The sequence below is a fragment of the Mirounga angustirostris genome, unplaced genomic scaffold (assembly GCF_029215605.1).
Source record: "Mirounga angustirostris isolate CCGP_5_RB_7025 unplaced genomic scaffold, mMirAng1.0.hap1 SCAF_8, whole genome shotgun sequence".
NCBI classification, from domain to species: Eukaryota; Metazoa; Chordata; class Mammalia; order Carnivora; family Phocidae; genus Mirounga; species Mirounga angustirostris.
Genome location: NW_026991716.1, coordinates 54,392,170 through 54,464,258, shown reverse-complemented (window position 1 = coordinate 54,464,258; position 72,089 = coordinate 54,392,170).

Genomic DNA, 72,089 nt, shown 5'->3' with positions numbered 1-72,089 from the left:
AATTGAAAGTCTCATAATTTTGAAATCTGAAATATCCTTGTTAAGAAAGCAGTACAATAATGGTGAATAACAATGGCGTATAAAACTGTAGCCTTACAAATGGATTTGCAACTAGGAGTAGAGAGCAAGATGTTTTTCTAACACTCCTAAATTAAACTTTTACAATAACTTAAAAAATGAGTCATGAAAATGGATGACCTTTATTAGTTAGAGTATGGGCTGAGCTGTGAGAACAAAGACGCCCTAGGTTGGAGGGACTCCAGACAGCCAGCACTATGGCCCTCTTTCAGTAAGCAGTCCAGGGTGGGTAGGTGGCCTCAGGCTGATGGGTCACTCTTCCATCCCCAAAAATGCTGGCCTCGAAACTACTGCAGCCCTTTCTAGCTGCCAGGAGAAGGAAAGAAAGGAAGGGGAGGGGAAGTAATCTCAAAAGGCAGGTGATGCAGGAATTGCACATTTCTCTTCCTTGCAGAGTCTGTTGGTAAGGACTTAGACACATGGCCACCCGTACCTCTGAGGAAGGCTGGGAAGTGTGGTTTCCATCTGGGTGGCTATGTGTCTCACTGAAATGTTAATATCACATGCACACAAAAGAGGAGAACAGATGGGGGCAGGGAGCAACAGTCAGTCTGTTACATGTACCTTTAATTATTTTATAACTTTAAAATTCATTTTACAATTGCATATAAATTCTAAAGAGGTGGAGATCAATAAAGCATAACTTAAAACTGCTACAATACAAATTAAGATGCATTTTAGCTCTAAGCATTTAGTTTAAATGTGCTTTTACTTAGGGTGTTGAGTAATTAAAGCTAAAATGTCAGGAGTCAATAGTTTAATCCAAGTCATTTGTAGAAGAGCCTATAAGACAAGCTACATTACCCCCTCTTCATTGTAAGAATTCTACAACTGAAAATTCATTCCATGTTCTTAAACTTTAAAAATTCCATTACCTCTGAGCAAGTTTCTTCATTTAGTCATTCAAGAATCTCTAAATAGGGACACCTGGGTGGCTCAGTTGGTTAAGCGTCTGCCTTCAGCTCAGGTCGTGATCCCAGCATCCTGGGATCGAGCCCCACATGGGGTTCCGTGCTTAGCAGGGAGCATGTTTCTCCCTCTCCCCCCTCTGCCCCTCCCCCTGCTTGTGCTCCCTTCCTCTCTCTCTCTGTCAGATAAATAAATAAAAAAACCTTAAAAAAAATCTCTAAATAGATTTAATTTTTCCAATACTTCCAGAAATGTTATTATTTCATTATTAACATTGTGTCTATATCCTTGGAGTTAGATCTGACATGGACTGTTGGGCGTGGAGAGGATGTGACTACCAGTTGATCCTCCCCCGGGCAGTGTGAGGTTCCTCCCTCTCTCAGGTCCTTATGATACCTGCTCTGCTTATTCTTCCTTGCATTGGAAGCTGCCCCAAGGATACAGCCTGCAGATAGTGAGGTGTTGTTCAGACTTTCTGGATGCTATATGTGGCTGAACCCAGGACAGGTCTCTACATAAACTTTTAAGATTCTGGTAAGCAGGTGCAGAGATTTACTGGTCTTGCGGCTGCCCAAGACAAGCCTCGTATGCAAGTATGCTTGCTTTATTCATCCTGCCACCTGCCAATCTGGAGCATTCTACCTCTTTCGTCGGTCTCTTCTTACCCTCCTTATGAGGGCCGGTTTGTGAAACAACACAGACCTCTAAAACTTTTGCTCAAATGAATTCGCTGTTGTGCATCTAAATAGGGTGCTGTAATTACTGTAACCACTATTGTCAAGTTACTGCCAGAAGTACTAGTAGAGATACACGAAGCTGGATATTTTAAAGAAAAATGGCAGGATAGATACATTTCAGAGTTGTTCAGTGTTTTGAATATGGACTCAGAGTTATATTATTTTTTCTATGTGTTTTGCCCCATATTGTGTTAACTTGAAAGACTAAAGGGTGCTTGGGATTTGGTTTATCAGAACAGATATAGACACAGTGGGCCAGACTGACAATTCACAGACCTTTTGGTGATAGAAAGCACTAGATTAATCAGGAATGTTTAAGAAGCTTGAGAACATTCTTGACAACATGTTTATTTAACTCTTTCTCTGCAGAAAGATATTATTTTTTCATTCTTTGTTGCTGTAGATGTTATGGCTATATACCTTTCATTTTTGTGATTTTTAAAAATAAGAGCAGAATTGTGAACTCATTAACTTGTCTTCAGGTTAAATACATTTCATGTAGCTTATGCTTGCCATTAGGGCTAAGAACCAACTACACTTGGAATAGAACCATATTTGACTTACATTGCAAAATTTTTCGATTAGAATTCTTCTGATAATACTTCACACATTCCATAGCTATCTATATGCTAATATTTCCAACAAATTATTAGATGCTATTTCTACGTAACCTTTTTCTCAACAAATGACCTGTTATGTTCATAATGGCCTCAATTTTTGATGGCAGTTTTAATTTTATCTAGCAAAAAATTGAAGGCCCATAAAGAAACTAATTACATAGTTTCACAGTTAATAATATGGTTTCTAGTTTTGAGACTTGTAATGTGCAAATTTATCTGGTTAAATTTTCTAAGATCCAAGGCCTTTTTTTTAAAAGCATGTGGAAACATTTTAGAAGCAACGTAGAAGTTTTTATACCATGGACTTAGAAACATTAAATGTTGATTTTCTATTACTGTTATTGATTTTTTTGTTGTTGTTAAGCCTAAACTTTATTTTTGTTATACACTCATGTCTTATTAAGTTTCTCTCTTTGAAGAATTAATCACTCTCCAGAAGAAAGGCATATCAGCTGAAAAGTTCGTGTGAGTTGTTTACTAATAACAAATAACATTACCTATCTGAAACCTTGGGATTTTAAACAATATGACTCTTAAGGCATACTGTTTTTCTGACTAGTGACCATTGATTGCCATGCCGGTGATGCAAAGGAAATCCATGATGTGGAGAGTTATTTCATCTGCATCTAGGTGATCTTAACAAAGACCCAATTAAAAATAAATAAATTGATACAAAACTTAATATCATTTGATATAATTTTAAGAAATAAATATTTAAAAACTGATATTAAAATGTAGAAGGACTTTTAGAAATTTTCAGTTGATCCTACCCTTGATAACTTGAAGAAAGGATTTAAAACAGGAAAAGCAAATTAACAGAGGAAAAGAGACAAAAGGAGAGGCTCTTAGAAAACAAGAGATTCACAATAGGGACACTGAGAGAAAAATCTATGAGGAAAAACTATTGAGAAAAGGGAAGAAAAATAAGGAGTTTGAAATAAAGTCGAGGTTTACTAAACTCTTAGGTTTAGATATTCTGGCAAATGTTTTCTTTAACGTACAGAGATGTGAGTTTCCTACATTTATCTTCTGATCATAGAAGAACTCTGTCATTCATATGTCCATCTGCAGATGCAGGATTTCCATACTGACACCAGGAAGGCTCTAAGCACATCTTGTCAACTTGTTATTTTGCTTTCCAAATCTAATCTGAAAATATGCTTTCCTCCATTCTGTTCCCTTAATTGCTTTCTCTCATAATTGGTTTGGTGAATGAACAACTTAAATGTATTCATTGCCTAATGGCATTGCACTGCTTTACATAATTTATATGATTATCCATTATATTATTTAATTATTTTTCTTATTTTATTTCATAAGGCTTTTGGGGCACAGCTTAGTTGAAAGACATTCAAAAAAGCTCACACATACTGTTCTTTAATGTCAAATTACTGTTTCCATTAAGTTTAATCATCCTTAAGAGAAATTGACTTTTGAATATACAAAACTATTTATCATTTTGATTGAAATAATTTTAATTTGAGCACTTTGTTGTCTGCAGTGCATTGAATGCTTGCATGATTGGGCTTTAGTGTACACACACACTCAGTGGATCTATCATAGAGCAAATTGTGTGTTTTATCATTCATTCTCATTACTACTGGTTGACTTGTGCATGTTGGACTCCAACAAGGGTAGTGTTGCTAAATCACTGTAGCATATTGATTCAGAAGCCAACTTTCTAGTCCTTGAGAATTTCAGAAACAAGCCCTATTCCTTTTCAACATAAGGAATTAAAGTAGAGATTGGAATCTCACATTACTTACACTGTCATAATACTGTAAATGTAGTATGTAACCACACATTTGATGCTACTAAATTAAACACTTGCAGCAGTGATGAAAGCAACTGAAATTTCAGCTCTGGATTATGTACAAGACTTGGAAGCTATTTCCTTCCCTGTCTCTGACTGACTAATTTGTTTAGAAGACAGAAAGATAGGAAGAAAGACAGTTTGTAAACTTGATTTTTGAAAGGCAGTTTCTTTGAGAATTTGTCTTTCTCTAGTAAAAAGCAAACTACCATGTAAAGGACCATCCCATGACTGGTTTAAAGTGTTTGGCTCAAGTGTCCATCTCTTCTCCTTCTCAAGAGCCCATGAAGATGGGAACAAAACAATAGAGAAAGGAAAACCTCTGTTCTTAGATTTGCTGTTACAAATTCAAAAGTCTCTCAGTGAACAAAATTCATTGATCTTAAAGAGTTTGTGTTCTGGTGGAGTGTGATAGACAATAAGCATAATGAATTAGTAAACTAAATCTTGGGTTAAATGGAGAACTTCTATGGGAAAATGGAGCAGGTAAGAGACATGGGGGTGGTGGAGTGATTACGTCTCAAGGAGAAGCTGACATTTGAGAAAAGACCTGAAGAAGGACAGAGAGTGAGCATGCAGTTATCTGAAGGAAGAGTATTCCAGGCAGAAGGAAAGTTAGTGACAAGGTCCTGAGGCAGAAATTTGTCCTGTGTATTTGAGGGACTAGAAGGAGGCCAGTGTGATATGAGCAAGCACCACAGGAGATAAGGTCAGAGAGATAACGGCTTTGGTTTTTGTTTTGAGTAAAGAATAACATGTGACTTACATTTTTAAAAGACCTCTTTGGGTGTTGTCTTAAGAATAAACTGAAGGGGGACAAGGCTGATGAAAAGCAGTTAGATGTTATGGCAATAATCCAGGTGCGAGATGGTGGTGGTATGGGCCAAGATCATTGGTTAGAGTTTGGACGAAGCAATTGAAGTATGGAATTTTGAAGGCAGAGCTAGAGGATTTCCTGATGGATCAGATGGAAGGAGTGAGAGAAGGGAGTGAAGGATGATTCTGAGAACGGAATCTGGTCTGAGAAACTGGTGAGATGGAATTGCCAATCCTGAGATGGGGGAAGGCTGTGGGAGGCACAGGTCTAGGAGAAGATCATGGGTTCAGCTTTGGATCCATTAAATTACAGGTTCTATTATTCATCTAATTGATGTTGAGGAGGAAGTTGAAAGAGGAGGAGCTTCAGAGGAGAGGTTAATTTTTGAGATCTAATTGGAAGTCATCTGCATGTAGATACTTAAAACAAAGTTAGTGAATAAGATTACCAAGGGGGTGAATATAAAGAGAGAAGATGCACTGTCCAAGCACTCCAATGCTAAGCTATGAGAGACTTTTGGCTGACTAACAACCCAGGGAGGAGTGTCAACCTCAACAATGAAATAAAGTTCAGGAAGATGCAGCCTGGACCATGAGTGAAGGGAGCTGTGGTTGACTTCACAGCAGAACCCTGGAAATCTTCCCAATTTAGATTTGCATGATGGGAAAAGGCAGGCATGAGAAGGCCTAGTTGCCTTTTAGGATTGCAGTTGAGAATTCTAAACCTATATTTTAAATGAATTAATGTTCTTCAAGCATTTAGAAACAGTGCCCATTATAGCATGTTATACTAGTATTTGTTGAATAGATACATTTATTAAATAGTCATCAGTCTCCCTGACCCTTCAATCCTCTTGTCAACATCTCCATAAAAAATGGCTTGGAGTCAGATTTTTATCCTCAAGTTAAAATATCCAAGAAATGTTCTTTAATTTAATATGGAGTAAATCTTAATTTATTAGTAATAGATTTTTGAAGTTAAGAGACCTTTTTTTTTTTAAAGTAATCTTTATGCCCAATGTAGCACTTGAACTCACTATACTGACTGAGCCAGCCAGATGTTTCTTCCAGTTAAGAAACTTTTTAAGCAGATGCTTCAAAAAGCCACTTGCAGAGGAAGTGAAAGCTTGAAGGGGCTTCCTTGAGAGAAAATATGGTCTCTGTCCATTGTCTTGGTAACTAGTAAACTATTATTTTGTAGAATGGGGCAAGCAAGCTGAGGGAAAAGCTGAAATGCTCCACACAAATTTGGGTGTTTCTTGGGAGCTGTACATAGGATGGAGGAAGAGAAGAGATTAAGTTGCTGAGTTGGGAGAGAATCAAAAATAGAAATATTTAATGGGGGAATTTTATTATGTTTTTGCTGTGCAGTATGTGACAAGAATGTTTTCCTCCCATCTCTCCACAAAATAGTAAATTTGCTATCTTTTGAAAGTGTTGTTGAATTGGATATTTCAATGAATATGATAAAATACCTCTTGTTCCACAGAGAATTTGAAGTGGTATCAGAGATACAACATGTTAGACCTTGAATATTTTTCCTACTTTCCAAGGCCACATAGATTTTTCCTGTTTCTAAGCCTTGGTATCTTTTGATAGCTACTTTAACATTCTCCTACATATTTTCTGCAGAAACCAGTATGAAAGTTTTAGTAAGTGTAACTTAAAAATATCTGGGTTCAACACAATTAAATAGCTCCTTTTTCTGTAAGAATTCTCCAGGTCTTTATTAAATTATTTGGCAACACGAATCTTCAAGCAAGGGAATATAACATGTACTCTTTAAAATTACAAAATGTGTTTATCTCATAGAATTCATGGCACACACTTGAAGAAGCCATTCAATTGTAACTTATTTTTAATCAATTCTTATGTATTGGCTTTATGGGTTTTTTTTTCCAGCTACAAAATCCCCACCAATCACAACAAACTGGGTCCAAAAGTAGATTTGTGAATTGAATGGCAAGATGCATAGCAGGGTGACCCTGAATTCTGGAAGACCTCAGTACTGAGTTGAATGTGAGACAAGTAGGTCCAACCTTTGCTGTATTTTGGCACCATCTGGTGGCAGTTATGTGACTCAGCTGAAGTATCTGTGGGAAAGCTTACGCCTGTTATTGATTGGGACTTCGAGTGTAGTGGTGGTGATTCCTGAAATCTTCCAGTTTCTTGGTGCAGGAAAAGATTGGGAAAGAGGAGCTCCCTTCTGCTTCTCTGCATCCTTCCTCATATCCTGAGATAGGTCCCCTGTCATTTTCCTGGGTTTACTCCCCTCTGCCCACAGAAGATTGGAACTTCTATCGGCTCCCTCTTGAGAATGGGGCTTAGGTGAAAGATGGGGTCCAATCACAACTGAGCCATTTCTCAGTTCAAGTTATCATAGGGTTTTGCTATATAAGTTTTTGGAACTTAGAAAATATGTGTTATACTCTGTTCACTCTTCAAGGAGGATTTGTTTTGTGATAGTATAAAATGAACAAAACGTACTTTCTTTTTTTTAAAAAAAAAAAGATTTTATTTGTTTGTCAGAGAGAGAGACAGAGAGAGAGCACAAGCAGGGGGAGAAGCAGGCTCCCCACTGAGCAAGGAGCCCGATGGGGGACTCCATCCCAGGACCCTGGGATCATGACCTGAGCAGAAGGCAGCCGCTTAACCGACTGAGCCACCCAGGCATCCCAAAAACTTATTTTCTATCTTCATGCATAGAAGTATAGTGGGGATGACTGTAAACAGATAATTTTAATAAAGTGGAAAAGATGTTATGTTATTATAGCTAAAACTCGGGATTGGCTACATCATTTGTGGGGCACAGGGTAAAATGACAATGCAAGACCCTTTGTTAAAACTTATTAAGAATTTAGGGGTGCCTGGGTGGCTCAGTCGGTTAAGCGGCTGCCTTCGGCTCGGGTCATGATCCTGGGGTCCTGGGATTGAGCCCACGTTGGGCTCCCTGCTCAATGGGGAGTCTGCTTCTCCCTCTCTCTCTGCCTGCTTCTCTCCCTACTTGTGCTCTCTATCTCTCTGTCAAATAAATAAATAAAATCTTAAAAAAAAACTTATTAAGAATTTGAAGACAAAAATAGTAGGGCATCAAGACAAGCACAAGACCCAGCTAAGTTGAAGGTCCTATTCGATGACACAGGTTGCATATCCTGGGGGCCGGGACTGCTAATTCTTATTGAATTCACAGGATATTAGGCATGCTTTACATATATTAATTTATTTGATACCCCTGATTTCCCAGTAACCTGAATCAATCTGGTGAGTACTTCCTAGGAACCTTTATATCGATCTCTCTCCCCAGAATTCCAAGTGGTTTCTATATTCTTATCTTCCAGAAATCTACATTTGGTGGGAGGAGAGAGAAAGCTGTGGACACACAGAGGTTGAGACTAGTTCAAGGAGAAAGAGGTATGTTAAATTGTTAAGATAGTACCTGCTAAAGGACCAGGGGAGTGATTACGATGCACCTACCAATCTGAAAGTTTCTACTGAGTGGCTTAGATGGCCTGTCATCAGTCTTCTTATTTGTTAGAGTCTTCTTTTGATGATGGAGGAGCAGAGACCTAGAGGGGTTAAGAGCTGACTTGGTGGCAGATCTGATGACACCCTCCATGTGTCATTGCCCACTTCTATGTTCTTTTCAGTACACCAAGAACTTTCTTTCTCCTCAAATTGATATTTTCATGAATGGATACCTTGATTAGTATCTGCCAAAGAGGACTCATTTTATTTGACAAGATTGACAGTATTTTCATAGTCTTTTCTTTTTTTTTTTTTTTAAGATTTTATTTATTTGACAGAAAGAGACACAGCGAGAGAGGGAACACAAGCAGGGGGAGTGGGAGAGGGAGAAGCAGGCTTCCCGCCGAGCAGGGAGCCCGATGCGGGGCTCGATCCCAGAACCCTGGGATCATGACCTGAGCCGAAGGCAGGCGCTTAACGACTGAGCCACCCAGGCGCCCCCATAGTCTTTTCTACTGGTTTAATTATTAATCCGTAGTGGAAAGTCTAGAAATTTGTAGGCTGAGTTGGTGCAAGTGGAGAAAATAGTTCTATGATGTCTTACTTAGAATGCCAGATGGGAAATATTAAAAGTTGATTCAGTTTTGTTCCTCTTCCAGGTAAATATGAACCTAGTATTTGGTTTTGGAGAGTACACATGACATCTACAGACTTACAACATATTTTTTTGAAATGGAGATTATACTAAAAAACAGTTGGGAATTTATTCACATTCTACTCCCAAGATAGTTTTGATTCATTTCACTTTTTGCTTTGATCAGAGAGTTTGGCCTAATCTAATTTTAAGTTGTGACTATAAAGTAGAAACTGCTTGCACAAGAAGAAAATTTGTCTTAAGACTTACAGTAAACCTTTCTGCTACACAGGCAGAGCAGGGATCTACCATTGTAGATATACCATTCTTATATAATCCTGAACATAGGCTTTTCTTTAATTCCTTTTACTGCTGTCGATGAAAGAAAATCTGAATTACCACCCAAATATTGCTCATATATTTTGTGTTTATTTTAATTTTTTTAGAGAGAAGGGGGACAGCGGGGGAGGGAGAAAGAGAAGGAGACAATCTCAAGCACACTCCGCACTGAGCGTGGAGCCTGATGTGCAGCTTGATCCCAGGACCCTGAGATCATGAACTGAACCAAAACCAAGAGTTAGATACTTAAACAACTGAGCCACCCGGGCATCCCATGTGTTTATGTTAATTTTGGAAATACAGGAAAGAAAAACATAACATCATTTTGATGTTTTTTAATGCATTATTTGCTTTTAATGATTTGTGGGAGGGACTATAAGTAGTTTGTTTTTGAAAGAACATTCTCCTTTATTCTCCATGATGATCGGAATTAATGAATACTTTCATTAATTGTATTTACAAGCCAGAGGGTGCATAATGAAGTTAAAAGTATATATCATCAAAACACTCTAATTTCCTTGGGGAAGGGTATATTTATCAGATTAGAGTTTTCTTATTAGGCATTCAGTTCTTCATTCCATGAAGCTGTTTCCTCCAGAGAAAAATTGAAAAACACGAATTTAAAACTCATATGATTATTTTTCTAAAAAAAAAATCCCTATAAACACTAGAAATAAAAGTCAACGTTTCTCAGGTTTCAGTTCTTTCCTTCTCAGCATTTTATACAAAAGCCAGTGAGCACCATAGTTACACCTTTGATGAAAAAACAAAAACGAATAAAAATCTTTGAAATTCTGCCATCAGTCTTGAGTAGCCTTTGAAGGGGTAGTTCATATTTATTATGTGATAAGGAAATAAAAAAGGAGAGACATTTTGCTAAGGTGATTGGTTTTTGAAAACATTGGCTGAAACACCAGATAAATTTAGAGCACGATGTTGCTGTAGAGAGCCAGTAAGAAGATAGGTTATAAAAAAAGTCTGAAACTAAATATCACACCTGTAACATTTAAAGTAGACACAAGCTGTCTCCTGGAGACCTTAATGATTATATTTCTTTTATATGCTGAAAGAAACACTGTCACCTTTCTATAATGAACTCAATAGTTCAAAAAACCTGGAGGCTTTTTAATCTTAGAAGTTTATAGTCATGCATCGGTGCTAAAATTGTGGATCTCACATGTTTTATGATTGAAGAGAACTCTGGACACATAAGATTGGATGTTACTAACGTTCCATTGAATTCCCTTGCTAGTGAGTTTTCATTGTAATTTAAACTCCTTTATTAACAGAAGATGATAGACTAACAACCAAATTCTAAATGACAAATAAACAATAAAAATTTGAGGAAAAATACAACAAACATAATTAAACCATTTAAATTATTGGCTCCATATTAACCACTTAAGAGCCCAAAGAAAGTAAATTATAATTTAGGTTAAACTCATAGGTGTTCATTGCTTCTATTATTTGTGAAACTTTGCTTTTCACAAATTTGCTGTTCATGGATGCTTTGTTTTTGTAAACAAAAATTTTAATATTATATTGCAATATAGTTCATAAAGCAGTATAATGAAAATGACATTTACTTAGGAAGGGGGAAGATTTTTCTTTTCAACTAGAGTGTTCAGTTCCAAATTATACAAGAGTTTGGAGTAGAAAAATGTGCACTTGTTATATACAGCCAAACATTAAATAAAAGAAACAGCTCTGGCATTTAAAAAAACTGATAGAATTTACTGATATAACTGGAGTGACAATTGTTTAGAATGCTTATTTCCAGATTTTTCTGGCAGTTGAGTTAGGAAAGAGAGAAGAGGAAGTATAAAATTATTTAGCATGATTTCAGACAACTAAATGCCAGAAAGTCACTTACATTTTTTCTAATTTCTGAAGGCTACTCAGGACAGCTCTAATTAGGCCTTTTCTTTTTTCTTTTTTCTCTTAATTCTTAACATTAGGGGTCTTCCAGCTCCATACTGTGGAAATGTGTTGAATGTGGTATATTACCTTCTGAAAACATGTATCTTTATGGTAGTTTGTTTTGTGTGAATAGCTTATCATTAAAGCACAATATTTCTTTAAATAAAAACATAGGTGAATAGTAGCAAATATTAAGGACAAGTCCATATTTTATGGAGTCTAAGAAACAATCACAGGCAACATTTAGTTTAATGATTTTTCAAATTTTTGCTTATTTGCACCTTAAAATTGTTTTTTTTTTTTAAGATTTTATTTATTTATTTGAGAGAGAGAGAATGAGAGACAGAGAGCACGAGAGGGAAGAGGGTCAGAGGGAGAAGCAGACCCCCCGGCGAGCAGGGAGCCCGATGTGGGACTCGATCCCGGGACTCCAGGATCATGACCTGAGCCGAAGGCAGTCGCTTAACCAACTGGGCCACCCAGGCGCCCTGCACCTTAAAATTGTTGAAAAACAATGTCCCTTCTCACACATTTTCAAGTTGACATTTTTTATTATAATTTAAAATGGATGTGAGGGTGTAATTTATGGTATCTTGTGAACATTGACTTTTTAAAAATAAAACTGTTGCATAAATAGAGTATAAAATCCATAGAAACTTTCTAGTTACCATTATTAATTTGAAAATACATGAACAAGCTCTTATTTAACAGCCATAAATTTTCTAATTTTTTTTTTGTACTTGTGTGTCCAATACACTTTCCCCATAAAATTTTAGATGAATATATCTTTAATGAATAATATTCCTTTTTAGATCATCATATCAACTTTTGCAACAAAAATATGTAAGTAAATTAAAATTTAAAACTAAATTTTCCATGGTCAGTGATTCTAGATGTTAAAAATTTTCTTCTGAATCATCTTACATTCATTAAGATACAGTTGATAAAACTAACATAAACAAATTCAAAATTCGTTAAGTAAATGTTATCTCATAATAATATGGTTGCAATTAAAAAAATAATTCCCGTATCTGTGGATAATAAATATTACTTTTTGTTAGAACAATGTTCAGCTTCAATTCTACTCCTGTTTTTTATTATTATAGATAAGTACCCAGCAAATTTGTTTATATAAAAAATGGATATGAATGAGAAATGCCACTCAATCTTTTGTGCCCTTCCGGTATGCATCCAAAATACTATATTATGATGTATTATTGGAAATCATGTTTAAAGTTCAATCAGCAGATAATTCCATCAGATTCTTCAATTTTGTTGATCACCAAGGATTGGATATCGTTTGACTAGCACAGAGATTTGTTACACAGTTATTAGAGTTTAGTTACACAATGATATTTTAATTTTTTCTTTTTTTTCATTGTTCTGGAAGTTTTAAAATCTTTCGTTTCAGTCCATGAAATATTCCATAATAAGCTAGAGGGTGGGTAAGATACATAACCTTTCTTTTGTAAAGCGAGGGAACAGCTATTAGAAACAGAGCAGCAACCTATGTGAATCCTATTAGAATGTTGCAGATGGGATAGAAAAAGAATTTGTAATAAAAACCCTTGACTAAAAAAAATAAAAGAAAGCAAACAAAAAACTAACCCCTTAAGTAGGGTCTTATATAAAGAACCCTTATGGAACTATCTTTGAACATGTAACCTTTTCAAAATCTTTGTGAACCACACAAACTGCATGTTTTATAGGCTTAGAAACAGAGGCCCTGAAGTAAAAGGGTAGTGGCAGAGTTGGTATCAGAAATATTATGTCTATATGTGAGTTGGTCTATACTAAAAGTTCTCAACTTTGTTGTGTGTGGTTGGACTTATGATAGATACAGTCACTACTTATATTGTGGTATAAATTAATTTGACTTGGGGGTGCCTGGGTGGCTGAGGTCATGATCCTGGGTCCTGGGATTGGCCCAGCATCCGTGTCCAACTGGCTCCCTGCTCAGCGGTGAGTCTGCTTCTCCCTCTCCCTCTGACCGTCCCCCACTCATGCTCTCACTCTCTCTCTCTTTCTCTCTCAAATGAATAAATTAAAAAAATTAATTTGACTTGGCTGGTAATGACTAATGCCAGGCAATTAAGTACAGCTCTGCTTCCTTTTTCCCTAGTCAATAAAGCATATTGAAACAGAAGTGAGTGAGATGCATGCTTAAAATGCTCTAAATGATTAATTAAATCTTGTTTTCTCTGTGTTTATGTGATCTGTCTTGGGGTTCACTGATTATTTCCTCTGTATCTTTCATTTCCTCTTCAATCCCAAGAATTCTTATTTCAGATTTTGCAATTTTCACCATTTGGTCCTTTTTAAAGATTCCATTTTCAGTTGAAATTCTCATTGTTTTCTCCATTTCATCCTTCACTTTCTCTGCTTTGAAAACATTCTTGCAATAGATATTTTTAAGTCATTTTCTGGAAATTCTAACATCTGGATCATACACTGATCTACTCCTATTGACTATCTTTTTTCTTAATTGTAGGACATATTACCTAATTTCTTATTATTTGCTGGACATTGTGTATGGAAGAACTATAGCGATTGAAATAGATGTTATTTTCTTCAAAGACAGCCCTTTCTTTCTTTTGTCAGGAAGCTAGGGGAATGGGCTTATCACTTGGATGTTGAGCTGGATTAGGACTGGGTAGCAGCTTTAGTTATAGTTACTCTGTGTTTTCAAATGCCTTGAGGGAAAATCTTTTCTTGGACTTTAATTACAGGTTTTTCTTTTTCATCAAGATTTTATCATCAAGGTGCTATGTTCTCTGTCTTCTCAGCCCAACTTCTAACCATGTAGCCATGAAATCAGCCACAGTCCCAAGGAGACTCTCAGAAGACGGAGAGAACTAACTACAATGTGGCTCTCTTCCACATCAAAATGCATTAGGCCAAACTATGTGGTCATTAAAAGCTATTCCAATTTTTCTTTACCCAAGTAGGGTCCCTCACATTGTGTAAGGCCTCTGTCAACCCATGCTCAGATTCAGCAAATACCCTGAAGTAGGAAAACCAGTCATTCTTATCTAAGAATGTCTTATTTATCACTGGAATTTATTTTCTTAAACTTCTTTGCAAGTCCTAAAGCAAATATAAAATATGATTTTATAGTTATCTATTTTTTTCCCCTGGTTTTACAATGGCAGCAAACTACACCCTATCCAGAAGTAGAGATCACTATTTTTAAAAAACAAAAATTTGTTCTTGACAAATTTGACAAATTTTGGTTTTCTGTTATTAAAAACAAATTATTTGTAACAGATGTCAGAATTAATTGTGACTTGATAAATTTGAAAATTTTTATGCAGTTTTTATTATTTGTTTTTATTTGTTTTATTATTTTTTTGAACTGTTCTTATTAAAATATACAGTGATTTAAAAAAATCAAGCTCCTTCAAGGCATTAGAAGCTCTGTTAGCCCTGGTTTGGCATTTCCAAGTGTCAGCTATCATTTAGAGCTGGGGAATCTCTTTCTTTTTTACAAGAATCATGTTCTCTCTACTTCCCTATTGTTCTCACTTTCTTCCAGCCTGGTCCCCATAAACAACTGCCCTAGGGACAAAGATGCAAATGCGATGGGTAGAGTAGGATGTTGTGGTGGATGTGGCATAGTTATGCTCACTTCATGATCTCCCTTTAAGAGAACCTGCTGCGGAGAAGAACCTGCTGCGGAGAACACAGTTGTCTGACGATCTCCAGCTGCTGTACCTTCAGATTCACTGTGGCACTCCTATGTAGACCATGTTTTTCCTGGGTTGCTCCCAGCCAATGACAGAGCACAGATCACAGAGATACCAGAGATCCACCATTTCTGCTCAGTGTGGGACTCCTCTAACTCCCAAATGCTGCAGATTTAACTGGTCGTGACCTGGGATGATATCCCAGTGGAAAGGAACATCTTGCTGCTATGATCATGTAAGCAACTGCAAGATAAAAGTTGAGGGTGGAGTTGGACAATGATTATAAAAGCAGTAGAATTGGCTGGTTTTTATCAGGCTGTACTGTAGGCCTGCAGAGGGATATTAAGAAACTGAGCGTGGTTAACACACTGTTAAAGGCTAAGTGTGAGAGCCAGGGACATAACTGATGAATTATGAATAGGTCGTTATTCATTCAGAGGAAGAATGAACATAATGAGGAATAGATGGACTTGATGTTTAGCATCACAGAGCTCCAGAGACGTTTAAATGCTTAGCAAGGACAAAAAAAAAAAAAAATGCTTAGAGAGGACAGGTCTTCTATGCTAAAATAACGCTCTTGGTTGGGAAAACCTGGGGCCCTGGAATATAATCTAGGAAAATCTGGGTAGATGCCCCTGAGGAATTTGGCTTTGCAGACCTTTCCAAACGCTCAGAGTTTACAGAGGTGCTCCATGCCTCCCTAGTGAGAGTGAGCACTTCTCCTGTATGAAAAGACACTGCAGAGGCCTCTCCCCTACAAAGCAACAGGTGTTCCACTCTGCCAACCTCAACTCCTCTCTTGGCTGCCAAGCTGACAAGTAGTTTTAAATCACCGAGTAAACCTGTTGGATCATGTTGGGCCTCATAATGGAATAAAGAGATTTTACTCTGAGCAAGCTGCAAAAATTAGCTAGTATGTACGAGCCAGAGCTGGAGAATGGCAATGTTATTGGAATTTTATGGTGATCTAGGGAGCCAGAACATAGACGAGGTAAGGAAGAATTCATTAATTTGGGGACACTTTCTTAGGACACTGGGTTTAACACCCTGGCAAGAACTCTAGGGGATAAGGAAAACTCACTGAGATGAGAGCTAAGGGAGCTCTTAGAAACCTTGAGAAAAGGATTATGACCCATTCTGAGCAGAGTAGAAATGCCTTAGTTGCCCTTTAAGATGCTAAGGAAGGAATACATGAGCCAAGGGAAGTACATGTACAGGGGTGGATATATTACCTGAGGCCAGAAGACCCACTAGAAGGTTATATCTGCTGAGTTGTTAAGAATATCATATCTTAACCCAAGGGGTTAGAAACCCTAAGGAAAAACTTCAAGTATCCATTGCCATTTGCTGGCATAAATGACAATTAGACGCTTCTTGTTCCTTCACATTTAGGCAGGTCACACATAGCTTACCACCCAGAGCATAAGAAATGGAGAAGAATAAGAATTTTATGAATATGAATCATTTTCTTCTTCATAATACCCCTTTTTATTGATGTTTCTACTTCACCTTCTCTATGTAGACAGAGCTTAAAACAATTCTGAGATTTACTTAAAGGAATAAATGAGGGGTTGAATTTTGAATGAGTCATCACAAAGGCAAAACGGATAAGAGAATATACAATGCAATTGAGGGAAAGGAAATAATTCAGTTACCCAAAGAGGAGTGAGGAAGGATGATAGATTAGATTAAACAGGAAATGTTACCAGATGCCATATCCTGAAGATGGTAGGGGTCAGTTTATTTTAGGCATATATTTCTGGAAGCTAAGAGCTAGGTGGGATATTACATTTTCCCAGGCAATAAATGATGAAAATTTGAACTTGATTCTGCAAGTTTGGATGGATAATGTGATGGTTAATTTTATGTGTCCTCTTGACTGGGCCACGGGGTATTCAGATATTTGATTCAACATTATTTCTGGCTGTGTTTGTGAGGGTGTTTCTGGATGAGATCAACATTTGAATCAGACTGAGGAAAGATTGCCCTCCCCAATGAGGATGGGTCTTATCCAATCTCTTGAAGGCCTGAATAGAATAAAAAGCTTAGTAAGAAAGAATTCCCTCTCTCTGCCTGATTGTTTTCAAGCTGAGAAATTAGTGTTTTCCTGTCTTCGGACTCAGACTGGGACAGGAACTTATAGCTTGAGCTCTCCTGTTTCTCAGGCCTTTGGACTCTGACTGGAACTATACCACTGGCTCTCCTGGGTCTGGACTTTTCAGTCTCCATAATCACATGAGTCAAATCCTTATAATCTCTCTCTCTGTGTCTGTATATATATATACACCTTTGGTTCTGTTTCTCTAGAAAATCCTGATGAATACAGATTTTAGTACTGAGAAATGGGGTGCTGTGCAACAAGTATCTACAAATATGGAAGTGGCTTTGGAACTGGGTAATGGGTAGAGACTGAAAGAGTTTTGAGGTGCATGCTAGAAAAAGCCTAGATTGCCATAAAGGGACTTTTGAGGGTGATTCCGGTAAGGACTTAGAAAGAAGAGAAGGGGTAGAGAAAGCTTCCATTTTCTTGGAGAATACACAACTAAACATGAACAGAGTGTTGGTAGAAATATGTATAATAAAGGCCATTCTGGTGAGGTCTCAGATGGAAATGAGGACCATGTTATTAGACAACGGAGAAAAGGTGATTCTTGTTATAAAACATCAAAGAACCTGGCTGAACTGTGCTGTAGTGTTTTGTGAAGGTAGAATTTGCAAGCGATGAAATTGGATATTTAGCTCAGGAGATTTCTAATTCAAAAAGTGGCTTGGTTCCTTCTGACTTTATAGTAAAATGTGAGAAGAGAGAGGTGAATCGAAGAAAGAAATATTAAGCAAATAGGAGTCAGAATTTAAAGATTTGGAAAAATTTCAGCCTATCTATCTATATTGCCAAAATGAAAAGGCTTGTTCTGAAGAGAACCATAAGAATATGGGGGAACAATCATTTGCTAAGGAGTTTATCAGTGTGAATGAACTGCGACCTAATCAGCTACCTGAGCAGAAACACTGCCAGTTTGAACTGAAGGGACAGAGACAGGATGAAAGGAAAAAAGCTGTAAGACTTTTAAGGTCCTACCAGATTGGACCATAGAGTTATTTGGCAGCAAGCATGAGCTATTCTTCAAGACAAGGAAAGAATGACCCTGAGGTGATTCAAAGATCACCAGGGCTGCCTTCTCAGTTCCAAAGTGGGGTGGGGAGGGACATTACCTCCATTTCAACAGAATGGACAGCAGCAGCCTGGAGACCCATGCCCAGTAGAACTTTAGAGGCAAGACAACAGCCCCCCTGGGCCCCAAAGACAGAGTAGCAACCCAAAGAGAGTTATTCTTGAACCCTGAGACCTACTGGTGTTTACCTTACTAGTTTTGGACTCACCTGGGGCCCATCACCCCTTTTTCTCTTCTGATTTCTCCCTTTTGGAACAAGAATGTCTATCTGATGCCTAGTCCACTATTGTATTTTGGAAGCACATAACTTCCCTGGTTTTACAAGTTTACAACTGGAGAAAAATCTGCTTCAGGATAAATCGTACCTCAAGTCTCACCTATATCTCATTGAGATAATATTTAAATGCAAATATGCATTTTAGAATTGATGTTGGAGTGAGTTAAGACTTTTGGGATTGTTGGGATGGAATGAATGCCTTTTGCATCCAAGAAAGACATGAACTTTGGGGGGCCGTTTATAGCCTATTATAGGCTAAATATTTGTGTCCTCTCCAAATACATATGTTGAAGCCCTAACCCCCAATGTGATGGTATTTGGAGGTGGTGCCTTTGGGAAGTAATTTGGTTTAGAGAAGATCATAAGAGTCAGCCCCCATGGTGGATAAATGTCCTTATAAGAAGAGGAAGAGAGACCAGAATTCTCTCTCTGCCGTGTTAGGACATTAAAAGAAGGTAGCTAACTGCAAGTCAGGAAGAAAGCTTTCCCCCAGAGCCAACTGGCTGGCACCTTGATCTTGGAGTTTTCAGCTTCCAGAACTCTGAGAAATAAATGTCTATCGTTTAAGCCACCCAGCCTATGGTATTTTTTTTTTTATAGCAGCCTGAGAAGACTAAATCAGATAATGAGAGGGAAGATGCAATGATTACCTGGAGGTTTCTAAAAAAATTAAGGATGATGATGTCTTCTGCTAGGAAAGGGATTTTCAGAATAAAGAAGAATGTGAAAAGAAAAGGAAAAGAGAGGTTTTAAGAGCAATGATTATTACTCACTTGGAACATACTGGAGAGGAAGTGTCTGTGGAGTTGAAGTCTTCAAGTGGAGATGTTTGGCACATAGTTGGGTATATGGGTCTGGAACAGAGGAAAGCTATCTGGAATTGAGATATAAATTTAAGAAATTTAGTTCATAATGGGAACATCATAAATATGTACAAGAAAATAACTTTGTGAAAGGAGCAAATTTCAAAATGGAAAAGATATATATACAGTGTCCTAAAAGTAAAAAAGTATATATTATTTAGGTTTATCATTGAAATTGTGGGCTGAAAGAGACCATTACAGTTTGTCTAGTCCATCATCATCTTGCCTCCCGGGAGCAAGACTCATTCCAGTTAGACAGAACATCCCAGTCACTTACGACACACTGGAGAGAACCCAGGAAACAATGAGGTTAATGATTCCACCAGTTCCTCTTTATACCAAATTTGAACTGGTTTAGGACTCCCAAAGGTAAGAGTGCTTAGTATGCAAAAGTTACAGAAGGGATGTTTCCTTTTTTTTGTCATCTCAATAATCAGCAAAATTTTCCTATGTAGGCAAAATACATAATCTGCTAAATCCAGCTTTTTCTCATGCTTGACTTCTGTATATCATCTCATTGTGCAGTATTTCTCCTTCTTTATAGCTGTAGAGAGCAATTCTCTTAGGTAATGTCAGTAAGACTAGAGTCTACTAAATTCCACTGTGGCTGACAAAGAAAAGTGTAAATGCTTTCAGAGAAAGTGTCTAGTAATTATTAAAATGTTCTCATGTCATATCACTTGACCTGTGGGTCACTGACTAACCATAAAGAAGAGCTAACTTATCATTTCAGCATTCCAGCTTGGACTAATTTAGGTTATACCTATTGCTTAATCAAACATTATTTCTTACTTAGGACTTAGAAATATTGAATTTAGGTCCTGGGAAAGCAGTAATTTATAGACTATATAGTTCTATTCTTCTAGGTGAGGAAGCAGTCACTGAAAGGTATAAGTGACTGGTCCAAAGCTACTTAGGTTATTTATAAGCTGTGTTCACTCTGCCAACCCACCCTCTTTCCATTGCTTTCTACTTCCTTTATAGGATCTTGTGTTCTTTCAACATATAACTTCAGAAGTCTGCAAAATTAAATGAACAGAATCCTGTTGGGGTCAACCTCATAGGAAGCAGCAGGTTGTGGGGGTGCACACATGGCCATGCCAGGTTGTATTTCCTCAAAAGCAGAGTTGGAGACAAGGACACGGGTGCAGAGAGCTTATTGGAGGAGTTATCTAAAGAAGCAAGATCGAGTGTTGGGGAAAACTGAAGACAGAAGGAAAACCAATATGGTGGTGTATTTCCAAGGCTACTGCACTGAGAAATGAAGAACATATTCCAATGGATATCCTGAGAGACATACATACAGGAGGTTTCCAAGAATTAACCATACAGAAAAATGAGATCCAGCTCATATCTATTGTTTGACAGCCACCGCTACGGCATTAACTAACCCATATTTCTGCAATGAAATTTTGCAGAGCAATGAGATATCAAATAAAACAGACCTGAGTTCCAATCCTGACTTCTTCATTTTCAAAATGTGTTTGTTATTATTACTTAGCATTTTGGAGATGTATACTCAATTTCTCGCATCTATTATTTTAATGTTATCTCATTGGACTGTTGTGAAAAACATTTGTTGCAATGTTGTTCTATGTATTTTTTCTTTGCATAGTAGAATTTAGAAAATGACAAATTTATATTGGATATTTTCAAGCACTTAAAAATTCAATGGCAGAGACAGCATAACCTAATCATAACATTGTCATGTGGCTAGACTGCATGAAGCCAAGGGTATGTTGTAGTGCAATTCCTGAGTACATCATGGAAAAAAAAAAAGCATAAGTAGCACCAAAATTATTTGTCAGAATTTGGCATATGTATAACTGTGTTAAGAAAATGGGAAAGAAGCCAGTTTAATAGAAAGACAGTGGCTCATATTTCATGAATATTAAGAATTACAGGATGTAGATGATGGGAAATTGAGAAGACTGGCAATTACCATGAGACAGAAATGCTGCTTTTGAAATTTATTCTTATTATATGAGTGCCTGTGCCCTGAAAAAATTACATATATCTGTATAATCCCCAAGGATTCCTCATGATGTATTCTTAGCTCATATATGCATGAGGTCAGAGAACTCCAGTTGTTAGCAAGATAGGAAAGCCTTAAGTATAATGGATTAAATGATTAAAATAGCAATGGATTTGCACTTATGTCTGCATGGAAAAGTTGTTAAAGATTAGATACACCCTAGGTAGATGCCAGAGTTGTTGCTAAATTGTTCTAAATTTCTTGATGATATAATGATGACAATGTTCATTTCTTTAAATATATCCCTGAGTGTGCTATGTTATCTGGAAATATATTTTAAGTTGAAGATTTAATCTGGCTTTGAAAATTTAGAATTCTCATATTCTGCACTAGAATAAATGTTTGAAAAACTCCCTTTTCAGTTTTGAACACTTTGTGGGTAACAAAAATACATTGACATCTCCTCCATGAAAGATAATTACAAATTTCATAACTCATAGTAAGGAAGATGAACATTGTGAGACTTTTTCTCACCCAGTTACTATGGGACAGTACCATCTTAGCAATTTTATGTGCTAAACTCCTACTTTTTAGTTATGAGTGGTAAGACACACTTACCAGTTTTAAAATACAGCTCAGGCTGGAGGCAAAATACCAGTCCAGATAATTACTTAAAGCCTCAATTGCTTCTGTATTTCAGGATATTGAGTGGGAAAAGGGGGAGAAAGTATGATGATTATTTATAAGCTATTTATAGGATAAGGACAATAAAGGGCCAGTCACATGTAATATCCTTGGCTTAGGCTTCATCAGCCTGTGCCTGCAAAATACAATAACATTGTTTATATCCAAATTAGAACTCCATGAACCTTCATCTCTGGGTTGCTAAATGTAAATCGCTCTCAATATATTTCCCATTATTTTCAGAAGTAATAAAATGTAACTCCCAATATTCTCATAATCCAGCCAGTTAACTACAATTACTGAGGGGATTACTTTCTTCATCTTCTTCTGGTTCCCACCTGTTTACATCAACTGCCTGAGAAGTCACTTAGCCACTACCGGCATTGGGAGATCCAATCAATATTAAGCGACCTGACTCTGAGTGTTGTCTCCCAAGGCTTCCAGTCTCGGAGGTTCCAGATAATGGTTGGTTTCTATAAAGAATTAGGGTGAATAGGGAAAATAGATTTCTCTACAGTTATCTACCACACTTTGTTTCCTCATCTTTAAAACACTTAACGTCTGTTCCCACAATCTTACCAAATATACCAGATAGTCTGTCAGCTCCTGGTCCCGTGTCATCTAATCTCAAGAGTTTACCTGATCTGGGAAGCTGCTGGAGAATAGGCTCTGTTCCTCTGCTTCAAAGAGAAAGTACAGTCGAGGAAGATTGGTGAGGGATGAGGCATGTTCCTTCTAATGCCGTCTGTGCCTCAATTAAGCCAACAAAAGCTGCCTTAGTGCACACCCATTCTTATTTAACCATAAAAATAAGCAATGACACCCGTCATTTTATTGATAAGGAAACAAATTGAACAAAGATAACTAATGTGATTGAGGTTGTACAACTAAACGAGAACTGAAATCCGACTAAGTCTAAGACCATACAAACCACTGAAAATATTAGGTGACTGACTCATAAAAATGAGATATTAGTGTTTGCTGGTTTACTTTTTTTAGATTTTTAAAATTTTAATTCAGTTAATTAACATACAAAGTATTATTAGTTTCAGAGGTAGAGGTCAGTGATTCATCAGTCTTATATGATACCAGTGCTCATTACATCACATGCCTTTCTTAACGTCCATCACTCAGTTCCCCCATCCCCCCACCCACCTCCCCTCCAGCAACCCTAACTTTGTTTCCTATGATTAAGAGTTTCTTATGGTTTGTCTCCCTCCCTGATTTCATCTTCTTATATTTTTTCCTCTCTTCCCCTATGATCCTCTGTTTTGTTTCTTAAATTCCACATATGAGTGAGAGCGTATGATAATTGTCTTTCTCTGACTAACTTATTTTGCTTAGCATAATACCCTCAAGTTCCATCCATGTTGTTGCAAATGGCAAGATTTCATTTTTTTTTTTGATGGCTGAGTAGTATTCCATTGTATATACATACTACATGTTATTTATACATTCATCTGTCGAAGGACATCTGGGCTCTTTCTATAGTTTGGCTATTGTGGACATTACTGCTATAAACATTGGGGTGCAGGTGCCCCTTCAGATCACTACATTTGTATCTTTGGGGTAAATACCCAGTAGTGCAATTGCTGGGTCATAGGGTAGCTCTATTTTCAACTTTTTGAGGAACCTCCATACTGTTTTCCAGAGTGGCTGCACCAGCTTGCATTCCCACCAACCGTGTAAGAGGGTTCCCCTTTCTCTGCATCCTTGCCAACATCTGTCATTTCCTGACTTGTTAATTTTAGCCATTCTGACTGGTGTGAGGTGGTATCTCATGGTCACTTTGATTTGTATATCCCTGATACCCACTGATATGGAGCGTTTTTTCATGTGTCTGTTGGCCATTTGGATATCTTCTTTGCAGAAATGTCTGTTCATGTCTTCTTCCCGTTTCTTGACTGGTTTCTTCATTTTTTGGGTGTTGAGTTTGGTAAGTTCTTTATAGATTTTGGATACTAGCCCTTTATCTGATAAAACATTTACAGTTATCTTCTCCCATTCTGTCAGTTGTCTTTTGGTTTTGTTGACTGTTTCCTTTGCTGTGCAAAAGCTTTTTATCTTGATGAAGTCCCAATAGTTCATTTTTGCCCTTGCTTCCCTTACCTTTGGAGACGTGTCTAGCAAGAAGTTGCTGTGGCCGAGGTCAAAGAGGTTGCCGCCTATGTTTTCCTCTAGGATTTTGATGGATTCCTGTATTACATTTAGGTCTTTCATCCATTTTGAGTCTATTTTTGTGTATGGTGGAAGGAAATGGTCCAGTTTCATTCTTCTGCATGTGGCTGTCCAATTTTCCCAACACCATTTTTTGAAGAGACTGTCTTTTTTCCACTAGATATTTTTTTCCTTTTTGTCAAAGATTAGTTGACCATAGAGTTGAGGGTCCATTTCTGGGTTCTCTATTCTGTTCCATTGATCTATGTGTCTGTTTTTGTGCCAGTACCATACTGTCTTGATGATGACAGCTTTGTAATAGAGCTTGGAGTCTGGAATTGTGATGCCACCAGCTTTGGTTTTCTTCTTCAACATTCCTTTGGCTATTTGCGGTCTTTTCTGGTTCCATACAAATCTTAGGATTATTTGTTCCAGCTCTGTGGAAAAAGTTGATGGTATTTGGTGGGGATTACATTGAATGTATAGATTGCTCTAGGTTGCATAGACATTTTAACAATATTTGTTCTTCCAATCCATGGGCATGGAATATTTTTCTGTATATCTGCATCTTCCTCAATTTCTTTCATGAGTATTCTATAGTTTTCTGAGTACAGATCCTTTGCCTCTTTGGTTAGGTTTATTCCTAGGTATCTTTTGGTTTTGGGTGAAATTGTTAATGGGATCGACTCCTTAATTTTTCTTTCTTCTGTCTCATTGTTAAGTGTATAGAAATGCAGTTGATTTCTGTGCATTGATTTTATATCCTGTCACGTTGCTAAACTTCTGTATGAGTTCTGGCAATTATGGTGTGGAGTTTTTTGGGTTTTCCACATAGAGTATCATGTTATCTTCAAAGAGTGGAAGTTTGACTTCTTCTTTGCCTATTTGGATGCCTTTTACTTATTTTTGTTGTCTGATTGCTGTGGCTAGGAGTTCCAGTACTATGTTGAACAATAGTGGTAATAGTGTTCATCCCTGCCATGTTCCTGACCTAAGGGGAAAAGCACTCAGTTTTTCCTCATTGAGAATGATATTCGCTGTGGGTTTTTTGTAGATGGCTTTTATGATGTTGAGGTATGTTCCTTCCATCCCTACACTGTGAAGAGTTTTAATCAAGAAATGATGCGGTACTTTGTCAAATGCTTTTGCTGCATGTATTGAGAGGATCATATGGTTCTTGTCCCTTGTTTTATTAATGTATTGTATCACATTGATTGATTTGCAGATGTTGAACCAGACTTGAAGCCCAGGAATAAATCCCACTTGGTTGTGGTGAGTAATCCTTTTAATGTACTGTTGGATCTTTTTGGCTAGTATTTTGGTGAGAATTTTTGCATCCGTGTTCATCATGTATATTGGTCTGTAATTCTCCTTTTTGGTAGGGTCTTTGTCTGGTTTTGGGATCAAGGTAATGCTGGCCTCATAGAAAGAGTTTGGAAGTTTGCCTTCCATTTCTATTTTTTGAAACAGTTTCGGAAGAACATGTATTCATTCTTGAAATATTTGGTGGAATTCCACTGGGAAGCCATCCAGCCCTGAACTCTTGTTCATTGGGAGATTTTTGATTACTGCTTCAATTTCCTTGCAGGGTATGGGTTTTTTCAGGTTTTCTATTTCTTCCTGGTTCAGTTTTGGTAGTTTATATATCTCTAGGAATGCATCCATGTCTTCCAGATTGCCTGATTTGTTGGCATACAGTTGCTCATAATATGTTCTTAGAATTGTTTGTATTTCTGTGGTATTGGTTGAGATCTCTCCTCTTTCATTCATGATTTTATTTATTTGGGTCATTTCTCTTTTCCTTTTGATAAGTCTGGCCAGGGGTTTATCAATCTTGTTAATTCTTTTAAAGAATCAGCTCCTAGTTTCTTTGATCTGTTCTACTGTTCTTTTAGTTTCTATTTCATTGATTTCTTTTCTAATCTTTATTCATTCTCTTCTCCTGCTTGGTTTAGGCTTTATTTGCTGTCCTTTCTCTAGCTCCTTTAGGTGTAAGGTTAGGTTGTGTATTTGAAACCTTTCTTGTTTCTTGAGAAAGGCTTGTATTGCTATATATTTCCCTCTTTATTTCTCTATATTCAGTACCTTCTGCTGCATGCACTCTGCATCCCAAAGGTTTTGAACAATTGTGTTTTCATTTTTCATTTGTTTCCATGAATTTTTAAAATTCTTCTTTAATTTCCTGCTTGACCCATTCATTCTTTAGTAGGATGCTCTTTAGCCTCCATGTATTTGAGTTCTTTCCAAATTTCCCCTTATGATTGAGTTCCAGTTTCAAAGCATTGTGGTCTAAAAATATGCAGGAAATGATCCCAATCTTTTGGTACTGGTTGAGACCTGATTTGTGATCCAGTGTGTGATCTATTCTGGAGAATGTTCTGTGTGCACTGGAGAAGAATGTATATTCTGTTGTTTTAGGATGGAATATTCTGAATAACTCTGTGAAGTCCATCTGGTCCAGTGTGTCATTCAAAGCCCTTGTTTCCTCATTGATCTTCTGCTTAGATGATCCGTCGATTGCAGTGAGTGGGGTGTTGAAATCCCCCACTATTATTGTATTATTATCAATGTGTTTCTTTAATTTTATTATTAATTGGCTTATATAACTGGCTGCTCCCATGTTAGGGAAATAAATATTTACAATTTTTAGATCTTCTTGTTGGATAGACCCTTTAATTATGATATAGTGTCCTTCCTCATCTCTTATTACAGTCTTTGGTTTAAAACCTAATTTGTGTGATATAAGGATTGCCACCCCAGCTTTCTTTTGCTGTCCATTAGCATGATAGACAGTTTTCCACCCCCTAACTTTCAAACTGGAAGAGTCTTTGGGTCTACAATGAGTCTCTTGCAGATAGCATATTGATGGGTCTTGCTTTTTTATCCAATCTGATACCCTATGTCTTTTGATTGGTGCATTTAGAGTAACTATTGAAAACATTCAGAGTAACTATTGAAAGATATGAATTTAGTGCCATTGTATTACCTGTAAAGTCACTGTTTCTGTATATTGTCTCTGTTATTTTCTGGTCTATGTTACTTTTGGGCTCTCTCTTCTCTTAAAGGATCCCCTTTAATATTTCTTGCAGGGCTGGTTTAGTGATCACAAATTGTTTTAGTTTCTTTTTGTCCTGGAAGCTTTTTATCTCTCCTTCTATTTCGAATGACAGCCTAGCTGAATAAAGTTTTCTTGGCTGCATATTTTTCTCCTTTAGCACCCGGAGTATATCATGCCAGTCTTTTCTGGCCTGCCAGGTCTTTGTGGATAGGTCTGCTGCCAGTCTACTGCTTCTACCCTTGTAGGTTATGGACCTCTTGTCCCAAGCTGCTTTCAGTATTTTCTCTCTGTCTCTGAGATTTGCAAGTTTCACTACTATATGTCGGGGTGTTGACCTATTTTTACTGATATTGAAGGGGGTTCTCTGTGCCTCCTGGACTTGAATGCCTGTTCCTTCCCCAGATTCGGGAAGTTCTCTGCTATAATTTGCTCTAATATACCTTTTGCTGCATGCTTTCTCTCTCTCTTTCCTCTTCTGGGATCCCAATTATTCTAATATTGTTTCACTTTATATTTTCACTGATCTCTCGAATTCTCCCCTTGTGATCCAGTATTTGTTTATCTCTCTTTTTATCAGCTTCTCTATTCTCCCTCATTTTGTCTTCTATATCACTAATTCTCTCTTGTGCCTCATTTATCCTAGCAGTTAGAGCCTCCATTTTTTATTGCATCTCATTATTAGCCTTTTTTATTTCTATCTGATTAGATTTTAGTTCTTTTATTTCTCCAGAAAGAGATTTTCTAGTGTCTTGTATGCTTTCTTTAAGCCTCGCTAGTATCTTTATATTCATTATTCTGAACTCTAGTCCACCACTTACTTATAACTGTATTGATTAGGTCCCTGGCCGTTAGTACTGCCTTTTATTCTCTTTTTTGAGGTGAGTTTTTCCATGTTGTCATTCTGTTCAGAGAATAATGGAGAGAGAACAAAATACTAATGGCAACAATGACCCCAGAGAAATATACACTAAACGAATCAGAAGAGACCCACAACCAAAAAAAATTAGAAATTAAAAAAAAGAGAGAATATGATCAGACAGGTGAAGAGAACAGAGCCATACACTAAATTCTGGGTGTATTTTGGTTTGTTTGTTAGAAGAAACTGCATCCCAAAATTGCAAAGAAAGCAAAACAGATATACAAAAATAAGTTAAATACAAGGAAAGGATAGGATGTAACTGTAAAAATGAAAATTAAAAAAGATTTAAAAGAAGAGTTGATAAAATAAGAAATTGGTTGAGAAAAGAAAGAAAAAGGTTAAAATTGAAAGACTAAAGAATCTTGGGAAAAATAACATGAATTCTATATACCATTTTCCCCTAGCGCTGGAGTTTTGCAGTTCTCTATGATCAGTAAACTTGGTCTTAGCTGGATGTTCTTGCTGATCTTCTGGATGAGGGGCATGTTGTGCTGATTCTCAGGTGTCTTTGCCCCGGGCAGAATTGCACTGCCCTTGCGAGGTCCAGGCTAACTAATCTACTCCGGATTGCCCTCATGTGGCTTTTGTTTCCTGAAGGCTTTCTGTGTTGCTTTAGAGGATGAGAATGAAAATGGTGGCCTCCCAGTCTCTAACCCCAGAGCCAAGATCTTGCTCCCCACCACTTTTCAGTGCACCCTCAGGGAAAAGCAGTCAATCACTCCTATCTCCCTGGTCTCCATCCACACTCCATGCTCGCCCAACCTGTGACTGTTTCTATCTCAGGCATGCGACCCTATTTGGAGTCTCCAAACCCTGCAAACCCCTGCCCTCCTGGGGAGGAAGAGGAGTTTTGCAGGCTCTGCCACTTGCTGGGCCCCTGCCAGGAGAGCAGTCACCAGACCGTACAGCAATTCACAGTATATGGCAACCCTGAGCTGAGAGCCCACTCCTGGGCTCAGTGATTGAAGCTGGCTTCCCTGCTCTGATGCCTGGGAGCTCTGCCACACTTAGGTACCTTCAGTTTTCTGTGACCCTGGGGATCCTGAGACCACACTAACCCACCTAGGATTTCACCCTGCTTCACCACCAAAGTGCCTTTCAGGCAGGGACATCCCTCACTGGAGTGGACTTCTGAAAGTTCTGATTTTGTGCTCCACTGCTATATCACTTTCCAGAAGCCTGCTTATGGAGGGTCCCTACCCCTGCAGTTTATCTTCCCATATATTGCCTTGGATTCACGTCCCTGCACCTCCTACCTTGAGAAAGTGATCACTTTTCTATTTGTAAAGTTGCAACTATTCTTTTCTTAGATTTCTGGTTGAGTTTGCAGGTGTTCAGAATGATTTAATAGCTATCTAGCTGAATTCCGGGACTGGTTTTATTGATTTTTCTCTACTATCTTTCTATTCTGTATTTCATTTATTTCTACTGTAATCTTTATTATTTCCTTCTGCTAGCTTTGGATTTAGTTTTTTCCTCTTTCTCTAGTTTCTTAAGTTGTAAGTCAGGTTTTTGATTTTAGATCGTTCTTGTTTTTTAATATAAGCATTTATAATTATTTCTCCCTTAGCATTTCTTTTGTGGTGTGTCCCTTAAGTTTTGATATACTGTGTTTTTGGTTCATTCATCTCTAAGTATTTTCTAATTTCTCCTGTGATTTATTCTTTGGTCTATTGATTGTTTGAGACTGGATTTTTTTTCCCCACAAATTTGTGAATTGTCCAGCTTTCCTTCTGTTATTTATTCCTAACTTTATCTACAAGATCCCATTGTGGTCAGAGAAGTTACTTTGTATGATACCTATCTTTTAAAATTGATTCAGGCTTAATTTGTGGCCTAACATATGGAGTGTCTTAGAAAATGTCCCATGTGTACTTGAGAAGAATGTGTATTCTGTGGTTGTTAAGTAGAGTGTTTTATATGTGTGTTACATCTAATTGGTTTACTGTATTGTTTGACTTCTCTATTTCCTTACTTATCTTCTGTCTGGTTGTTCTATTCATTTTTGAAAGTGGTGTATTGAAGTCTCCAACCATTATCATAGAACTCTCTCACTTCAATTTCGTCAATTTGCTCCAGATTTTGATGATCTGTTATTAGGCCATAAGTATTTGTAATTGTTATATTCTTGCTGCATCAGAAATTTTATTAATATATAATGTCTTTCTTTGTATCTTGTAACTTTTTTGACCTAAAGTCTATTTTTTCTGATATTAGTATAACCATCCCCAATCTCTTTTGGTTTTTATTTGCATGGAATATCATTTTCCATCTCTTCATTTTCAACTTATCTGTATCTTTGGATCTAAGATGAGTCTCATGGATGTGTATAGTTGGATTGTGTTTTCTAAGCCCTTCTTCCAATCTCTGTCTTTTGATTGGAGAATTTGATCCATTTACATTTCAACTAATTATTGATAGCAGGATATATATTTTTAATTATTTTTTCCAGTAAAGCTGTTATGTTTGCTTTCAATCATTTATATACTTTTATTTAATTCACTTTTAAAATGTAAGATCTTTCAAAACAATGAAAATTTTCTCGCTTCTCGGCCTTTTGGCTAAGATCAAGTGTAAAACAATGAAAATTTTTATTGAAGATTAACATTGCATTTCTGCATTTTCCTGGCTATTGTAAAGAGTGATATTAACTGTTCTGTGCTAAAATTTAAAATCACTTTGAGATGGAAAATGATGTAATGAAAAGTCTATATGAAGTACAGTGGTGGGCGATTTAAAAGATTTGTCAGAGAATAGAATAGATGAATCACAACTTTCACATTTTTGTCTAGAAACTCATCATTGTAGTTTTATAATTTAGAAATATGACACAAAATGAAAGAGAGTTTATTAGTTCATGTTTTGTGAACCAATTAGTTACAAGATTAGAAGACATTTGTTAACAAAGTGTCAGAATTAAAACTGGAATTTTTCTCTTTTTCCAGAGAGAATACAGCCAGTTAGAGAACACTAACAAATGTTCAGGAGTTTAGATTCTGGAACTAAACTCAATCCAGGGATGAGAGCCTGAGAATGCCCAGGTTATCTTATTTACTTGATTTTGCTGAGAATTATCTTATTTTTTTAACATATGTGTATGATGTTATTTTTAGAAATATTAAATACACTCCCTCATCAAATTTTATAGTGATTCAATCTTAAGGGGCTCAAGAAAATGTTAATGTGGTATCCAATGAGGAAAAACAGCAGATGGATCTGTGATACAACCCCATAGTGTTGGATGCCTTATGCTATATGTTTGTCTAATGGATCTTTCTAAGCCAGATTTAAGTCTACCCGCTTCATTCTAAATGCAATATCAAAGTTTTCTGGTTTGAATTGTTTCTGACAAGCTAATTTATGATACCTTCTAAAGTGGAATTTAAAGTAAAAGTGTGAGTTATATAATGTATAAATAAGCAAAGCAAAAGCAGTATAATAAAGAAAGCAGATCCCTTTGATTTAATCTACATGATGGCAATTTTATAAGGCAGGCATGTTGAATTTTCTAACAGGAATGAAAATGTATGAACAATACTTCCTTAAGTAGTGAGTTCTTGGCTCCCTTAGGTGATTCATTTCTATTCAGTAAAATAGATGTCTTCAGGTTCTGAGTAATCAGTTTATCTCTAGAGAGAACACAAAGCATAGTGGGGCATTATTTTTCAGTAGTATAGAGTTATCATTAATAATCCAAAGAATAATGGACATTTTATTCAAAGGATTTCTGGGAACTTCTATCATTTAATATGATAGCTTTCTTCGAGGCATTCACTGATCAAAATCACTTACTTTTATTAGAGAGTTAAGATAAAATTCATAATTCAAATAACATATGCAAACAGAATGCTGTCTCATTTCAGGTTTATCTCAAGTGATACTGAAAAAAAAATCTCACTAGGAAGCAAACTTTTTACTAGAATTGCTAAAGTACTGCTGTATAAATCCTTAAACTTGTCTTTTCTTAAAATACTTAAAAATGATTAGTTAAATGAATAGTATTTAAAAATACCATCTTCCAAATCATTATTCTTTGAAAAGGCAAAAATACCAATGTAAACATAATATTTTAAATGCTTTTGTATTTCCTGTAGCAAATTGATGAAACAAGTGAATATGCCAAAAATAAATCAACACTTCAGAGCAGTTTTCAAATTTGCATATATATTTGGAAATTAATGGACATGAGCACTAAAACTTTTGCCCTAAAAGACTATGGGCATTTCTAAAAGGACAGAAAATAGCAGGTTATAGCCACTTGTGTTTGTCTGTCTCTCTTCCTCCTCCTACTGCTTCTTTTCCCCTTCCCCTTCTCCTCCTTCTCCTTTTCCTTTTTCTTGTTTTTGGAGGTTTGGAGGGGCACCTTTAAAATCCCCTCTTCAAAGTTTTTAATGAAGTAAATGCTTGTTACTCCTAAATGTTAAGAAAAATAGGTGTATTATTTCACTGTATTTCCTAATTAACCATTATGAGATATGGATGGTCAGCATGAGATAATAGAAAAAAATATACATCTGCTCCCGGTTCCTGGCATGGGTCTTCTAAACCCTTGTAAATTCTTAAGTTGATAAGAGCATATGGCACATCTTTTGTTCTAATGAGGGGACTCTGGGGGGCAGGGAGGGGTCCTGGTTGACTCCTGGATGAGGATTGGTCACCAGAAAGACCAAGCCATGATTAGAAGCTTGGAATTTTTAGCCCAACTTTCATCCACCAGACAGGGGAGAAGGGCTAGAAAGGGAGTTAGTAATTGGTCACGTCAATGTGAGGAAGCCTCCATAAAATCCCAATAGTATAGAGTTTGGAGAGCTTCCAGGTAGGGAACACATCAACACTGGGAGGATTGACATACCCCAGCTCCACAGGGACAGAAGCTTCTGCACTAGGAATGTTCTCAGACCTCACTCTATGGATCCCTTCATCTGACTGTTCATTTGTGTCTTTTATTATATCCTTCAAAAAACTGGTAAACATAAATAAGTGTTTCCCTGAGTTCTATGAACCACTCCAGCAAATTAATTGAATCCTAGGAGGGAGTCGTTGGAACCTCTGATCTAAAGTTGGTTGGTCAGAAGTGCAAGTGATAAACTGGGCTTGTGAGAGGCATCTGGAGTGTGTGTGTGTGTGTGTGTGTGTATGTGTATGTGTCAGGGGTGGAGGAAGTTTCCTGAGACTGAGACTTTACCTGTGGGATCTAACACTATCCAGGCAGATAGTGTCACAATTGAGTTAAATTGTAAGACACCCAGTCGGTGTTGCAGAGAATTGCTTGTTGTTGGGGAAAACCTCCACATGTTTGGTGACCAGAAGTATCAGAAGTGAAGTGTTCTGTGGGTAGTAAAGGAGACGCACAGGAAAGAAACACAGTGGAGAAGAACTGGGTTTTTCCCGTATAGGAAGGAAAATAAGTTTTTTTTTTAATTTATAGTCAGTTTTAAAGGGATTAGAATATAACAAGATACAACTCACACCATAATCACGCTGTACAATATTTAATTTATGTTTTATTTTCTGAAGGGATTTAGGATCAAGCAGTCCCTTAGGGTCATTATAATGAATATTGATTGTGTATGTTTCATACTTCAGAAAAAATTCTCAATCTCTGTACTTTGTAATGGTCTAGATTCTAGATGTGTGTGATTTTAATATGTAAATACATCTTTCTGTGAGTTTTGAAGATTTCCCTTTAATATCTGTATACTTTTTTTTTCCCTTTATCACAGATCTAGTCTTGGGTTGTAAAGCTGTCCTGTGTTTTACTGCGCTATAAAAATCCTTGCACACTGATCATAGAATGACACAACAATCAGTGGATTTATCAGATTGACTAATCTATATAACCTTAGAGTTTATTGGGCAATAAAGCAGCATCAGGATATGTTGTACTTGTACCTTATTTTGGAAAACTTTGGGCTGGTCATGTTAAAGGTCTAGAATAGTGCTTTCTACTTGAGGATTCCTTCTGACTATTAGCTAGGAACTCAATGAAATATATCTAACTCAACTTTTGTGGATCCCCTCTTTTACACATATACCTCAGAGTATTCAAAATGCAAGGCTCTGGGATGTCAGTAATCTGATATGGGTTGCAATTTAGTTATGTCTCTTCTGTTTGAAAGAAAGGTTTCAGTTTTCAGATAGCCCCTCAGGACAATATGGCAGTCCAGTTTCATCCACATTTGAGAAAACAGACAGTTTGTAGATTTGTAGGTTCTCTAGACAGGTATGTTAAATATTAACAGTATATTTTTAATGAAGTGAATTCTAATAAAGTCATAGTATCAGCAGAGCTACTGAACTACATAAACCTAATGTGGAGAATACAGCTGCCAGAAAAATCATGCTCATCCTGATTACCCATGCTAAATGAAACAGAAGGTGCTTATTAGATAAATGCTGTTTTGATTAAATTTCTGTTTTCTCACTGAAAGCATTTATAAAGCCTATCTTTTTGAGGATGTTTTAATTTTTGTTCTTGGTTTGGGATGGAAATTTTCAAGCACTAATACTTGCAAACACGAAAAAACTCATCTGAAATATCCAACAGGAATACTTGAAATTGCAGCACATTGAGTTTTAAACTCTATGGAAAAATTTTTTTAAATCAGAATTTGCATATAATAACTCATTTGCTTTCAGGAGAATAATAAATGCTGTCTCTGATGATTGTGGCAATGCAGATGAAATGTAACTATGTGTAAATCTAAAATTAGAAAAGCTGCAGTTAAAATAAATTTCCAAAAGCAGAAATTAGGGTTCTTATGTTACATCTATAGGAAACTCTTCTTCTAAACTTGTTCTTTGAAGCAGCAGATTAGAAAAGCATGGAGGGGAAATGTTAATATTTTCTTCTGTAATTGACATTGAATAGAGATTTTTGGCCCAATTCTTTTGGAAACTCTGGTAATCAATCTGAAAACACTTTGGAAATGATTTAGACATATGTAAGAGTCTAAAGTGTTCTTTTGTGAATAAATAATAAAAATAAACAATAATGAAATTAGCAGTTACGTTTTTACCATCCAGTTTTAAAAAATAGATCATTAGCCTTGCAGTATCGTTGGTATCTCCGAAGTGTTTCTTCCCGATCTCCTTGACCCCTTCTTTCTCAGAGAATTACTACCGCTGCTGCTGGTGGGTCTGCAATTGCAACTAGAGCTCTATTTTCCAAGGAGCACTTCTGAGCACTTTACGTGTTGACCCATTGAGTCCTCACAACAGCCATATGACATAAACACTGTCAGTGTCTCCGTTTTACTTATGGGGGGAAAGCAGAGCATAGAGAGACTAGTAAGTGACAAAGTTGGGATTTGAACTCAGTCATTTTGGTTTCATAGTTGTGCACCTAACCACTATGGTGTGTTAATTTCACAAAATGGTGTGGCAAATGTGCAGAAAAAAGTTAAGAGAGCAAGCCTGAGACTGCTATCTTTGGAAAGGCCTGCATGCAAGGTTGGTTCTTGGTTGGCATCTGGGAACTTGAATGATGAACTATAAAACATTCCCTAAATGATAAGAGCTACTCACTGTACCTAATATGGCTTATTCTGAGCACCTACTTTCCTTTTGGGAGGCAGGAATTTTGGTATGTGCCAGGAAGATGGTTCCTATATCACAAGCCCCCAATAAAATTTGGACACTGAGTCTCTATTGAGCTTCCCTAATGGATAAAATTCCCATGTTTTGTCACAACTTTCAGTTGCTGAAAGAATTAAGCACACCTGTGTGATTCTGTGGGAAACAACTCTTGGAAACTTGTACCTGGTTTCCTTTAGATGACACCCTATGCCCCTTCTCCTTTTGATGATTTTTTTAACCCATTTCTTATAATAAATCATAGCAGCCATAAGTATAATTCCATCCTGAGTCCTGTGAGTCCTCCTAGTGAATAATTAACCTGGGCATAATCATGGGGACCCCTGACACAGGGAACATCCCTCTTTTTTAATTATACAAAAGAGGTGGTATAAGATTGGAATGACCTGTTATTGACTGATTGTCTATAAAACCATTTGGTACAAACTTCAGAATTATGTATTATGTCCTTCATTTTGCAGATAGGAAAACTGAGGGCTCAGGAAGTGAAATAACTTGCCCAAGTCATATAATTAGTAGTAATGAGATGTAAGATTTGAGCTCTGTTCTATTTGATTCCCAAACCCATAATCTTCACCAATTTCAGTGTTCGTTTACACCATACGTTTCTTATTCTAATTTTACTCAGCTTCCACAATCTTAAAAACATAACTTAAAATTTAAATTTAGGGTGAGCTGTTTCTCAACAGTTAGCATGAAGTAATTAAACTTTAATATCCCTGAATTTTGCAGCCAGGGAAAAAGTTAATGCTTATATACAGAACATGTCATGGTATCCTCAGTGCTAGGCAATGGAGGCCTCTGTTTTCTAAAATAGCCCCCCCAATTAAGAAATTAATCTTCCAATCAAATGGGGCTAAAATACCTGTTTTGGAACACAGAGGAATATTCTCTCTCAATAGTCCAGGAAACAAAAGTAGTTCACAACATTAATTCTAAGTTGCGGGCTCATAAGGGCTGTGCAAACAGAGTGAGGCTATTCCTCAGGTAATAAGTCTAATTATTCAACATCTCCACAGTCCATTTAAGCTAATATTTGTGGAGTACATACTATGAGCCAACCTGTGCTGTGTACAAAGAGAGGGGTACAAAGATGAATTACAGTCTGTGTACTTTAGGATATTATAGCTTAGAGGAGAAGAAAGAGATGTAAACATGTTAAATGAAATATGGAAAGTTTATTGATAGAAATATGCATAGAGATCTTTAGCAGCAGAGAGAAGTGGAAAAAGGGAGTTTCCAGAGAAGATAAACTTCAAGGGCGAGTAGCTATTAGTAGGTAAAAAAGTATGGAGAAGCATATTCTAGGCAGAAAAAACCTTACGAACAAAGGCTCATGATGTGGTATAATTAGAGCATAAACAGAAACTAGGTCATGACAAAGGAATTTACACCATCAAGGAAGGCTGGATTAGGAAGGGAAATGCATACAATGATTTTCATTTTCTAGATGGTAAAAGCAAATGAAGGCTTTAAGGAGGGAAATAATATAATTTTGAATAGATCATATTCAAAGAGGTATAGCAAATGGATTTTAGATGGGCAAGACTGAAGAGAAGGGGATTTTATAATATTCTATTCACATATATACCACTGCAGTCATATTCCCACTGACATCAACTGAGACCCTCCCTAACACATCCTGGTGCAGTGTCTGGAAAAAAGAGGTAAATTTCACAAATAGCAAGGAAGTAAAATCAGTAAGGTTTAGCATTGACTGCTAAGGGGAGGGAAGAAGATGAATCTTAGATGACTCTCAGGTTTCTGACTGGGGTATCCAATGAGAGGCTATGAACTGTGAAAGGAAACTCTATATGAGATAGTATGTCTAGAGTAGATGAAGTTAAATTTAGGTTTACTCATGTGGCGTAGAGGTGCTCGTTAACCATTAAGAGAGGCTAACTCAGATGCATTCGAACAAATGAGTATGAAACACAGGGCAAAAATATGCTTTTTGGGTGGCAGTAAAAACCATGATAGTGGACGAGGTTGCAAATGAAGAACATGAAGAGTTAGAAGAGAATTGTGCCCAGGTCAGAACCATAGAAGCATCAACTTCCTTTTCTTCAAAATTTTATTGAAATTGACGTTAATTAACATACAGTGCAATATTGGTTTCAGGAGTAGAATTCAGTGATTCATCACTTATGTACAACACTATGAGAAACATAAACCTTTTAAGCCTTCAATTCTAGAGGATGACTCAAGAAAGAACCCATCATCAATTAATTTTTTTTAAAATATACTTATTTTCTACAAATTTCCATGTGTGATTATTAATTATTTTGTATTGTTGGGTCACTGAGCGGGCCCTAGTGATTATTACAAGTGATTGTATTAAAATTAAATATACAAAATAATATTTCTAATATCTATGTGGGGTATCAATAATAATAATAATGATATGAATTCTGTGTGCTTCTCACCTGTTTTAATAAATTAAACTTTACCATTACCTTTGAGACCTATGTGCCCGCCCTAATTCCTTTCCCTAACTTTCCCTATGCCCCGAGGTTACCAATATGATGAATTTTATGTTTATCATTTCCTTGATTTCCCCATAGTTTCATTATCTTGAATGTATATATTGTTTTGAATTGTTTTTGAGCTACACTTAATGAAATTGTATTCTATTTCTGAGTCCTGTTTTCTCCCCCTCAACATTACATTTTTGAAATTCACTGATGTTCTCTACAGTAGTCCATTATATCAACATACCATATTTTATGTATACATTTTAATACAAATGTATATTGGGGGTATTTCTCTCACTCTCCCTTTGTTTTGTCTTTTATTTACTGCAATGAATAATTTTGTTTAAATCTGCTGAGTAAGAGAAAGCACTTTCTCAGAGCAAATCACCAGATAGAGAATTATGGAGTAGTAAGTGATGCCCATATTCAATTTTAAAAAGTGCTTGTACCAATTTATACTCCTACCAGAAATGTTTAAAAAGTTGGGTTTTTTTGGTTTTTTTTTTTTTACTGTACATGTTCTCCAAATGAAGATATTGTCAGAATTTGAAACTTTGGTCCATGCAACAGATATAAAATGGTATCTAACTGGGTTTTAATTTATAATTCCTTATTAATAATGAGTATTTTTCATACATTTGTTAGCTCATTTTTAAATTTTTTTGTATTTCTCTTACTGATTCATAGGAACCATATATATATATATATGTACACATACATGTATATACACACACGCATACATGTATATATATATATCATATGTAACAATATGACCATATATAACCATATAATCCTTCCCTACAGTGAAATAGATGTTTCCCCAATGAAGAAAGTAATTGGATCTCAAGTTCTGGTTCTGACCTGGGCACAATTCTCAAATATTATTTTCTATAAATTTTATAGTTTTATTTTCCTATTTAAATATTTATCTGGAATTAATTTTTTAATAATTAAAAAAAATTTTAAAATAATTTTTAACTGCTAAGATGTGCCCAGATAAAGCCAAAATGGCCCATTATTTGTCCTACACAGCTATCCTTAATTTCTAAGATAAAGACTTTGGATTTTAATATTTAGGCAGTGGGTATCTTACTAATGATATTTGAACAAGGAAAAGATGTGATTAAAAGTTGCATCCGAGAAATTGATTTATGGTAGTCTTTATAAGAGATTGGAAGGGATAGGAAGCAATATTGGTTAATCCAAGTAATAGGTGATGAGCTGACACACACAGTCAGACTCCCATGAATCAGAGTTCTTGCTCAGTATCAAACTTTACTAAATATGGGAATTCAAGCAATCAAAAGACTCAGAGGAAACAGGGAGAGATCTGGAATGTCAAGGGCGGCTTTTCAAGTCCTTTCTGTTCTAGAATAGAAATCTGTATGTGAAGTCCACATGATAACTTTACACAGGAGGAGCATTTAATTATAAAACGTTTCCATCTTACATTCTGGAGCGTTGTGTAGCCTATCCGACATTTTCCAGCGAGCAATACCTCATAGATACAGTGTTCTGTTTACTGCAGACAATCCTTTGCCAGGGACATCCTGCTAATGGCATTTCAGAGATAGAGCTTCTTCTTTCTAGCAAATATCATCAGTCTATTTATTCAGAGGTCCAGTCATTAGGGAGATCAGACAGGGGACTCTGGTTTTTTCCATTCCAACTGCTTGGGTCATTTCCCCCAGGAAAACAATGTAATTAGATCACCAGTTAGCTGTGTTAACTCCTTTTTCTCAAGTAGTAAAGTTTGGAATAGAAAGGAGACAAGAATTTGAAAGCTAACAGAATGAATTAACATTACTGTAAACAAAAGGGAAAGAGAGAGTGTCCAGAGTTTCCTTCTAGACTTAGAACTAGAAAAAATAGCTTCTTTAACAAAAATATGAAAACTTGGGGAATAACTGATCTTGAAACAAACACATGTTATATTTTAAGCAGGTTGAGTTTAAAGGGATGGGGGATGTGAAAGTAAAAACATTCAGTAAAACAATAAGGAAGAAAGGCCAGGGCTAGAGCTATAGATTGAATAATCTGAAAATTCAAATCTCATGGATGAATTAGTTCTTTGAGTAGTTTGATGAAGCACACAGGGCTATAGAGAGCAAAGGATGAAATCTGTGACAATTATATTTTTATTTTTATCATTGACTTTTGCTCCATATATTGAAATGTCTCATAGAGTTTAGAAAACCAGGTTATTAGAGTATCAAAAATTCAGAGATTCAAAAAATATATATAAAAAAAGAAAGAAGTATTCAAAAGCAAGAAGATTAATGAGGGAGGACTTGGAAGGGATAGCTGAATAGGTCCATTTGGAAGAAATTGTTGATATTCAAATATATTTGAATATCAACACTGTATATAGTAGGTTGAATAGTGGTCTTCCCAAAAGATATGCCCACGTCCAAATCTCTGAAACATGTGAATATGACTTTATATGGTAAAAGAGTGAATATTACTTTATAAGACAAAAGATATAATTAACTTAAGTATCTTGAGAGAAGTTTATCCTGAATTATCTGGGTGGGCACCTACACTAATAATAAGGGTCCTTATAAGGGTAAGGCAGAGGGAGATTTGACAGGCAGGAGAGAAGTCAATGTGACCACAGAGGCAGAAATTAAAGAGTTTAGAGTGATGTGGCCACAAGTCAAGGAATGCTGGCAACTATAACTAGAAGAGGCAAAGAATGAGTTCTCCCCTGAGCCTCCACACAGATCTGCTGACATCTTAACTTCAGAATTCTGGCCTCCAGAACTGTGAAAATAAATCTATGTTATTTTAAGCCATTCATTTTCTGGTAATTTGTTACAGCCACCTCAGGAAACAAATATGCTGCATATATAAAAATGTCTTCTTTAAGTGGAAACATATTTAATGTAAAAGTGGATATAACAACTGCCATTTTGGTCAGTTTCTAAGAATTATGTCATTTTTTCATAGGGCTGGATTTATTTCCCCATTGTAGGTCTATCTCAAGTAAGGGTTTTGCAGAGAATTTGGACTTTTATACCATTGAAAAAAGGGTGAAGAATTCTGTAGGTCTTAGGGGAATGAGCTATCAATATGAAAGTTCTGAATTTTTCTATGTTCCCTAAAGGAATGAAGAATATTCAGAGAGAAAAAATGTATTTGAGAAAGAGGGTTTTCTAATCTCTGTGTCCAGAGCCAGTGGGTAAGCATGAAGCTGAGCAGTGTCAGGGTGATTTCATTAGCAGGTGCCCTGAGTCAAACAGAGATGATCAAGAATGAAGAGAGGGCACAGTCTCTCCGAGCAGTCTCAGCTTTATAATGAGTGGTGAGAAGGGGTGGAAAAGTAGAATGCCATAGCCTGTGGCAATGTATATCTTTCCCTCTTGGAAAAAGAGGGGACAACTTATCACTCTACATATTGTGCTCAGGTTTAACCATTTCAAATCATTTGCTTGATTTCATTATCTTTATCAAGTTAGATAATATTTCACTACTCTGGGTTGTTATTCCACTGAGCTTCACAAACCTGAGTAAAAATGTCTGTAATTTTATAGGAAAGAGAATTGGTTATTTTGTTCAACTCAGTCAAATGATCGATTTGGTAGCCCTGTGTAGATCCTGCTGTGAGCATCAAGAGGCAGAATAGTCTCCCTTACAGTATGATAGTATTTTCATTATCAGCCGGATAAACACACTGAAAGTTTTCCCTTGCTACAGAGAAATTATAATGGCCCATGTGTTAAAGTGTACTCATTTGCTGTAAAGAGGCATTTGTGGTTGATTAAACACATCAGCCTCATTTGCCTTTAATCAAATGCAGGGGCCATTTATTACTTTGAATACGCCAGTACCCTGGACATTAGCCCTTGACTAATCTACACTACCTAATTGAAGAGCATTTCAGGTGCAACCAATTATAATAGAATGAGTTTTATTCCTAGACTCTCCAAAAATTTCTTAATACATGAGCCTTAATGAAAACTTCTGTCCATCTAGGAAGGCTATGATGTATTTGATTTGGATAATCGACTCATAGCTAGCTATACTGTAAAACTAACATTCAGCGCAATTTGTATCATCCAGTCCTTCTAATGTTAATAACTACACACTACATTTTGTGTTTTCTAAGACTAAATATACACAATTCTGGATTTTTCAGATAGTAGAAAAGTGCATTTGGCAGGACATTTTCTTGTTCTCACAATGCAGTAGCAGTCTCATGTCATTTTTCATGCAATAAAGTGGAGGTTATTTCTATTATTTGTTCAAACTGTAGCTGTGAAACCTTTTACCTTCTACATTTTTACTATGTCCTTTCTTTAAAAATGTACATTCTACCAATTTATTTAAAAAAATAACTATTGAGGTATGACTGACATACAGAAAGCTGTACATATTTAATGTATACAACTTGCTGAATTTGGAGATAAGTGTTTGTGAAACCATCACGGTAATCTGTGCCATAAACATATCTACCTCCTCCAAAAGTTTCCCCCAACCTCTTTTTTTTTAAAAGATTTTTTTTTTATTTGTTTATTTGGGAGAAAGAGAGACAGAGATAGCGAGAGAGAGCACAAGCAGGGAGGAGAAGGAGAAGCAGGCTCCCCGCTGAGTAGGCAGCCGGATGCAGGACTCGATCCCAGGATCCTGAGATCATGAACTGAGCCGAAGGCAGACGCTTAACGGACTGAGCCACCCAGGTGCCCCCCAATCTCTTTATTTATTTATTATTATTAGTGTATGTGATAAGAATACTTGATATAAGATATACTCTGTTGACAAAATTTTAAGTACAGAATATGGCATTGTTAATAGGCATTATGCAGTACAGTAGGTCTCTAAGACTTATTCCTTTTTGCATAAATAAAACTTTTGTACTCTTTGACTGGATACCTCACCATTTTCCCCTCCCCCCACCCCCTGGAAAGCACCATTCTAATCCCTACTGTTATGAGTTTGACTCTTTTAGATTCCTTACATAAGTGGTGTCATGTAGTATCTGTCCTTCTGTTTCTGGCTTATTTCACTTAGCAGAATGTCCTCCAGGCTCATCCATGTTGTTGTAAATGGCAGGATTTCCTTAATTTTCAAGGCTAAATAATATTCTACTGTATGTATATACCACATTTTTTTTTATCCAGTCATCTGTCAGTGGACATTTAGGTTGCTTCCATATCTTGGCTATTGTGAATTATGGTGCAATGAACATGGGAATACAGATCCTGAATTCAATTCCTTTGGATATATACTCGGAAGTGGGATTGCTGGATCATATAGGTAGTTTTATTTTTCAATTTTGTTGTGGAACCTCTATCCCATTTTCCATAGTGGCTGTATCAATTTACATTCTCACCAACAGTATCCCAGAGTTTCTTTTTCTTCACATCCTTATCAACACATATATTTTTTTTGATAATAGATAATAGATAATAATCATTCTAATTGATATGAAGTGATATCTCATGATGGTTTAGGTTTGCATTTCTCTGGTAATTAGTGACGTTGAGCATCTCAACAGCATTACTGTTGGCCATTTATGTCTTCTTTTGGACAAATGTTTATTTTTTTTGCCAATTTTTAAAATCAATTCATTTGAGAGTTGTAGGAATTTCCTTATATACTTTGGATATTAACCCTCTATCAAAAGTATAGTTTGTAAATGTTTTATTGCATTCTGTAGGTTGCCTTCTCATTAATGTTTTCTTTTTTTTTTTCTTTTTTTATTTATTTATTTGACAGAGAGAGACACAGCGAGAGAGGGAACACAAGCAGGGAGAGTGGGAGAGGGAGAAGCAGGCTTCCCGCAGAGCAGGAAGCCCGATGCGGGGCTCGATCCCAGGACCCTGGGATCATGACCTGAGCTGAAGGCAGACGCTTAACCGACTGAGCCACCCAGGTGCCCCAATGTTTTCTTTTGCTGTGCAGAAACTTTTTAGTTTGATGTAGTCCCACTTGTTTATTTTTGCTTTTGTTGCCTTGGCTTTTCGTGTCTTAACAACAACAACAACAACAACAACAAATCATTGCCAAGACCAAATAGTTTACTGCCTACGTTGTCTTCTAGGAGTTTTATGGTTTCAGGCCTTATGTTTAATCTTTGATCCATTTTGAGTTGATTTTTATGTATGCTGTAAGATAGAGGTCCAATTTTATCCTTTTGCATGTGGATATCCAGTTTTCCCAACACCATTTATTGAAGAGACTATCTTTTCCTCATTGTGTATTCTTGGCATGTTTGTTGAAGATCAGATGACTATAAATGTATGGCTTTATTTTTGGGCTCTTTATTTTGTTACCTTGGTTTCCATGTCTGTTTTTATGCCAGTACCATATTGTTTTGATTATTGTAGCTGTGTAATATATTTTTAAATCAGGCAGTATGATGTCTCCAGCTTTGTTTTTTTCTGAATTGCTTTGGCCATTCAGAGACTTGTGTGCTTCCATATGAATTTTGTGATTATTTTTTCTAATTCTGTAAAAAATATCTTTGAAGTTTTGATAAGGATTGCGTTGAATCTGTAGATCACTTTGGGTATTATGGCCCTTATCTTAATCTCAGCTTCTGGAAGAAATTATATCTAAATTAAATTTTGATTATCTAAAAATAGTAAATAGTATATATATTCTATAGTATAATACTATAGTTACATATTTTAGGTTTAAAACTATAACATATGTTGAAGCTGTTTATTCTATATTAGGGTCATATGTGGGATTATGTCAAGACAAGTTCATGAATCCTTACATGTTTCTCATTTCTCATTTGCTCTAAAGACTACAAAATGTCAGTAGCTGATACTGTTGTTTGCTTGTCCAAAGACAATATTCTTATTTCCTTGCTAATAGAACCCTCTTTTAATTTAGGTGGCAATGTCTACAGTGCCTGGGGATTTCTTTTATTTTTTTTTAATTTTTAAAAAGATCTTATCTATTTGTTGGACAGAGAGAGAGACAGCGAGAGAGGGAATACAAGCAGGGGGAGTGGGAGAGGGAGAAGCAGGTCTCCCGTCAAGCAGAGAGCCCGATGTGGGGCTTGATCCCAGGACCCTGGAATCATGGCCTGAGCTGAAGGCAGACGTTTAACCAACTGAGCCACCCAGGCTATATACCACTGCCTGGGGATTTCTATGTCAATCATTGTAATTGCACTTGGTTTAGATGTGGAAATACAACTTGATTTCTGATGAAAGAGATTTAAGGAAAAGGTTACAGAAGATGTATTGGGTAACTTTGCTGCATAACAATTCTCTCCCAAACCTAGTAATTTAAAAATATCAATGATTTATTTAACTCATAATTCTGTAGTTTAGCTGGGTGGTTCTTCTGGTTCAGGCAGGCTCAGCTGATCTTTCCTGGGCTTGCTCATGAATCTGTGTTTATCCAGCTGGTGGGCAGGGTGTTGTATGATATAGGATGGCCATACTCACATGCCTGGGGTTTGGCAATCTGTTAGTCAGGGCAAGAGGAATAATTGACTAGGCTCCATGTGTCTCATCAACCAGCAGACTGGGCAGGTTTTTTCATATGGCAATTGCAATATATAAATAACCAAGAATAGAAATGTGCAGTTTCATGGGTCCCAGCATCGAAACTCTCACAATATCCCTTCTGTATTGGCCAAAGCAAGTCACAGCTAGCACAGATTTAAGAGTTGAAGAAATAGACTCCACCTCTTGGTAGGAGGAGCTGCATTTTTACAAGCCCCACAAGGAGCTTCTGGAAAGATCTTTCTCTTCTAGTTAAAAGAGTAACTCAAGTGAAAAACCTGTATTCTATTTGATCTTCTTGCTTTCAATAGTACCTTAGGACTTGATGCTTGGAGTTCAATCATAAGAAGGCCAAGAGAACCTGAGATATGTGGAACAAGAATCATAGTATCATTAAACAGTTGAATATCACAGGACCCTCCAACTTCTAAATTTTTAACCAAAAGACTAAATGCAGTGTTCAAAACAGATTTATTAGAATATTTTATTGTTTTTGGTAATCATGAGTTAGGTGATGTAACAGAAACGTTATAATTGGTATGAGAAAATCAGTCTACAAATTGGAATACTGTGTTTAAATTCTGCAAACAGTACTGTTTTAGTTGAAAGTGTGCTTCATCCTATTGCTGCAGACCATAAACATTTTATATTTAATATTTTCAATTACAGAGAACCCAAGAATTGTTATAGTAGCTTGTTTTTTCATTTTTATTTATTTATTTATTTTTTACATATTCATTAGCTTTTAACTATTTGGTGAAATGCAATTTATTTATTAAAAATTTTTTTTAATAAATGTTAATCACCATACATTACATCATTAGTTTTTGATGTAGTGATCCATGATTCATTGGTTGCGTATAACACCCAGTGCTCCATTCAACATGTGCCATCTTTAATACCCATCACCAGGCTAACCCATCCCCTCATCCCCCTCCCCTCTGGAACCCTCAGTTTGTTTCTCAGAGTCCACAGTCTCTCATGGTTTGTCTCCCCTTCTGATTTCCCCCCCTTCATTTTTCCCTTTCTACTATCTTCTTTTTTTTAACATATAATGTATTATTTGTTTCAGAGGTACAGGTCTGTGATTCAACAGTCTTACACAATTCACAGCTCTCACCATAGCACATACCTTCCCCAGTGTCTATCACCCAGCCACCCCATCCCTCCCTTTTTTTAATAGAAGTACACATACTCTCAGCTCCTTTGGAATAGATATCTTGTTTTTTCAATTTAAACAAAATATTATATCAATTTTACTAAAAAACCCTACTTTGAAGAAATTAAATTTGAGTTTCTATTATTTTTTCTGCGATGCCCAATTATTTGAATCTTCCTCCAAGTTTTAGAATTATACTTCTTGTTTAGGGAAGGAGAACCTACATAAAAACTGATGGGCTTAATTCTTTAATACTGCCAAAGAATGATAAAATTTCCCTGCAGAACTTACCCTCAATCAAGGCTTATGCAGCAAAGATATATTAAGTTAAAAAAGAAATGTTTGGTATGCTTTAGTATGCTGATTCTAAAAGTAAAGTGAACTGATTCTTCTTTAATTCTTTTGATTTTAGTTTATATATCAATAAAAGGAGGATTTGGTAGTAATGATTTTGATGGCCCTTCAAGCTATAGGATTCTCTGATTATAAGAATCTTCCTCTTACTCCACAGGGACAAATGTACTAATTCTCCATTTTTTTGCCTTGACAGCTATTCTTGTCTCCTTCCAAGTCTTCTTCGTCTGTATTATGCTAAGCCCATTCTTTGAAGTTGTCCCTAATGTTTCCTTGAAATATGCCTCATTTATGGTTTAATTACAAAGAAAAATGACATTTCCTCTAGACTTAGGTCAAATTGGTGAAAAGTTTCCAGATTACTAGAAATTTATAAATGCTTTTACTTTTGGTATATGTATCACCAAAATTTTGATTTTGCCCTGGAAAAGAGATACACGTGATAGTTCTTGAAGAATAGGTAGGCGATAGGCAGTCAGTCTAGGTACCAAAGAGGAGTTAGGAGAAGCATCGAGCACAGTAAAGAGAGAGCATTTGTTAGTACACAGAAGCTCACAATAATCTGGCTTATCCAGGGACAGACAAAAAGGCCAGATAAGCAAGACTAGTAAGAGAAGATGCTGAAAGTAGAGATCAGGCCATGAGATAATTTATCATGCAAATGAATTTGAACTTTGTAAAATAATAAGAAGGTAAAATTGATAGTTCCTTACTGTCTTCCACTACAGTATCTTTAATGTATGTATATTACTATCAGAGCACTTTTAGACTATAACTATTTGAATGCATGCCAATCTTTTTTCAAAAGATTTATTTATTTATTTTAGAGAGAAAGAGAGAGAACATGTGCATGAGTGGGAGGGGGGCAGAGGGAGAGGGAAAGAAAGAATCTCAAGCAGATTCCCCACTGAGCACAGAGTCTGACTCAGGGCTCAATCTCACCACCCTGAGATCATGACTGAGCTGAAATCAAGAGTCAGATGCTTAACTGACTGAGCCACCCAGGCGCCCCTGCACACCAATCTTTATTAATGACTAACTGCAAGCCTCCTGAAGACAAGGTCCATGTCATTGTCATTATTGTTTCCAGGGGCTGCCCATATGGATGGCTTTGTGATGTGTCAACTTAGCTAGCCTAAACTGTATTCCCCATAATTCGCTTTCTAGTATGTTTCCAGGTAGTGAGCTACAAAGGATATTCTCTAGTAAGAGTTAGAGAACAGAGGGAGACAGTAGCCATTTTGTAGCAAAACAAAACAAAACAAAACAAAACAACACCTTTTTCTGATAATTCAATCAAACACAATGTAAGGTGCTGCTGTGAAGGGATTTTGTAGGTATTGTTAAAGTTCCTCACCAGTTGACTTTAGGTTAATCAAAAGGCAGATTATTGGGTGGATCTGATCTAATTAGTGTGAAAACCTTGAAAGTAGGACATGGATCTTCCCTGAGTTCAGAGACTCTCAGCTTCAGCTAGTGCTGGTGGGTTTCCAGTTTGCTTGTGAGCTTTCCTTCCTGACTGCCTGCCCTACAGACTTCAGGTTTGCTTAGCCAGACCCTACAACTGTATGTCAGTTTCATGTAATAAATCCCTTTGTGCCTGTTTATCTTCAACTAGTCCTGCTTCTCTGTTTGAAAAGCAGACATACAAAGCATATACTCCATAAATGTTAAGTGAATAAATGTATTTTAGATTGTTTCTGTCAAATAGGGCTATGTTGATGAGTGACTAGCAAATGGGAAGGCGATCTGAAAAATTATAAAAATTTATGGCTAGTCTTTCTTTGGGAATGTGAATATGTTGAAACTGATTTTGATGGGATGAATCTAAATTTGTATTTTGTGTTTATTTCTAAATTATTAATGCTATTTACAAATATCTTACAGATGTGCAAAAAGTTCCTTTTTTTTAAAAAAAAAGATTTATTTATTTGAGGGGGAAGGAGCAGAGGGAGAGGCAGAGAGAATGTCAAGGAGACTGTGCTGAGTGCACTAAGCATACGCAGGGCTTCATCTCAGGACCCTGAGGTCACAACATGAGCTGGAGCCAAGTCAGATGCTTAACCGACTCTGCCACCCAGGCATCCCAAAAGTTCCTAATCTGTAAAGTTAACAAATCAGTAGGAACATTTATTCAGTTAATATTTATTGAATGCCTACTATGTGCCAGGTACTCATGGAGGCACTGGAGATATATCAGTGAACAAAACAGGAAAACAAGCAAATATCCTTACCCATAAAAAGTTTACATTCTTGATATTAAGAACCAGTCAATCAATCAATCAGCTACTAAGTCCTGACAATGCACCTTTTAGGGATGGGAGAAACTCCGTGTTTGTCCCTGACTTCAAAGGTAATAAAACATGGACTTACTCTGCTAATTTGCTGATTACTGATATATATTAGTCATTTAAGTCAGTGCGTTCACAGTTTATGTGTCCACAAACACTCTGTTTTTTAATGGCTTTCGTTTTAAAATGAGATTCAATATGCTCTGTATAGAACATAAATAGATACTTGGGACTGTCCTAACTTAAAGATTCCTTCAATGCCACAATTCTCCACATAGTGTACCAAATCTCTTACTAAAACATACTCATTAGACTAGTTACCAGCCACCTGTTCTTTTACTTGATAGTTGTAAAATTATTACCTGCTTGTAAACATCTCCCTCTATTATGTCCTTTGACTTTCTACTTCTACTTTGTTGTTTTAAAAAAAGTCTCTTCTTTTTTTTTTTTAAGATTTTATTTATTTATTCATAAGACACAGAGAGAGAGAGAGGCAGAGGGAGAAGCAGGCTCCCCACTGAGCAGGGAGCCCGATGCGGGACTCAATCCCAAGACCCTGGGATCATGACCTGAGCCGAAGGCAGACGCTTAACCATCTGAGCCACCCAGGCGCCCTAAAAAAAGTCTCTTCTATATATTTTTAATCTCTGTTCATCTTAGTTCTAATGTCTTCCTTTATTTACTGGCATTGCTTGCATTTGAAAGTGAAAATAATTTTTGGAGAGAAAGCTAAGATTTTTCTCTTCTTTGTGTTTTTAATAGCATTTCCACAGCATTTTACACATAATAGATATGTAGTAAAAGTTGGTTAACTCTTTGAATGAATAAATCACAATTATTGATTATTACATTTTATGCAATATTTTTCAGAGTAGTCTGAAGGATTTAAGATACAAGATATAACTTAAGGGAAACATATGCTGTCTTTTAAAAATTGATAAGTTAAAATAAAAAGGAGTGCTACCTAAAAAATAAAACATTTCAGATTGAACTTCCTCAAACCTCAGGAAATAATTAGGATTTTAAATATCAGAATTGGATTTCTTAATAAATTTTGATATTCTTTAAACCTCAGGAAATAATCGTGGTCCTTTAATAAAACCGTATCTATTTGAAAACATAGATTCTGTCTTTACGATGGAAAAAAAGTTTGGAGAACATGTGCGATAAACATACATATGGAAGTAGAAATATTAAAACATTGCTTACTTAAAATCAAAAAGGCATTCAAGTTGTCTTACATTCTACCTTCTCCTTACTCCAATAGAATACCTGATTTTTATTCTTTCCCCCCCCACCTATAAATTTGGACTAAGATTTTTATGCCTCTTGGACTGGCAAGGAACAGAACATTGCCAGTGGTTTTGTCTAACCCCAAAGAAAGAACTCATCCATTTGGAAATTTCTAAGGGCAGTCAGTGCTATAACAATAAAAAAAATACCCAGGCATTTAAAGATTATCTCATCTTTTATTAATTTGTCCATGGAGAAAGTCAACGATATGCCTAGAGGAAAATCATAGCTCTTTTTACAAGAGAGGGATGAGAACTCTTCCGCATCTTGGAGACTCTTGTGAGCTGAAGAGGAGCTCCAGTCATTGCCAGGGAGTGTCACTTGTTGACCTATACGTCCGCCTCTGTCCTCTTTACATTGTCTTGTTCTCACCAGAGGCTTTGTTCTATCTTAACTCTGATAGGAACTAAGAACTCAGGAGTTTAGGAAAAAGGGTGGTGGAAACCCCCAGCAGCAGGGCAAGTTCACCGCAGCTGAATGGCTAACAGTGAGGATTTCTTTTGTGTGAACTGGAGCATTTAAGGGTCTTTGTAAGTAACCCGTATGAAAGTAGATGCGTTACTGCCTGGCACTATCATGGACTACCTTGTTACTGTTTAGTGGATATTTCTTAAAATAATTTTAACTAATGGTTACTCAAGAGTGATTAAAGAAAACAATGCTGGATTTTTTTCCCCCCAAAACATGCAATTAAGTGGTTGAATCTTTCTATATTGGCAACCTAAAAACCTAGTGTTAAATCGGTTTCTGATATTTAAATTCAATGCTGCAACATATTGGTCTGATATTGTTTTTTCATCAAACTAATTATAAAACTTTGGATATCAGTATATTTAGAAACTAGCTTTAAAAACCAGGTTACGAAGTAATTGACTAATCACTTAATGTTTGCGGCACAGATGGTCTAAAAGCAAGGGTTATATATTACTGCTTTTTTTCTCAGATTGTCCCCAAATTCTGTGCTTTTATGAGTAGATATATTTTAGTTGTTGAAAGTAGGAATATTGCGTGGAAAATTCCAAGTTATTGTCTCTGTTTCCTAGCTTCAAACTGCACAGAAAATTTTTGATTACAAGCCTAATAGCCTTCTTTAAGCAGCCATTCATCTGAATTAACAACATATTAAGTCTATTTCTCCCAGGAGGCGCATAGAATCAAGTTCATGAGATTGTATTAAACATTAACAGTGAGGACAGTGTTCATCTTTGTTAAAGTTGCTGTCGAGTGTCCAGATACCAGCATTTTTCTTTTGTTCATTCATTTGGCCAACATATACTTATCAGATGTCTACTATAAAAACAGACATCATAGTCTGTGTCCCATCCCAGAGCTCATGGTTTTGTGTCGTTGACAGGGTGAATACACTAGAGGAAATAGATTGATGAGGATGAGTTTGAGGACCTGAAACAAACTTTTGAACAATCAGGCTTATGGGGATCCAAATTCTAAACACTAAACCCAGCTTATATCACCTACTGATTCACGTCAACCTGAAACTTTTAAGCTCATCATATTAGCTTAAATGGCTAAATCTTTATTCTCAAAACTTTTCAGTTCCATGTCCCACCTAAACTTCAGGCTTGACTCTGTCTCTTGCTTCAGTGTCTATTGACTTTGACATCTTTGATTTTGCCATGACAGGGCAATCAGTTTTTGCCTATATAATATCACTAAGGAGTTCTTTCTCATACACTGTCATAGTTCTTTCAAAATACTTGTATCAAAAGTATTACCACATTTGGAACAAAGTTATATTTTGATCACTTCTGATTAATAATAGTGCCCATCTAAGATAATGATAGTATTTTAGTTTTTTAAAGAATCTTAGAAGCTTAACTTCCTTAGAACCTTACCTTACCTTACATATCTATTCCAGAATATTCTAAGGATGTTTTTGTCTAAAAATACTTAAGAAACCATGGATAAGTGCTGCCACCAAAAAAGATCAATGACTAAAGAGTAAGGCTCAGAATAGTTCATGGGACTGAGAAACACTGTGCTATCATTTGTGAAAAGGGAATGTATATTTATATGTACCTATACATGCACAGAATGTTTTTGAAATGGTCCATAGACTCTGCTTATGATACTTGACTGTGAGGTGCTAAGAGTTTTGAATGGGAGGAAAACTTATATTTCATGACAATTCCTTTCATAATGTTTGACTTATTTTTTCTAACCACATTGATGTATTGATTTTTAAATGGAAAAATCCCTACAAATATATATGTATATATAGTTTAAAAATATATATGTATATAATTTAAAATACCTTAGAAATCATCCATACAAATCCCTTAATTTTTTAAAAAATATTTATTTATTTATTTATTTGAGAGAGAGAGAGAGAGCACAAGCAGGGGGAGCAGCAGATGGAGAGGGAGAAGCAGGCTCCCCTCTGAGCAGTGAGCCTGATGCGGGGCTCAATCCCAGGATCCTGGGATCATGACCGGAGCCAAAGGCAGATGCTTAACTGACTGAGCCACCCAGGTGCCCCAATCCCTTTATTTTTAGAGATGAGAAAACTGATATTCAGGGAGGTTGTGATTTTGTCATAATTGTATACTCAGTAATATGTAATACTCAGTAATACGTATCTGGAGCTGAATCTAGATTCCTTGGTGATGGCTCTTTCTCCTGCAGTCCTCTTAGCAGAAGTGAGGATGCAGAAGATATGTTCTTGAGGAAATCATTCTATGGGGTCCATTTTATATACTGCCATAGTGTGCAAACATTTAATATTTTATATAAAGTTGTATATATTGTGAGTTGAATCATATCCCTCTAAAAGGAATATGTTGAAATCCTAACCCCTAGTACTTCAGAATGTGATCTTATTTAGAAATAAAGTCTTTACAGAAGTAATCTTATTAAAATGAGGTCCTTAGGGTAGGTACTAATCCAACATGACTGATGTACTTATAAAAGGAGATTTGGACAGATAGACATGTACATAGGGAGAATGCTCTGTGAAAAAAAGGCAGAGATCAGAGTGGTGTATCTACAAGCCAAGGAACACCAAAGAGTGCCAGAAAACCACCATAAGCTAGGAGGGAGGCATGAGACAGATTCTCCCTCACAGACCTTAGAAGGACATATCACAGACCTGCCTACATTATCTTGATCTTGGACTTCTAGCCTCTAGAACTCTGAGACAATACATCTCTGTTCCTTAAGCCACCCAGTTTATGGCACTTTGTTATGGCAGCCTTAGCAAAATAATACAACATATGTTCATATATCTTATATAAACTAAGTTTGTTTGGTTTATTACTTTTCACTTTTTCCTCTTGAATTAAAAGTATTTTAATGCAGTGCTTCTCAAACTTTTGTGTGCATATATTCTTTCCAGGCAATACCAATACAGCTTAATTTGGTCAATTCTGCTGAAAAAATTAATGATTTGAGTCAATGTCATGAATTTAAGATCATATTGATATAGTCTGTGAATAAAAGTTGATCATTTAAAAACAAATTGCTTCAAGTAATGTTTTTCTTAACTTTAAGTTACACTTTTTTTTTTCCTGAAGACATACATGTTGGAAAGGAAGTCCTATTATTTATTCGAAGTGCATTTGTATTGTGTGTTTTACTGAGAGTATAAAAACTGGGCGTGCATAAATAAATGGTTATGAAGAAATTCAAAACATGGTTTGCTAACCATATTGTTAATACCACATTTCAATACCACTGTTAATTAAAAATGTAGTTGTATTTGGTAATGTCTAAGTTATGAGAGTAGGAAAGAGATGGTTGCTTAGGTACAGCTAATTTGAAGTGGTTATTTTAAAATTTTCATTGGAAAAAGAAAAAATAAAGATAATGAGAACTGATACTTTTGTTTTCTGAATGTAGGAGTGATATCTTAAGAAAAGTTGACCTTCTAACAAGTGTTTTTTTACTTCTTTCTCCCATCAGCTTTAGTAGTCGTTACTTTAAAAAATTATAAATCTTTATGCCTAACTGGGTTGATGTTTTGGTAAGGACTCCTAATTTTAGAAATATATAACTTTGGCCTTATGTAAGACAAACAAGAAGCTTACTGCAAAATTAAAATAATTTGTTCCCATGCATAATTTTATAGAAATGAAAATAATATAATTTTAATGCTCATTGGGAGCACAAAGAAATTTATTCTCAAAACTAAAACAAATTAAATCAAGGGGCCCATGGGTGGCACAGTCATTTGAGCATCGGACTTTTGGTTTTGGCTCAGGGTGTGATCTCAGGGTTGTGAGATCGAGCCCTGCATCGGGTTCAACTCTCAGCATGGAGTTTACTTGACATTCTCTCCTTCTCCCTTTGTCCCTCCTGCTCGTGCTCTGTCTCTCTTTCTCTAAAATAAATAAATAGGGCGCCTGGGTGGCTCAGTTGGTTAAGCGACTGCCTTCGGCTCGGGTCATGATCCTGGAGTCCCTGGATCGAGTCCCGCATCGCATCGGGCTCCCTGCTCGGCAGGGAGTCTGCTTCTCCCTCTGACCCTCCTCCCTCTCATGCTCTCTGTCTCTCATTCTCTCTCTCTCAAATAAATAAATAAAAAATAAAATCTTTAAAAAAAAAAAAATAAATAAAATAAAATAAATAAATAAATCTTAAAAAAGATAAAGGTGTGGTCTATCAGAGAATTTTCTATTAACCTCATAGAATGAGTTAAACCTTTGACAAACACAATATTTAAAACATTATTTCTACATTTAAAGTTGAAATGGAGCAAAGCAATATGTTGTGCAATCTGACCTATTTTGGTATTTAAATCAATTTCTTTCTTATTCTTTCTGCTTAAAAGTCCTCTAGCTTGATTTGTTAAAAAAAAAAAAAAACTATGAAAAAGGAAAAAAAAATCACTTAGGGTTGAATTTCAGATTAAAAAGAGAAATATCCATGTTGGTTTGACATTTGGCATTTTGGTTTTAGGATCACAATTTTACTTACTATTCTGATTTTAATTAATCTTGATCATTTTTTTCTGACACCGTGTCTATCATCTTCAATTCTTTATTCAGAAAGGCACAGAGCACTGAGTGATCAAAGCAGGTGCTGCCCAATCAAACACTAACCGACTGCAAAAGATGAATAAACCAGCTACTGACTCTGAGAGCAACCAATATCATATCTGCCTTTGTCTACTTTTCCACTGGCAGCAGTCTTTCCGGGACCTTTGTTCTTTCTCATTGTTGGAGTTGCCTCTTAATCAATGTCTTTACCTCTAGTATCTGTTCACATCACATACCCACATCTATCTTTGTAAATAAATCATGGCTAATCATTTCTTTGCCCAAGGACCTACCTCTTATTAAGAACTTGATTAGGTTTTCAAGACTTGTCATCACCTCACCTTCCCGCTCTCACCTCCCTTCTGCACTTGAGGCTCCCAACATGCTGCTGCGGGGGTTGTGTGCTTATTTGTGCCCCTTGGATTGTGTACGTGTTGTCTTCTGCTTGAGAACTGTGCTCTCCATCTTCCTTTGTTCCCTATATCCAAATATATCCAAATTCTGCAGTGTTTCTGATCACTACACGGAGATTTTCTTTTTAGATGAATCTAACTAATCCCACCCGTGGTTTACCTATGGTTTTCCTTCCAAAAGGGTCTTGCAATTTATATTATAATTTATATATATATAATTTATATTATAATTATGAAGATGCTAAATGTTAATAAATATGTGTGACATGTTGTTAAATAAGGAAGATAAACAGAAGATGGTTTCCCTTAAATTTTTATGTAGTGCTTCTCAAATTTTAGGGTGCTTAAGACTCGCCAGGAACACTTAATGAAAATGCCTACCCATAGATTCTTATTCAGTTGGTATTGTATAGGCCTTGGGAATCTGCATTCTCCTACACCCTTTCCACTCCCAGGGGAAAGACTGAATATCTTCTCTTTATTTTAGTTTTTTTTTTAAAAAAAACTCTTATTATTGGGGCGTCTGGGTGGCTCAGTCATTAAGCATCTGTCTTCGGCTCAGGTCATGATCCCAGGGTCCTGGGATCGAGCCCCACATCGGGCTCCCTGCTCAGCAGGGAGTCTGCTTCTCCCTCTCCCACTCCACCTTCTTGTGTTCCCTCTCTCGCTGTGTCTCTCTCTTCAAATAAATAAATAAAATCTTAAAAAAATCTTTTATTATGGAAAATATCAAGTATACACAATTGTAGAAACAATAATATAACAAGCCTTCATGAACCCGCTACCCAGCTGCAACCATTTCTACCGATTAACCAACTGTTCATCTATCTCCTCTTCCACTTTTTGCAATCTGAATTGTCACAAAGCACCCATCAAAAACCTCCTTTAAAATTAAGAAGTAATGATGATGTCTTCCTACAGAAGCAAAGCACAGAGTCTGAAAAGTAGAAGACAGAGCCTCAGATTAAACCCTCTGTCCAGATGAGGCTTTCGCCTGTGGATACTCACATATGGAACCAACTAGAGATAAAGACATCAGAAGGCTAAGATGTTTTTGAAAGAACTATCTTGCCAACACCCCCGCCCCCCCACCCCCAGCAATTTCAGCCTGCAACAACTGGTGCCTTACTTCCTAAAACAACCCATGGTCCCTGGAATGGGCATCAGCATGTGCTACAGTTGTGTAGCTACCAGGAAGGAAATGCTCCAGGTACCCACTTCAGAGGGCTGAGCCAGAGGCCACAGAGAACAGTGGACCAAGGAGAACCTCTCTGAAGAGTGAATCAGGAGTTTCCAAACTGGCTCACTAAGAACTCACTCCATTCTAGGACTGGGGCCTTTTCTGACTCTTGCCCAACAGGACCAGGATTATTATATTTCCCTACTCTCACTTTTTCTGTGTTTGTCTGGGGGAAGAGGTTATTTTTTTCCTTCAGGGTATCCTCTTTCATTGTAACCTTTGACTACGAATGCTGGGTGTAGATAACATGTCTTTTAGTCTGTAGGTTACACCTCCTCAGGACCCAATGGAGGGGACTGCAACTTGACCAGAGGTCCTGGACTTTGGGATGGATGCTGTAACCTGATGTGACTTTTGGGTTGTTTCTGTAGGGAAGGAGAAAGTGTATGTTCTTGTAAAGAAGAGAAAGTATGATTGTTGGTTGGATAAAGGGGCAATTGTGTCCATACAATGTTCATTCTTCCTTTCATCACTAACACAGTACTAACATTTCTCAGTGTCTCCTGAAGATAGAACTGGCCAATGAGATGTAAGTGTATATTTTGTTGTATGACTCTTGGAAAATCCTTGCTGCAGTTGCTTGGAAAATAGGCAAGATGATTTGAGCTTCAGTAACCAAACTGGATCAACATCAATCTTGAGGATGGAAGCCATATGCCAAGGACTGTAGAACAAAAAGAAAGAGCCTGGATCCATGATAATATCCTGGATCTGGCTTAATAGCCCTTGACCTCTTGTCTCCAGATTTCTTTTACATAAAAGATAAATTCTAACTTGCTTAATTTTGGCCTGTTATTAGCAGTGAGATGCAATTTCTAAATGATATATCTATTAATTTTCATTGCCTATTTTCCTATTAATAACTTTATTGACCTTTGAGAATCCTTCATATATTAAAGATAGTAATACTTTTTTGTTATATATATTGGAAATATTCTTCTCAGTTTTTTCATCTTTTAATTTTTTTTTTAGTACTTTAACATACAGTAGTAACAGGTTATATGCAGTCAAACTTCTCTCTTTTTATAGCTTCTGTCTTTCAGCTCATAGTTGCAAAGTCTTTTCCTATGGACAGGTTGTAAAACTATTTACTCATTGCATTAGTAAGGATAGACTAAACTGTGCTGCAGTAACAAACTGACCTTGGCATCTCAGTAAATTAACACCATAAACATTTATCTTTTCTTCGCACAGGTCTGATGTGGGTCAGAGTTTTTCTTAATCTTGTAATTATGCCATTTGGAACAGAGGGCTTCCAAATCACTGAGAAAATAGAGGAAGCATGTTTTTGGGAAAGGCAGTCTCAGCACACTGTCTTTTCACACCCTTTTTGACTTGGCCACGTAAGAATGGGCCTTGAGCCTTGAACACTTTTTGACCAAGAGATAAGAGTTCACATAGCCTGTGCTGGTTTTATCATCTTGTATGGGAATATTTTTCCCTATTTCACACTCAGTACTCTTTTGTTCTGCTTAAGTATGTGCATCATATGGCACTTGAGCAGCTCCACAGCCCTATCTGTCCTCTATGGGGAGGGGACAGGATCCTTCCTTTGAGGCACAAGAGAGGTGTGTATCCTACCCACCTTTGCTGTTGCTGGGAGAGCCCTGCTGGCCATGGGTCACTGTCCACTATTGAAGCTGATCTTTCTCTGCCTCTTCTCTATATTAGTAAAGTCACAATCCAGTGCTTGACTGTGTTGTGTTTTCCTCGGTGACTTTACATATTGGTGATACTGATATGTAATGAGAAGAAATGTTTTAACTTCTATTTTTGGTGGTTGGCAAAATGATGATAGTTGCTATCTCTATATAGTTGGAGTCCTCTGGGATTCATACTGGTGCACAGTGTTCTGCTCCCTTGAGATTGATAACCAGTGCATGGTATTCTTCTTGACACACATTGACTCTTAACTGCTTTGACCTGGAAGTGACACAGCCACTTCTCTTGACATTTGGTTAGCCACACATGGTCACATAATCCAAATTTAACTGGATGGGGGATTCCACAACATAGAGGATTGCACTGATGTTTGATGTGCACTGATAGACATGGCTAGGCCTCTTTTCTTTTAATTTCCTTTAATTCTTTAATCCATGAGTAGTTAATCCATGAGTGCATGATATTAGGCAGGGATATGTGCTGGTTGAGCAGAGCCAGTGCATATTTGATTTAATTTGGACACACTCTTCGAGATGGTCCTTCCTATCATTGCTTGCCTTAAATAAAAAAAATTAATTGCCCCTCAACACCTTACCCTTTTGGGATTGCATGATTAATGTAGACACCTGCCCACTTAGTACTAACGAATGGGGACATTTCCTGTATCTGGAGAAACTCGTTTTGTTTTATTACTTTTTATTATTTCCCACCATAAAGGTAAGGCAAATTTGTCCAGCTAACAGAGATGTGAGGAAAATTTTTCTATACATTAACTTTCCTGCACATCTTGTATCTTTTTTTGCCATATGGGAAAAAAAAAACCCTAATTGTGAATAATGTTTACTACAACCCCTGTGTATGTGCACTCACCTCTGACACTGCTGTGGCCATCTACTCTCCACTGGTGACATTATCTATGACCTTGATAAATGTGAGCCCTTCACTTATGGACAAGTGAGAAATAACCACGATCCCATCAGTAGTCTTTGTGAATAATGCTATTGCTTGGGACAAAAATAAAGTAAACTTTGCAGCAGATCCCTTTGGATTGTTGTGTTTACAACCTAAGACAGAGACCTCATAAATTTTGGCAAACCGCTTTCCCATTAAAATATAGCTGGAACCTAGGGCACCACAAGGGAGAATTTTCACTTTGCTTTCTGTGAGGGAAGTAGCCTTTAGGAAAAGATGGTATAGTAGTTCACCCACTAGAAAAGTGGCTCAGCACTGATCCTTTGCGCAATGGCTACTAGATTCCCACACGGTTATAGGATATGTCCCTTTGTTTTGAGCTACCAAACTCTCTTGTATGCAAAAGAAACCTGGAAAGGAAGAATTGCCTTCATTTTGAAAATAGTGGACAATATGAATTATATGAAGGAAGGTACATAACTAAATGCCCCAAACATGTTTGAAAAAATGAATTCATATCCCTCTAAGATGGCATGTTTCAGGCACAAACTGGGGAGAATGGCTAGAGGTTAATCTCTTGACAGTTACAACTCGATGAGGAGCTCTACACCATTCTCTGCAGGCTAGGGATGATAGCAAAACTCTGGACTCTTACACAGGGATCCCTTGATCACAGGTTTTGGGAGATTTAGTGTATAAACTGGCCATATGAGCACCCATGCCTATATAGTTCCTTATGCTTCCAAATGGTTCATTTCCCTTTGTCTTTGAAAAATAACATAAGTTTTTCATTGTCCCATTCGTCTTTTTTTCTGCACCATAATATTTTGATTATGATAGCTTTGTGGACTTGGGAAGACAAGTCCCCCTGTTTGCTGTTGTTTTTTCCTTCCAAATTGGGCTTAGAAATTTGTGGACTTTTAGTCTTTCATAAAACTTTTAGAATAATTTTTGAGTTCCTCAAAAGAAGGACCACATAAAAATGGTGGAAAAAACTTCAAAGTTAGCATTCATATAGCTCTAACTATGAGCCAGAGACAGTTAAAAGCACTTTTATGTGTATTAATTTATTTAACCCTCACAAAAACTCTACAAGGTAAAGACTTCTATTATCCCATTATACAGATGAACAATGAAAGTGTAGAAAAATTAAATAATTTAACCTAAGTTACTCACTTAGTAATTGATATATCTGGGATTCAAATTCAGATCCTTTGTATCCAGAATCATCTGTAATTTTAACTTCTGTGCTAAACTGAAAAGGTTTTTTTTTTTCCATTTTTGTTGATTCTTAGACGTTTATGGTTTTACTTGTTACTGTGTATGGTATTTTATCTGATACTTTGTCAGTAACGTACACTAATAAATATTTTCTCCCAAATAATGACTTGTCTTTTAACTTTCTTTTTATATTTTTTTGTACTAAAGTTTACAATTTTAACAGTCAAATTTATCAATACTTTTGTATGCAATTTGTTCATTTTCTTCTTCACCCTAAGGCCATAAAGATGTTCTCTTATATTTTCTTAGGATAATTTTAAAAATTACTTTTGTAATCTGTCTTTAATTTCTCTTATAAGACTTTGTAGACTTTGACAGAACAAAGAAGAAGAGGAAGGAGGATTTATTTTTTTTAATTTAAAGAATATCCCTCGGGCGCCTGGGTGGCTCAGTTGGTTAAACGACTGCCTTCGGCTCAGGTCATGATCCCGGAGTCCCGGGGTCGAGTCCCGCATCGGGCTCCCTGCTCGGCGGGGGGTCTGCTTCTCCCTCTGACCCTCTTCCCTCTCGTGCTCTCTGTCTCTCTCTCTCTCTCTCTCAAATAAATAAATAAATAAAAATAAAATAAATAAAAAAAAAAAAAAAAAAAGAATATCCCTCAAAGCCCCACCCAACATGTCACTCTTTTGAAACATGTTTATTTTATTTAACAATATAGTGTAGGGGTGCTTGACTGGCTCAGTTGGTTCAGCGTCTGACTCTTGGTTTCAGTGCAGGTCATGATCTCAGGGTCCTGGGATGGAGCCCTGGGTCAGACTCCATTCTGAGCATTCTGAGATTTTGAGATTCTCTCCTTCTCCCTCTGCCCCTCCCCCCCCCACTCTCAGGGGCACACGCTAAATAATAAATAAATAAATAAATAATAAAATCTTTTAAAAAATACCCAATATAGTGTAATGATTTTTTTCTGTTGTCATTAATGAATGCCTTACATTTCTTATTGAACATCATTATAATATGATATCATTAAGAATTACAGGATAGAAGAATAAATACTATCATTATAGCAAGAGATCTGAGGATGGGAGCAGAGTGAGGTTGGGGTATTATCTTTCTAACACTGTGTTTGCCAGGCTACAGGTTGGCAATGTCTGCATGTCGCCCTGCCTTATGGGCTGCATCTAAAACTATCTATATAATGACCCTCTCCATTTATGCCTCCAAGCTCAGGAGTGGCATGGCTTCCCATTGTTGCTACCTTCATGTAGTTTCCTTTCTGTCACTTTCCCTTACACTTGTATACCTCCTTATATAGCATTCCTTTGTTAAACATTTCCTAATTACTTCACTTCAGTGGTTATGTTTCCTACCAGGCCTCTTACTTACAAATAGCTACAGAGGAAGGCTGCTGGACAGGATCAGTGACTTGGAATGCAACCATTGCTGAACCACAGGATGTCAGAGATGAATATTTCTTTTCTATTGTTTTCTAACCTCTTCTTTATCTGTCTTTGGCCAAACCAACCCAGAAGCTGGAGTGTAAGGATGCTCATTGATGCAGAACAGAGATTTCAGCCTCTTGTGAGCATAGAACAATGTCAAGTAGAGAGGAAAGTGTGGGCAAATGGGGAAGTTCAAGCACATGAACCAAACTCTTAATATTGGTTCCCCAAAGGAGTATGATTATAAGAGAGGATGAGACAAAATTTTATTTCTTTCTTTAACATCTCTTTTTTATTTCAACTTAATTGAAATAAATAAAACATTAAAAAAATAAAAGCTTTACTCTGCAGGGAGTACATAAGGTAAAAGCTTGCAGTGCAGTGAAAAATGGTGCTACTAGATAACCAAGAACGCAACATTCTCTTTTTTTTCTCTCTTCCTCCTAACTTCTTTTAAGCATTCTCCAATATTTTCTGGGATTTTAAGTGCGCAAATGTGTGTGTGTGTGTGTGTGTAAGGTGTAGGAACAAGAAGGAGGGTAAGGGCCTGTGTATGGGAAAGGTATTCTTTTACTGTCACAGATCAGTTTACAAAAGGCCATTCCACCATTCTGTAATGTGACCACTTCAGGAGAATGGGGACCCAGTGAATTCCATGAGCAAGGGTCCAGCATTGCACTTCTTTTGCTGTGAAGTGAGTTCCTTGATCAAAAGTGATGCTGTGTAGAATACTGTAGTGGTGGATAAGGGATTCTATGAGTCCATAAATGATAGTTTTGGCAGAAGTATTGTGCACAGGGAAGACAAATCTGTATCTAGATTTATTCCAATATTTATTCTAGTATAAATATTTCTTTCATAAGGACAAAACAGTGCTCATTCTATGACAGCAGTGGTTCAATGTAATCAACCTGTCATGAGGTAACTAGTTGAACACCCTGGAGAATGATGCCGTATCAGGAGTTTAGTATTTGTCTCTACTGCTGGCAGACCAGGCACTCAGCATTCATCATAGCCAGGTAGGCTTTCTGAGTAGAAATCCACGTTGCCATGTATAACCTCTCTATCTGCCACCATTGTCACTGAGCCTGTTGAGTGATGACAGGGGTGGCGGAGAAAATAGGCTGACTGGTATCCATAAGAATAGGTCATCCTCGTGAATTGTGTAAGACTGACGAATCACAGATCTGCACCCCTGAAACAAATAATACCTTATATATTAATTAAAAAAATAATAAAAAAAGAATAGGTCATCTTATTTACGTGGTTATTAAAATCCTCCTTTGCTGAGTTCACCTTTGATGAACATTCACACGAACACAAATATCTTCATGTTTTTTTGTCAATTCAGACATATCTACCCAGATGCTTCTTCCACAGTTTTCCTTGTCACAATTTTCCCAATCATGTTTCATCCAAGCCTCTGACTACTCAGTTAAACAATTAGTGACAGCCCATGAATTGGTATATAATTGCATGTTTGGCCATCTCTCCTTCCAAACAAAGTGCACAACCAGATCCACTACCCAAGGTTCTACCCACTGAAATTATTTCCTTTCACTTCTGTCCTTCAGGGATATCCTAGAGTGGGTCTGTCCATTTTCAAGTGGTGTCTGCCTATCGTGCAAAGAACCATCTGTAGACCAGGCTTGAGTCTTCTCTTTTTTTTTCAAGGCTGGGAGAGAGAAGGCAACGAAGCAGAAGTAGAGACCACAGGCATTTGGGCCACTTCTTCATGTAACTTACTTATGTTTTCAGGGCCCATATGGGCCCAATCATGTATATTCTACTTCTACTTGATAATGGAATATTATGGAATTTTATGGCCTGCTGAGTCAGATAACATCCAGTTCATGATAGGCAGCTCAGGTCACATGGTAACCTGATGGCCTATGGTCAAGTGTTTTGTCTCTAGTCGGAGCCCTGGTAACAGGCCAAAAGCTATTTCTCAGAGGAAGACTAGTTATCTGCAGATGATGACAGAGCCTTACTCTAAAATCCTAAGGGCTTGTGCTTAAAGCCACCTACAGGGTCTTGTCAAAGACTCCAGACAGCACCCCTATCTGTCACTGACACTCAAGCGCCACTGGATCCGCTGGATCATGTAGCCCAAGGGACAGAGCAGCTTGCACAGCAGCCTGGACCTCCTGCAGAGCCTTCTCTTGTTCTGGGTTCCACTCAAAACTAGAAGTTTTTCAGGTCATTCAGTGAGTGGGCCATGGTAATAGCCCCAGATGAAGAGGATATTGCCTCCAAAATCCAAAGAGGCCAACTTGGCCTCATGTCTCTTTTATGGTTGTAGGAGTAACCAGATACAACTGATCCTTTACCTCAGAAGGAACATCCAGACATACCCTGCATGACTGGACCCCTAGAAACTTCACTGGGGTGGAAGGCCAATGAATGGAATCAGATTTATTTTCTACCCTCTGACACACAATTGTCTTACCAATAAGTCTAGAGTCTTGCTACTTCTTATTTACTAGGTCCAGGCAGCATAATGCCATCAGTGTAATGGCCAGTGTATTATCTTCTAGAAGGAAAAATGATCAAGATCCCTTTAATTAAATTATGACATAGGATTGGAGAGTTGATATACCCCGATGTAGAACAATAAAGATGTATTGCTGGCCTTGCCAGCTGAAAGCAAATTGCTTCTGGTGGACCTGCTGGAGAAGTGTGGATAAAAAGACATTTGCTGATCAATAGCTGCATACATACCATGGGATGTATTAATTTGCTCAAGGAATAAAATCACATCTGGTACAGTAACTGCAACTGGAGTCACCATTTGGCTGATATTACAATAATCAATTGTCTTTCTCCACCATTCGTTGGTCTTCTGCACGGGACAAATATAAGAATTGAATGGACGAATTGAATGGATGAAGTTAAAGAATGGGAAAATTCTTAGTCTATCCATATTTTAAAAAATGAGAAAGCATGGTTGAGAGAACACTAAGGGTGTGGCCAAACAACTATTTGATAAGGAGATTAACTAGCCATCTTAACAGAAGCCAGGAGTGACAGTTCAAGACAATGGAAGCATAACTTCAGAAATCATCATGGTGCACCTCCCCTCATAGGCTCAGAGTGGTTTCAAAGTAGGGACAGCCGATGCCTGTGAGATCTAGGGGTGAGCCCTGGTGCTGCCTCCATTGCAGGCTCTGCTCCCAGTATTCCTTCCTTGGCTACCTTAGGTGTGGCTTCAGTGGGTCCGGTGGCTCCAGTGGCCCTGTGTGGTACAGGCTGTGGTGGTCACTCGTCTAGAAGGCAAGAGTACCACAGCGGCTAGTGCGCAGACTGTATGAGCTGCACGGGTGAGGCTACACCCGAGACTCCAAAACAATAAAGTACACTGCTCAGGGTTTCAGCTCTGATGAGCTGCAGGAATGGAGCCACATCCCCAATGGATCTGGAAGGCAAAGCATCAAACCAAAGAGGATTATCCGTAAGCCTTAAGATCTCATGTAGTTTGCCTCGTACTTTGGACTTACATCGACACTGTTATCCCTTTCTTCTTTCCTATTTCTCCCTTTTGGAAAAGGAATGTCTGTCATATGCCTGTCCATCCTATGCATTGTAGTTTGGAAGCACATAATATGTTGGTTTCACAAGTTCACAGCAGGAGAAGAATTTTCCTCAGGATGAGTGGTACATCGAGTCTCACCCTTATCTCATTTAGATGACATTTAGATGAGCTATTAGCCTTTAACATCGATCTTGAAAGGAGGTAAGACTTTAAGGACAATTGGGATGGAATGAATGTATTTTGTATGTGAGAAGGACATGAATTTGGAGGGGGGCTAGGGACAGAAAACTATAGACTAAATGTGTGCTGCCCCTCCACCCCTCATACATATATTAAAGCCTAATCTCCAATATGATTTGGAACTGGGAGCTTTGGGAAGCGATTAGGTCATGAGGATGGAACCCTTATGAATGGGATTAATGCCCTTATAAAAGAGACCCCGGATAGCTCCCTTGCCCTCTCTGCCACAAGACATAGCAAAAAGATGGCTATTTATGAAATTGGAAGTGGGCTCTCACTGGACACTGAATCTTTTAGCACCTTAATCTTGGGCGTCTCAGCCTCCAGAACTGTGAGAAACAAATTTTTGTTGTTTATAAGCCATCTAGTCTTAGTTATAGCAGCCTGAATAGACTGAGATAATTGTATTTATTAATTATGCAGTTAAAATTTTTTTTGTTTCAATATAGAAAGCTGAAAATACTTCTAAGTTTTAAAATTTCTAATTCTGGACTTAGTAGTTCCTGAGCATAAGAATCTTGGCTGATAACTCAAGATTCTGTCATACATCTGAGTCATCCCTTTTTTAAATCAGTTTTCTTAGAAATGAGTCTCAATCTGAATAAACTCTAAGACATCCACCGGAAATGTTCTTTGCCACTTGTTGGATTGTTTATTGGATTTCTGGCACTTAATATTATAAAGTTTTTAAAAATAAGAAATAAAAAAGGAAATAAATATTGTTGAATAATGGCATAAGATAATTATAGTTTTAGTATATAAAGCACCAATCTATGGGAGCACAGGCTGTTTACTATCATGATTCTTCTGTTTGTAGAGGAATTCTCCGTAACAAATTAAATTATTTCAGGCAAAAAAACCCACTTAGTGGTAGTAAAACCTTCTCTGGGAAAGCTAAAATCTATAAAATCATTTATATAAAGGGTGGACAGCCTTAATACTTTACTAGAAGGGATAAACAGCTAAGACTTGGTGATATAAGAATCAATTTTAAAAGAAGAAAGTTAAATCAAATTCCAAAAAGCTTATAGTGTGGCCAATAGAGGCCCCTCAATTACATAAGGGGCAAAAGTTCCAGATTTTCAATAGGCAGACCGGGGCTTGACGCTTTGGACATATTACTTAGTTTTACTAATGATTCATTTTTCTTGATCAACACAAGCCCATGTGTGTGAGGGAACCTTTGGAAAATCCAGTATTGTAGGCTGCTGGTGGGGGGGGGTGGCGCTCATCATCATTTGTCACATAGCAATCTTTTTTTCATCTAGAGGAATATGAGCTTCATGAAGTGTCACCAGTGTGCCTAGAATATGATACCGTCAGGCAGTAAGGAAAGAAAGATGTATGAAGTGTTCTGCAAATTTCTTATATTTCTTGCTTTCTGTCTTGGGAGAGTAGGCATACTAGCAACTTTGTAATATTTCTATTGGAGAATAGATGAGATCTTTCTATCAGCCTCCTCTCATTCAAGGACAGCTGTAATCGAATGCTATCATTGTCAAACATTGTAGTTGCAAAAAGGGAGGTCAGTGGTATGCTGGGGCCAGTTCACATTGACACATCTCTTCCCAACTCTGGGTTCAGTGACATCATGGGTATCTTGCAATTGGCCATCGTGCAAGTATTTACACCTCAGAAATGGTGTAAATACTCCTCCAACTGGAAATCGGGTTGGTTAACATTTAACAGCAATCTATACCACTGGATATATTTTAGGACTTTCCAGCCAGAGTCCTAAGCTCCTTTGGATTGCCCAAGTCACCATAAACATTAGATAGAAATATATTACATTTACACAAACTCCATATAGATGCTTAAATAACCAATCTAAGGGTCATTAAAAGTCAAGAGCAAGCCTTAAATTTAATCAAAAACTTGAATAGGAATAATCAGGGCAAATGAAATAATTTAACCTAACTTACAGAGTTCCTGACATAAAGATATGCGAATTTCAGATAGTAAATACCTGGAATAGCATTATTTGTTATGAATTACCTAACAATATTTTTATATGTATAAAAGTTCATTGCTTATGTGTGTTTAATCTCCATGCAATTCATCCTCTTACAAAACAGATGAATATTAAATAAATGTTTAAAGATATTACATTCTAATAAGATCAGACATTCCATCATGTAGTGATTGGATTATAAACTTACTATGAATTTTTTCTTTTGAGACTACATGCATTTATACCTCTGATATAAGGCTTGAAAATGAGGGAACATACATTATATTCCTGTAGTAATGGGTGTTGGCAGCTTCGTTGCATTACTTATGTACACAGGCACACTAAAACATGGTGGGTTACTGATCTTTCTCTCCTTTCCACAGTATAAATGGATGCACAGTGTAGATGGATACTCTCTTTCCTATAAAAAAAAGAATCATCCTTGCTAGAGTAGATTATGATTCAGTGGGAATTGGTTTAAACATTATTGTGCCCAGCTAGATAATACACATTCACAGGACCTCTTAGCTTTCAAGCCAGCGAAATCATCTACAGTTTACAAGGTGACTACATGACCCTCAAATAAAGTGTTCACTTTAGTGGTAATAGATAGTCAACTTGTGGTTTTAATAATTTTTAACCTTCTCATTTATTTAATTTATAGTGTCGAGTCATAGGTAAGGTTTCATAATAGAATTTGAATTTATTTTTACATGATTTAGATATATCCATCTAGTCTGATGAAGGATTTATGTTCTCTGTAAACGTAAACAAACCAAAGTGAAGGAATTATTTTGACAAAATATTCCTCTGTCCGATTCTATTCTGCCCTTAATACAATATGTGCCTAAAGAGGTGCCTAATTCTTTTCCAATAATATTTATTTCCTATTAGGTTTTCTGATAACAAGGGTGTTTGTCCATGTTGATTTTACAAAAATGCATGCATTATTTAGAGAATAATTATAAATCAGGAGAGTTTGGGGGAAGGAGTGAGGGCTGAAGGTAACAAGTATGGAAATAATGGGGAAATATGAAATTATTTCACTCAAGTATCCATTTTGATTGGCCATATGGTTCAAGTTCACAGAAAAACAAACAGCTCAAATTTCTAACTTTTTTACTTGCTTAGCTCAAAATTGAGTTGCAAAAAGAGATGAGAAGTGACTTTGACTAAACTGCTTTTTACCTGCTTAATGAGTTGAGAATGTGGTGTTTATCATCTTCTCTGAAATCTAACTATCCATTGGTACTCACTGCCAAAATCACAAGTTGTTAACGTGGCGTCTATCTGGATGCTTGTACTGAGCATAAGGCTTTTACTTATGTTTTCATAAGTATAAAGTTATAATAATTTTTGTATATTTGAAGACTTTTGTTTTAAAAAGAGATTAAATGCATCACTCACAGTTTTTCAGATGTTTGTATTGGTCAACAAGGAGCAGTGTTTATTTGGAAACCTAATGAGAAATATACATACAATTCAGTAGATGAAGTTTTCAGCTGAATGAAATAATTCTGTTGGTACAAAATTAATCCTGAGTTATTGAGTTTATTGCATCTATATCTTTGTAGTCTGGCAGATCAGTACAAAGCATGCAGCTATGATCTTCCTTGAGATGCATGGCACATTTAGCATGAAAGGGAAGGATTTTTCTATTCCACAGCCTTTGAAAATGTGACCACCCCACAAGAAATTGATTATGAACAACAATAAAAATCAATGAATGCTTTTTCAAGAATACAAAATTCTTGATGGTATGGAACAACACTGTTTTCAGTAGAATACTAACATGATATTTAACTACAAAAAATATTGATGATATTCTTAGAGGACAATCAACTGATAGAAAAACACTTCAGTGTATAGTATAATACACATCAACAAGGAGTGTAAAAAAGATGTAAGGGTTCATTATGGAAAAGTTAATCTGATGCAAATCCAAAACATCACAGATGTATATGTTTAATTGGAAGCAGCTTCCAGCAGCAGAATTTGAAGGGTCCATATATGGATTGATTGAGATGAAAATCTATTCTTTATGCCTATTAAACTGCTTTCTTTTACCCTTCAAATCTCTTCTATTTAAATACTCCTAGATTTTTCCTCCTACCATTTTAAACATTTTGGCTGATATATCCATGTGGGCCACAATTTCCCAACAGAAAGTTGTCATATTTCTTCATTGTGAGGGCCTCAGTCTCTTTGAAAGGTGCAACATTTACCTTGGGGAGCAGTAGCACCATCTTACTTTGCAGTGCATGTCTACGGAATGTATATCTCAAATATCTATCAATATATTGTAAATGTTCTTTGAAATAGTAATAAATATACTAGCTAACTTTATTGAGCACTTACGCAGGTGTGCCAGACAATGCACTTTATAGTCTTCTGAAGTAGGGCATGTTACTTTTATTCATTTTGCAGATGAGGGAGTTGAAACAAAGAATTTATGTAACTTGCCCAAGGTGATACAGTATTAAAGAGCAGAGCCAGGATTAAAATTTGAATAGTTTATCTTCAGTCTCTGCATCTTAACCTCTTGTAGGACCATATAATAATATACAGATGGAGAGAAAGTTCTCAAAAAACTGATGCTTAAATTTTCTTTAACTTTATAAGTTGTTAATGATTTTGTTAATGACCCCATTATTTCACTAATTCCTGAAGTTCAAAACTATGGCATCATCTCAGATTCTTTGCTCTTCCTGCCTACATCTAATTAGCTGCCAATTTCTATACTTTTCTTTTCGCAATCTCTCTTAAATCTGGCTCTAGACTTCCATTTCCATTGCTAAATTATTTTGCAGGAATTTAGTATCCTCATATGAATTACAAACAAGCAATTCCAGTTTCCTTTTATTCTAATCCATTTTCCAAAATGTTATATTGAATCTAGCTATATTTTACTGCAGGATGCCATAGTTTTGAACTATCTATGTAGATCTGTTTCTGGATGTACTATTCTATTAGAGTATCCTATTTTTCTATTCATGTCCTATGGAATTCTGTCTTAATTACTGTTCCTTTATAAATCTTGCTCTCTGGTCATGCAAATTTTTTCCTTTTCAACATTATTTTGATTATTCTTCGTCCTTTGCGTTTCTATATACATTATAAAATAAGCTTGTTAATTTCACACAGAGTATTTTCACTCGTCTGAAATAAAATCGTTAGAAAGCAGGCAAGTTAGGATTCAAACTAATGTCCTTCTACTGCACTGAACACGTAACACTGAATAGATACTGATATTTAGATATTTTAACAAAAAATCAGCATTCCTATATTCAGTAAACTGTATTTAGAAAAACAAGACATAAGCCAGTAGATTATTTGTGACAACATTAGGTAACAATTTAAAGACTAGATGTGTATTTGAATAGTTCAGATAACAGTCCAAAGAGTAAATAGGAGCTTTTGAAGAGAATGGGCAGGGAAAAATTCATGAGAGTAGGTTAATGTGTATTGACAGATAGAGAATGCTTTGGGAGGCAGACAGGAAGGAGACATGGCATCAAGAGAGTGAAGATCCAGGGATAAAAGAAGGTAAGAGAGAGATATTTGGGTGGCAGTTAAGAAGACAGTTAAGGGTGACATTTTACCTAAGGAAGCATTTTGAACATGTACTTGTACAAATGTCACATCTGTTAACCTTATCATCTTCCAGTATTTTATGATGAAGTTGATGGGGGAATGACACATTGGGAAGACACTGAAAAAATATTT